The sequence below is a fragment of the Elephas maximus genome, chromosome 12 (genome assembly GCF_024166365.1).
Source record: "Elephas maximus indicus isolate mEleMax1 chromosome 12, mEleMax1 primary haplotype, whole genome shotgun sequence".
NCBI classification, from domain to species: domain Eukaryota; kingdom Metazoa; phylum Chordata; class Mammalia; order Proboscidea; family Elephantidae; genus Elephas; species Elephas maximus.
Genome location: NC_064830.1, coordinates 60686844 through 60758453, shown reverse-complemented (window position 1 = coordinate 60758453; position 71610 = coordinate 60686844). Strand labels below are relative to the sequence as shown.

The window sequence follows — 71610 nt, the reverse complement described above, 5'->3', positions numbered from 1 at the left end:
GTCCTTGTCCCTGGGCTGCTGTGTTCCTTTAGTTTCATTTGTTTTATGGGTCTAATCTTTGGCTGAAGGGTGAACCTCCAGAGTGACTTCACTATTGAGCTAATAGGGTGTCTGGGGGCCATACTCTCAGGATTTCTCCAGTCTCTCTCAGGCCAGTAAATTTGGTCTTTTTTTGTGTGTGTGAGCTAGAATTTTTCTCCAGCTCTGTCCGGGACCTTCTATTGTGATCCCTGTCAGAGCAGCCAATGGTGATAGCCGGGCACCATTTAGTTGTACTGGACTCAGTCTGGTGGAGGCTTTGGTAGATGTGGTCCATTAGTCCTTTGGACTAATCTTTTTCTTGTATCTTTAGTTTTCTTCATTCTGCCTTGCTCCAGAAGGGGTGAGACCAGTGGAATATCTTAGATGGACACTCACAGGCTTTTAAGACCCCAGGCACTACTCACCAAGATAGAATGTAGAACATTTTCTTTATATACTATGTTACGCCAATTGAGCTAGATGTTCCCCAAGACCATGGTCCCCACAGCTCTCAGCCCAGTAATTCATTCCCTCAGGGAGTTTGGATGTGTCTATGGACCTTCCTTGTACAGGTTCTGCTAACTTCCCAGTATTTTTGCACATATTGTTTTGTGACATTGGTTGCCATTCCCATGACGTCAACATTCTCCCCCTCTTGACCTTGAGTTGCCCGTTACCAGCTTTCCTGTCCCCTCCTGCCTTCTGGTCCCTGCCCCTGAGCTGCTGTGCCCATTTAGTTTCATTTCGTTGTATGGGCCTGCCTATTTAGCTGAAGGGTGAACATCCGGAGTGACTTCATTACTGAGTTAAAAGGGTGTCCAGGGGCCATATTCTTGGGATTTCTCCGGTATCCGTCAGACCAGTAAATCTAGTCTTTTTTTTGTGAGTTAGAATTTTGTTATAGATTTTTCTTCAGCTCTGTCCAGGACCCTCTATTGTGATCCCTGTCAGAGCAGTCAGTTGTAGTAGCCAGGTACCATCTAGCTGTGCTGGACTCAGTCTGATGAAGGCTGTGGTAGTTGTGGTCCATTAGTCCTTTGGACTAATCTTTCCCTTGTGTCTTCGGTTTTCTTCATCTTCCCTTGCTCCAGAAGGTGTGGAATCAGTGGAGTATCGTAGATGGATGCTCACAAGCTTTTAAGGCCCCAGACTTGAAATTACATTTTAAATAGTAAATTTCCATTATGTTTAAATGAGGAAACAAAATTACTAGTGAGTACATTTTGCTAAAGGAACCTGGTGGAAATAAGGGCAGTAAAATAAAAATTGTGGAGATTGCATAGCAATTTGGAAAATGTTATAAAATAAAAGCAAAAAGCTGGGATCTAAATTAGAATCTATGTACAAATACCTGAGCACATTGGCAGAAGACAAGAAAAAGCTGAAGTTGGCATGATTGGGCACTGGAATTGAGGAAGACAGTTCTTTCTTGTTTAATTACCTATATTCCTACTGTTATGTTGTATGATACATAAAGCTCAGGTTAAAAGGTAAGAATAATTAGCTAAAACGCTTAGCAGAATTAGGACTTCCCAGAGCCCTAAATGAACCCTTCCACTGTTGAGCACAGAGAAATTCACAGAACATCAGTGTCAGACAAGGTCACTCTGTGACTATGATGGATCAAGACAAAACAAGACCACTGTGCTCATTTCTGAGCCCAGACAAAACCATAAACATAGTCCAAACTCCAGAAATGACCAAACCCCCCCCCCCATCCTGGCTGATATGAGTGATGTTGATTCCTTACCAGTTACAGCTTCCGGCTCCCTCTAGTCTTTGTCCCTCTAGATAAGATATTGACATGCCCAATAAGAATTACCCCTGATTTCTGACAACATGGAATCCAGAACAGAGCACCAACTCCTTAAATCCTCACCTAAATCAGCTCACACTCAAATCCTACAAGACCTTTCTAACATCCTCCTACTGAGAAGTCCCATGGTTCCCCATTGAGTATGTCCTTTCTTGTTGTAATGTGTAATAGACACAATAAGCTAGAGGTGTGTTACTGGTGGTTATGGCTGGAGGGCATTGGCAGTTGGAATAGTTGTGTCATTTGGTAAAACAATTCTCTTTCCCTCTTTAACCTGAAGAGTCTGTATGAAGTGTTTCATTTTCCCAAGACAAATACATGGATGGAAAACTGCTGTTTCAGAGAAGAAAAAAAAATAGGAAGAAAAAAAAAAAAGATTTTATTACAAACTATCCTTTATGACTTTCAGAGTCCATGTGATTATTGAACAGAAAAAAATTTCATAGAAATCACTTTTCTTAGGGCCCCTTTCATGTCCTTGTTCCTGAGGCTATAGATGAAAGGGTTCAGCATGGGGGTCACCACTGTGTACATCACAGCAGCTGCGATGTCTTTCTCAGCTGAGTGGGAGGATGAAGGGTTGAAATACACAGCAATGATTGTGCCATAGAAGAGGTAAACCACAGCCAGGTGGGAACCACAGGTGGAGAAGGTTTTCCATCTTCCTTTTGTGGATGAGACTCTAAGGACAGCAGAGATGATGCAAATGTAGGAAACCAGGATGCAAACAAATGGGGTGATTATTATCAGGGACCCCTCGGTGAGAATCATCATCTCATTGAGGTGTGCGTCCGAGCAGGAGAGTCTCAGGAGAGGAGTCACATCACAGAAGAAGTGGGGGATCACATTGTCTGCACAGAACAAGAGTTGGGCCATCAGCAGGGTATGGAACAGAGCATTCAGATTGGCAGTGACCCACAACCCAGCGACCAGCAGGGCGCAGAGCTGATGGGACATCTTTGTTCTGTAGTATAAAGAGTGGCATACAGCAACAAAGTGATCAGAGGCCATCACAGCCAGTAGGAAATTGTCCATGTCTGCAAACATAATGAGAAAATACATCTTCATGAGACACCCAGGGAAGGAGATTGTCTGACTCTGGAGTATGTGATTTGCCAGCATTTTAAGAACAATGGCAGAGGAGAAGCAGATGTCCACAAAGGACAGGTTGCTGAGGAAGAAGTACGTTGGAGTGTGCAGGTGGGAGTTTGCACCAATAGCCAGGATGATGAAAAGGTTTCCCAGGACTGTGGCCAGGTACATGCTCAGAAAGAAGCTGCTACTGCTGGGGCTGCCTGGAGAACCCCAGGAGGAGGAACTCGGAGACACTCCACTGGTTTACCCCGCTCATGGGCATAAAAAAAAAAAAAACAGGTTAATGCTCAACAACAAATTCAGAAACCTAGGCATGGACGTTGAAAATGTGACAAATCAAGCTTCAAGTTGAACCACATTTGCAAATCAGATGATAGCGTTGCTAAGACAGAATCAGCACATCCCAACTGTACACCTGATTTCCAACACTTAATCTGGATGTGATTTCTACTGGAATCACTGGCACTTATTTTGTAATTTAACGTTGAAAAAACACAGCCCAACTCTTGCTATCTGTCTCTGCTTACATTTTCCTGTTTCCACCCCCAAGTGGGGCTATTCAAGTATTTTCTGAGGAATCCTTGCTTTCTCATGTGTGGTACTCATTAGAGATGGCTAACGATACCTGTATGCTCCATTTTGTGGATAGGAATGTTGGGAACACATTAAAAGCTGTACTTAGCCCATAAAACCATTTGGGCTAAAGGATAGTCTGAAGTGGGGGGGTGCCTTTAGGAGCAGCCAGAACACTGTTATTTATTAACTCTAGACCACTTTTGAGATCTCTTTCCCACCCACATGGTTTAGCCTTTTCTCAGAGTAGAACCTCCTAATCCAAATAGTCACAGGGTACTGGGGCCCCAGCTATCACGTTTATCCTACATTCCCTCTCCCTCACCATAGCTGGTTGGACCACGGTATTTGGAACTGGGATTGGGAGATGTTGTTGTTGTTAGGTGCTGTCGAATTGGTTCTGACTCATAGTGACCCCATGCACAACAGAACACTGGCCGGTCCTTCACCATCCTCACAATTGTTGCTGTGTTTGAGCCCATCGTTGTAGCCATTGTGTCAATCTATCTCATTGAGGGTCTTACTCTTTTTCACTGACCCTCTACTTTACCAAGCCTGATGTCCTTCTCCAGGGGCTGATCCCTTCTGACAACATGTCCAAAGTATGTGAGACACAGTCTCGCCATCCTTGTTTCTAAGGAGCATTCTGGTTGTACTTCTTCCAAGACAGATTTGTTCATTCTTCTGGAAGTCCATGGTATATCCAATATTCTTCACCAACGCCAGAATTCAAAGCTATCAATTCTTCTTCGGTCTTCCTTATTCATTGCCCAGATTTCCTATACATATAAGGCAATTGAAAACACCATGGCCTGGGTCAGGAGCACCTTAGTCCTCAAGGTGACATCTTTCCTTTTAAACACTTTAAAGAGATCTCTTGCAGCTGATTTCCCCAATGCAACGCGTCTTTTGATTCCTTGACTGCTGCCTCCATGGGTGTTGATTGTGAATCCAAGTAAAATGAAACCCTTGAAAATCTCTATCGTGTCTCCGTTTATCATGATGTTGCCTGTTGGTTCAGTTGTGAGAATTTTTGTTTTCTTTATATTGAGGTGTAATCCATACTGAAGGCCGTGGTCTTTGATCTTCATCATTAAGTGCTTCAAGTCTTCTTCACTTTCAGCAAGCAAGGTTGTGTCATCTGCATAATGCAGGTTGTTAATGACTCTTCCTCCAATCTTGATGTCCCATTCTTCTCTGTATAGTGCAGCTTTTGGGATTATTTTCTCAGCATACAGATTGAATAGGTATGGGGAAAGGGATACAACCCTGACCCTCACCTTTCCTGACTTTAAACCATGTAGCATCCCCTTGTTCTGTCCAAAGGGCTGCCTCTTAATCCACGTGCAGATTCCTCATGAGCACAATTAACTGTTGTGGAATTCCTATTCTCCGAAATGTTATCCATAATTTGTTATGATCCACACAGTCGAATGCCTTTGCATAGTCAATAAAACGCAGGTAAATATCTTTCTGGTATTCTCTGCTTTCGGCCAGAATCCATCTGACATTAGCAATGATATCCCTGGTTCCACATGCTCTTCTAAATCCAGCCTGAATTTCTGGCAGTTCCCTGTTGATGTATTGCTGCAACCACTTTTGAATGATCTTCAGCAAAATTTTACTTACATGTAATATTAATGATACTGTTTGATAATTTCTGCATTTGGTTTCATCATCTTTCTTGGGAATAGGTGTAAATATGTATCTCTTCCAGTCAGTTGCCAGGTAGCTGTCTTCCAAATTTCGTGGCGTAGACAAGTGAGCACTTTCAGTGCTGCATCCATTTGTTGAAACATTTCAGTTGGTATTCCTTCAATTCCCAGAGCCTTGTTTTTTGCCAATGCCTTCAGTGCAGCTTGGACTTCTTCCTTCAGTAACGTCGGTTCCTGATCATATGTTACCTTCTGAAATGGTTGAACGTAGACCAACTCTTTTTGGTATAGTGACTCTGTATTCCTTCCATCTTCTTTTGATGATTCCTGCATCGTTTAATATTTTCCCTATAGAATCCTTCAGTATTGCAACTCAAGGCTTGAATTTTTTCTTCAGTTCTTTCAACTTGAGAAATGCTGAGCGTGTTCTTCCCTTTTGGTTCTCTATATCCAGGTCTTTGCACATGTCATCATACTTTACTTTGTCTTCTCAAGCTCCCCTTTGAAATCTTCTGTTCAACTCTTTTTTTCATCATTTTTTCCTTTTGCTTTAGCTACTTGACATTCAAGAGCAAGTTTCAGAGTTTCTTCTGACATCCATTTTGGTCTTTTCTTCCTCTCCTATCTTTTTAATGGCCTCTTACTTTCTTCATGGATGATGTCCTTGATGTCATTCCACAACTCATCTGGTCTTCAGTCATTAGTGTTCAATGCATCAAGTCTATTCTTGAGATGGTCTCTAAATTCAGGTGGGATATACTCAAGGTTGTACTTTGGCTCTCGTCGACTTTTTCTAATTTTCTTCAGTTTCAGCTTGACCTTGCATATAAATAATTGATGGTCTAATCCACAGTTGGCCCCTTATTTTGACTGATGATATTGAGCTTTTCCATCATCTTTTTCCACAGATGTAGTCGATTTGGTTCCTGTGTATTCCATCTGGCAAGGTCCATGTTTATAGTCACCGTTTGTGTTGGTGAAAAAAGGTATTTGCAATGAAGAAGTCACTGGTCTTGCAAAATTCAATCATATGATCTCCGGCATCATTTCTATCACCAAGGCCATATTTTCTGACTACCAGTCCTTCTTTGTTTCCAACTTTTGCACTCCAATCACCAGCAATTATCAGTGCATCCTGATTGCATGTTTGATCAATTTCAGACTGCAAAAGTCAGTAAAAATCTTCAATTTCTTTATCTTTGGGAGATAGCCAGTCCATGTCACTCTGTGGGTTGGCTGGAATGTGTACACTCAACCCACTTCTGCCTACCCCACTGACTGCCCATGACTGAGGAGCAGAGGGGGGCTAAAGAAGCAAACACAAAGAAAGGAGAACATATTAGTCAGAAAAAATCTTCCCAGTTTTCTAGTTCTGGTTTTAGTCATTTTCTATGACTGGCTATATTTCAGCATATTTCAGTAAGGGTTCTTAGTTGCAAATAATGAACACCAACCCTGGACAATTTTAACAGAAGAGAATATCATAAAAAGAATATTGAGAAACATTAGATAAGAAACTTGAGGGACAGTGAGTTTATATTAATGGTGGGAAATAATTCGGAAAAGAAGGGTGAAAATGTCAGCACAACTTGAAGAACATAATTAATGTCACCAGAATTTTACATGTAGAAATTGCTGGATTGGTGTATGTTTTGCTGTGTATATTTTCAATAACAATTTTTTTTATTAAAAAAATATTGAGTTACAAAGGAACTAATAACTTATGATCTCACTTGTATGAAATAAGCAAATATATAGATACCAAAGATCATTGGTGGGGGGAGTAGGAAATGGGGACTTTTTGCTTAGGGGGTATTGAGTTTATGTTAATGGCGGTAGAATAACTTGGAAAAGGATAGTGAGAATGGTTACACGACTATAATCAACATCACTGAATTATATATATAGAAATTGTTGAAGTGGGGTATGTTTTGTTTTTATGTATCTCCACAACAGTAATAAAAAAGCATTATTGAGCACCTTTCAAAATCACCAGGAAGCTGGACAACCATGCTGAAAAGGCCATTCATCCTGTGTCAGTACCCACACCATGCCCCAGAACCAGCTGGTGAGGATACTGGTGCTGCTGCCACCAAGCACTAGATGTTGTAGCCTGAAGTTTGGATGCAGATCTCACTGAACATAGGTTGCTACCACTAGCAGTAAAAAAAACCCCGCTCTTTTCTCTGGAAAGAGACACCATTTCTATCTTCCAAGACTGTTTGTTATGCAAACACCCTCAAAGACGTAGTCTGTAACAAAATTATAGTTGTCTTTGCTCACAAAATATGCAGAGAAGCAAAGAACTGACTATATGGAATCAAATTGTTAAGAGCAACCCAAAAGGTTAGATAGGAAGCTTAGGGGAAAGTAAGTTTTTGCCAGTAGGAGAGGAACAAATTGGAAAAGGACGGTGAGAAAGGCTGCACAATTCGAAGAATGTTATCAACGTCACCGTATTGTACATATATTAATTGGTGTTTCTTTTGCTGTGCATATTTTCAACAACAAAAATACTAAAAAAGCAAGAGTCCATGGAAAAGAATCTCCCAACAAGCGTGTATGAATTTTACAGTCACAAAGTTTTGTTTGATTTTTAAACAGTGGACGGGAGATGGAGGTATCCATTGTAGAGTATTATTTCTAGGAATCAGATGTTTTCTCACCCACTACAAACTGTCCAGAAAGAAAATCCTGACAGTGGGGGGAAAAAACCCTTCATCCAAGCAAACTGTTTCAAAGGGTCTGAGAGGATGAGCAAACACAAGCCAAAGAAAGCAGAGCGAATGATATTAATATTAACCAAAGTAGACTTTAAGAGGCTAAAAGGAATAAAAAGGACAAAGATCGTTCTGTTACTAAAAGGTACAATCCATAATGAAAATAACATTCATTAACTTCTATGTCCTCCATAACCCAACATCAAATCAAAAAGTAAACACTGTTAACATATAGAAAGAAAACAACTGAAATGTTAAGTATAAGACTCTTTATACCTCACAACATGGTGAATGTAATTAATGTCACTGAATGGCATGGTTAAAAAGGCAAATGTTTTGTTATATAAAATTTACCACAATAAAAAACAAAACAGAAACAAAAAAAAAAAAGATGTTATAAACAAAGTAAATAAAATAAATAAAGGCATTAGGCATTTGACTGTTATAATTTCCATACACAATTATTTGAATTCTATTTTACAGATGTAGCTATTGTCTTAGTTTGCTAGTGCTGCTATAACAGAAATACCACAAGTGGGTGGCTTAAGGAACAGAAATTTATTTTCTCACAGTTCAGAAGGCTAAAAGTTCGAATTCAGGACACCGGCTCTCAGGGAAGGCTTTCTGTCATCTCTAGGGGAAGAGCCCTTTCAGTTTCTGTACACCTGGTGTTCCTTGATTCCAAGCAATCTACACATGGCATATATCTTCCCCTCTGTGCTTGCTTTTCTGTGCTTAATCTGCCCTTTATATGTATGTACATAAAAGTGTGTGTGTGTGTGTGCATGTATCTCAAAAGTGAGTAAGTTTAAAACACACCCTACACTGATATGGCTTCATTAACAAAGAAAACCCTACTTCCAAATAGGATTGAATCCACAGGTATAAGGTTAGGATTTATATCACATATTTTGTGGGGACACAATTTAATCCATAACAGCTGTGTGTTGGGGAGAGAAAAACCTGATTGACGTGAAATTCACCTACAAATATCCCAAGGAACTAGTGGGGATCTCAAGAGGAGAAGGGTGTTCTGATACCTCGATGTTCATACAGAGAGCTGGTTTGGCGCAGCGGGACTGGAAGCCTCCGTGGGCAGAGCCACCATGGCTCAGAGTCCAGCTTTAATTGAGGATAAACAATCTCATATTTATGTGCAAGCTGCAAAATGAATTGGGAAGACTGAAGAAGAATTGATATCTTTGAATTATGGTGCTGGTGAAGAATATTGAATATACCATGGACTGCCAGAATATTGAACAAATCTATCTTGGGATAAATACAGCCACAACGCTCCTTAGAAGTGAGGATGATGAGAATTCGTCTCATGTACTTTGGACATATTATCAAGAGGGACCAGTCCTTGGAGAAGGACATCATGCTTCTTAAAGTAGAAAGTCAGTGAAAAAGAGAAAGACCCTCAATGAGACGTATTCACACAGTGGCTACGACCATGGGCTCAAGCACAGCAAAGATTGTGCAGATGGCACAGGACTGGGCAGTGTTTTGTTCTGTTGTACATAGGGTCACTATGAGTCAGAACCAACTCAACAGCACCTAACAACAACAACAAAGTGAATTTGACTCAGACTGCTGTGGCCTGGGAGCCAAAAGTGGACCCCAAAGGGCAGCCGCCAAAGGGATGTGGGCTTTCAGCATCAATGTTGCAACAGACAGGTCTCCAGGATATCAAACAAGATGAAGGTGAACAGCCACACTGTGGGCCAAGAAGTCACGCGATCATGCCAGTGTACTCTCTCTGTACCTAATGGGGGAAAGCAGGACTGGCTGGCTCCTTTGGACTGAGTGAGCTTCCAGAGAGCTTGGACACCAAGAGGGAGGTACTAGACCCTTCCTAGAAACTGCAGATGGGATCAGGCGGGAATAATTGAAGAAACAAAGGAAAATTGACCTTAATTTTTAATCCAGTCTGGAGAAGTGGAATTCACAGATTACCTGTTGCAGTAATCAGGGATGCAGCCTGCTGGGGAAAACAGGCTTTGCAAGGCTGAACATGGCTGCCCTCATGCTTTCCGCTAGTTCACTATTCTTTCTGTTAATTCCCTGCTGTTTTCCAAGTCCCTGTTGTGTGAATTTGCTGAGGCAATCTTATGTAGCTCTCTAGCATGGACCCACCTTTGTTTTTGGCCACTATAAAACTTCCACCCATGCACACCCATGTTCATTGTAGCACTTTTTACAATAGCAAAAAGATGGAAGCAACCAAGGTGCCCATCAAAGGAGGAATGGATAAATAAATTGTGGTATATTCACACAGTGTAATACTACGCATTGGTAAAGAACAACGATGAATCTGTGAAATATTTCATAACATGGAAGAATCTGGAAGGCATTATGCTGAGTGAAATTAGTCAGTTGCAAAAGGACAAATATTGTATAAGACCACTATTATAAGAACTCGAAAAAGAGTTTAAACAGAGAAGAAAATATTCTTTGATGGTTACGAGAATGGGGAGGGAGGGAGGAAAAGGGGTTTTCACTAATTAGATTAAAAAAAAATTAGATTGCAGAGACCTATTTTAGGTGAAGGGAAAGACAACCCACAATACAGGTGAGGTCAGTACAACTGGACTAAACCAAAAGCGAAGAAATTTCCTGAATAAACTGAATGCTTCAAAGGCCAGTGTAGCAGGGGCAGGGGCTTGGGGACCATAGTTTCAGGGGACATCTAAGTCAATCTGCATAATAAATCTATTCAGAAAACATTCTGCATCCCACTTTGGAGAGTGGCTTCTGGGGTCTTAAATGCTAGCAAGCAGCCATTTAAGATGCATCAATTTATCTCAGCCCACCTGGAGCAAAGGAGAATGAAGAACACCAAAGATACAAGGTAATTATGAGCCCAAGAGACAGAAAGGGCCACATAAACTATATCAGCCTGAGACCAGAAGAACTAGATAGTGCCCGGCTACAACCAAGGACTGCCCTGACAGTGAACACAACAGAGAACCCCTGAGGGAGCAGGAGAGCAGTGGAATGCAGACCTCAAATTCTTGTAAAAAGACCAGACTTAATGGTCTGACTGAGACTAGAAGGACCCTGGAGGTCATGGTCCCTAGACCTTCTGTTAGCCCAAGACAGGAACCATTCCCAAAGCCAACTCTTCAGGCAGGGATTGGACTGGACTATGGGAAAGAAAATGATACTCTTGAAGAGTGAGCTTCTTGGATCAAGTAGACACATGAGATTATGTGGGCAGCTCCTGTCTGGAGGGGAGACGAGAGGGCAGAGGGGGTCAGAAGCTGGCGGAATGGCCACAAAAATAGAGAGTGGAAGTAGTGTGCTGTCTCATTAGCGGGGAGCAACTAGGAGTTTATAGCAAGGTGTATATAAATTTTTGTATGAGAGACTGACTTGATTTGTAAACTTTCACTTGAAGCAAAATAGAAAAAAAAAACAAGCTTCCACACATACACACACACCCCCCCATTGCTGGTGTGGAGATCTGCTTTGGTTCTGCAGCTGCCCAGAACTTGGACGACATCTGCCTCAGTGTGTAAATCTCCCTAATAGACTCCTTGGCTGCCCCACTGGAGTTACCTACCTGTTTCTTTGGTCTCTTGGCACCCTCCAATTTTGGTGGCAAATTTGAAATTACTGGTCCATGCCTTGACAATTGGTGAGCCAGCGAGAAAACTGAGAAAATGGCGAGTGGAAGTGAGGCATCCACAAGGGAAATCCCAGGTTGACCAGCGACCTCCATGTGGGGAGGTTTAGCCCATAGGCCTTTCTGAGGGGGAGGTCCTGGGCTGGCCCAGCTAGCTGCTGAAGTGTGCATAAGAGCTTTGCAGAAAGAGTTACAGTTGGAAAGGGTTGTGCAGCGTCATGTGAGGGCACAAATGGTGTACTGAGCAGTTGCATCCTCAAACAGGATAAGCAACTAGAAACACTCACCTGCAGGTTTGTAAAATAAGAGATTCAAGGGCTAGGGGCAAAATCCCCTAGTCATTGTTCAAAGCCCTCCAACAATAAGACCAGAGGTAGCTGGAGGGGCTAAGCAGTTCCCTGGCACTGAGAACACCCTATAACACCAGTGCAAAGCAAGAGTTAAAACAGCAGAGGGGAAAGAAAAAAAAAAAAAAAACATGTAAAAAGCCTTTCAGACAGCTTGTGTTCAGCAGCCTTGAAGAGACCTTAGAGGCTGTCTCTGGAATTCTCTGACAACCGCCTGGCCAAGATAACGGAGCAGCAACATAGTCATAGCTGGCAACAGTAAGGGAAAAACTAAAATAGGAAGGCCCTCCTTCAGGTTAACAGGCAACTGGGCTGAACTCATGCTTGTGCTTGGTATGGTGGAGGCATGACTCCACAAATTACTATGGGCTCTGCCAACTTCGCCCAGATCTTCTAACTTTTAGAAATAATTAAAACTGAGGATTAAGCCTCGGTGGGCCCTCCTGTCACCAGGAATGAAAGTGCCAAAGGCAAGGATTAGGGCCGTGTTGATGATAGGCAACTGGGATGAGAAAACACGGAATCCATGGTAGAGCGGATCCAGCAGTGAATCGGACGTAGTGGAGGAGGAGTCTGACAGTGCAGAATGCCACCCATACACACGGCAGCTCATTATTCATAAGATGAAAGCTACCTGGGAACCTGATAACCCCAGACACAAAATCCCACCAGTCAGTTCCATGACACACTTTACAGGACATGATGGTCACAAATGGGTGGCTGAGAGCAAAGCGCAATGGCATTACCACCTGCCCTACAACCCCCGGGCCATGGGCCTGGTGGAAAGGAAGAATGGTGCCCTAAAACAACAAATATGAACCCTTACAGGCAAGGCTTCCCTGGCAGCGTGGACCAAGGTGCTACCTGAGGCTTCGAGGTTGATAAATTCGGGTACCAATGGGGTTTTAGCCCCATATGCAGGAGGAGGAGACCTGAATGACCCTCCACCAACGATATGAGTGATGTTACAGGCTCTGGAAGCATATGCACCAAGGTTGTTGCCTAAACAAAACAACATGGTCCTCCAGACACCTCAGAACCTGGTGCCAGGAAGGGGAACCATCTATTGGCACCTGTCATGGGTCACCTCACTGGGATGGATTGTTTACTTCCTCCCTCTGGAGGCAGAGGAACAGATCAGCTTAATGTGGGAGCCCACCATTCTACCGTATGGAGGGTCTTGGCAGCCACAATTCACATGGAAAGGAAGGATGGCTATACCACGAGGGACAGAAGTGGGTCTCCTTTTCAGGCATACAGCAAAGCAGATGACTTTACTCATAACACCTCAAGTGACCTCCCCAGGATAGCACATATGGTACACTCAGCCAGGAAAAAAGCCTAAAGGAGCCAGTGTTCTCACTACCATAGGGGAAGTCACTAGTGTGATCCCAGTAGAAGGGGAAGATTTACTCCTCTTGGTATCTATTAAACACCTGTCTTTCCAACCACGGGTATGGCCTGCTCTGCATTTTTCCCTTCAGGGCTGCCAACCTCTTCCTAGAGTAGGCTCATGGCATCATTGTAGTCCACAACAAAAGCAGCCGCTGGGTCTGTGGACAACTCCTCTTCTTCCCAGCAAGGCCCAGTTGAGGTATCATAATGTCTCAGCTGAACAACAAAAGTGCAGTCTCTTCCCAAAACTTAACATAGTTTCTGTTCTGTCCTGATTAGAACCACAAAATAACACTCGGACCTTTCAGACTCTTTTTCAAAGCTAGGATAAGTTCCTGCTTCTAAACCAGCTTGAGCCTGCTAAAACTTAAAAGTTGCCCAAAGGTCTCATTAGCATAGTAAAGTTACCAGCCAAAGATGGAGTTAGACGCCATTTTCTCTATATGCTAAGAAAAGGTTGTATAAACAATTCTACTATGTCTGCATGCAATGACAGCCTATGTAACCCCTGATATTTGTATGAACTTCCTTGTTTGAAAACTAAGCTTCCAGCAGGTTGGGGAGTAGAATTTGAGAAATCATCTTTCTGCTCCTTGTTTGTACATTTGCAATAAAACACTCTTCCTCTCTCCTCTTCTTGATATGCTTTGATTGACTAAGAGCCAACTGGGTGGGACCTGCTTCAGATTACATTCTCTAGTGCTGAAGGCGTGCCTTGGAAGGTAGAGGCCCCGACCAGAACGAATTGGGCAGCTCTTTACAGCATTGGTTTTTTTTTTTTTTTTTTAGTTGATGTGGTGTTTTAATGGGTCTGGTGTTTTCCTGGGTGTAAGGATTGTCTGCTGTGTTTGTCTATACTGCTGGTGTGGTCTGTGCTTCCAACTACAGCAACACTGTCTGTCCCTACAGAGACACCACCTCTCGGGGTTCTCAGGGACTTTGCAGAAGACGGGGAATGCATCAGACTGTAAGAGCTGGCCTTGAAGCATGGACTGAAGGCAAAAACAGGCTTTGCAAGGCCAAACATGGCTGTCCTCATGCCTTCCATTAGTTCACTGCTGTTTCTGTTAATTCACTGCTGTTTTCCAAGCCCCTGTAATATGACGTTGCTGAGGCAGTCTTATATAACTCTCTACAGTGGAACCACCTTTGTCTTTGACCACTAAAAAACCTCTGCCTCCCTACTGATGGGTTTGGAGTTCTGCTTTGGTCCTGCAGTTGTCCAGGACTTGGACTGCCTTGGTGAGTAAATTCCCCTAATAAAGACTCCTTCACTGCCACACTGGAGTTGCCAGCTTCTTTTTTGGTCTCTCAATACCCTCTAATTTTGGAGGCAAATTTCAAGTTACTGGTCCATGCCTGGATACAGACAAAAAATTACACCTGAGGATGTAGGCAGCAGTGTTATTTACGGTTGAGACACTTGAAGTTGTTCAGGGTTGGAGAATGAATAAATTATACTTCATCCACGTGATGAAATAATATGCCGCCATTAAAATCACATTTCCAAAATATTTACTAATATGGGAAGAAGGAACTGGAAAAATCAGAATGCAAAATGGCATCAATAGATTACAGCCAACTTTTGTAAAACTGTTATTCATAAATATCTAACTATGCTTATCTTAAGTGGCAATGTTACAGGTTATTTTAATCTAATATTATGATTTTTCAGTCTTCCAAAGTGTGTAAGTATTACCTTTGGAATACCAAATGTTATATTTTTAAAATCCCTTCTCAAATAAAAGCTAAGCAATATTGCAGATATTCAGGTGGAGCCAACATGGCACTATAGAAAGAAGCATCATGCCACAGCAAAGACCAGAAAAACTAAGTAAAACAGAGACAAATGTCAATCTTGGAACCCTAAGCATCAAATGAAGAGATAAAGAACTCAACCAAGCACCGAATGGAATAAGAAACTGACAGAGAACAGAGAGCAAGGTGAGTTACCAGCGGAGGTCCCCTATCAGTTAACGCAGCACAGATCCACCATCGTGGACTCCTGTTGGAGATCGGTGGACAGGGAATACAAGAAAGCAGCTTCATGGAGCTCCCAGCAGGAGACAGAGCACCCAGTAATCAGTGAGACACACTACCCCACCCCCCCCCCGCCTACCCCTGCTCAACCTTCACTGCTTCCCAGCTGGCCCATCCTTGGCTTCCCAGCAGGTTGATACACAGCTCCCTGGAAGGCAAATTCACTGCTTTTCAGTGCGCTGATTCCCCCCTTCCCAGAGGGCCAATTTGCTGCTTCCCAGCAGGCTGATCTGTCGCTTACCAGTGGCTGCAACTGTGGCACGGGAGATGCCAGTTCCTTGCCATGTATTCACCACGCCCACACTGGCCAGCTTCTTCATTACCATTTCTTTGTTGCTGATGTTGCCTTCGACAGCTTCTTTTGGTTTCTTCCCTGCCTCTCACCTCCTCCCCCCTTTTCTTTCAAACACCTGACTCTGTGTGCCATCTCTGCTTTTTGACAGGTTGTGAAACACTACTCAGCTGGAGAACAGCTTCCATGGTTACAGCCATCATGCTGGTGGGATATCTGGGAACTTTTCTTTTTTCCTGGTTGTTTTCTCTTTCTTTTTTCCTTTCTATTTTTCTTCATTTTCGGTTTCCTGTCTCTTTCTACTTACCTTCTTTTCCTATCTCCTGAATACCTGGGGCTGTGTATCATCTTCACCCTGGCTTAAAAACCACTGGATAATAGAAGAAATCAAAGATGGAACAAAAAAATTCCTGGAAAAAGACAAGAATCACATGATTTTTATCAATTGATGCAGAAAAGGCATTTGAAAAAGTTCAACACCCATTCATGATAAAAACTCAACAACATAGGAAGAAGGAAAATTCCCCAACATAATAAAGGGCATTTATACGAAGCCAACAGCCAACATCATCCTAAATGACAGAGTCTGAAAGCATTCCCCTTGAGAACGGGAGCCAGACAAGGATGCCCTTTATCACCACTCTTATTCAACATTGTGCTAGAAGTCCTAGCCGGAGCAATTAGGCTAGATAAAGAACTAAAGGGCATCCAGGTTGGTAAGGAAGAAGTAGAAGTACTTCTATTTGCAGATGACATGATCATATACACAGGAAACCCTAAAGAATCCTCAAGAAAACTACTGAAATTAATAGAAGAATTCAGCGGAGTAGAGGGATACGAGATAAACACAAAAATCAGTTGTAATCCTCTACACCAACAAAAAGACATTGAAGAGGAAATCACCAAATCAATACCATTTACAGTAGCCCCAAGAAGATAAAATACTTAGGAATAAATCTTAGCGGAGATATAAAAGAACTATACAAAGAAAACTACAAAACACTACTGCAAAAAAACAAAAGAGACCTACGTAAGTGGAAAAAATACCTTGCTCATGGATAGGAAGACTTAACAGTGTAAAATGTCTATTCTACAATCCACAGATATGATGCAATACCGATCTAAATTCCAATGACATTTTTTAATGAGCTGGAGAAACAAATCACCAACTTCATATGAAAGAGAAAGAAGCCCTGGATAAGTAAAGCATTACTGAAAAAGAAGAACAAAGTGGAAGGCCTCACTCTACCTGATTTTAGAACCTATTATACCACCATAGTAGTCAAAACAGCTTGGTACTGGTACAACAACAGATACATAGACCAATGGAACAGAATTGAGAATCCAGACATAAATTCACCCACTATGAGCAGTTGATATTTGACCAAGGCCCAAAGTCAGTTAAATGGGGAAAAGACAGTCCCTTTAACAAATGGTGCTGGCATAACTGGATCTCCATCTGCAAAAAAATGAAACAAGACCCATACCTCACACCATGCACAAAAATGAACTCAAAATGGCTCAAACCCTAAATATAAAATCTAAAATGATAAAGGTCATGGAAGAAAAGATAGGGACAACATTAGGAGCCTTAATATACGGCATAAACAGAATACAAAACATTGCTAACAATGCAGAAGGGAAACTAGATAACCGGGAGCTCCTAAAAATCAAACACTTATGCTCATCCAAAGACTTCACCAAAAGACTAAAAAGATCACCTACAGACTGGGAAAAAGTTTTTAGCTATGACGTTTATGATCAGTGCCTTATCTCTAAAATCTACTTGATACTCCAAAAACTCAACTACAAAAAGACAAATAACCCAATTAAAAAATGGGCAAAAGATATGAACAGGCACTTCACTAAAGAAAACATTCAGGAAGCTAACAGATACATGAGGACACGATCATTAGCCATTAGAGAAATGCAAATCAAAACTACAATGAGATTCCATCGCACTCCAACAAGGCTGTCATTAAACCAAAAAACACAAAATAATAAATGTTGGAGGGGTTGTGGAGACCCAAGAACACTTATACACTGTGGGTGGGAATGTAAAATGGTACAACCACCGTGGAAATTGATTTGGCAATTCCTTGAGAAGCTAGAAATAGAACTGCCATTCGATCCAGCAATCTCACTCCTTGGAATACATCCTAGAGTAATAAGAGCCTTTACACAAACAGATATATGCACAACCATGTTCATTGCAGCACTGTTTACAATAGCAAAAAGATGGAAGCAGCCAAGGTGCACAGAAACAGATAAATGGATAAATAAATTATGGTATATTCACACAATGGAATACTATACATCGATAAAGAACAGTGATGAATCTGTGAAATATTTCATAACATGGAGGAATCTGGAAGATATTATGCTGAGTGAAATTAGTCAGTTGCAAAAGGAAACATATTGTATGAGACCACTATTATAAGAACTGGAGAAATAGTTTAAACAGAGAAGAAAATATTCTTTGATGGGTATGGGGGGGTGGAGAGGGGTATTTACTAATTAGATAGTAGATAAGAACTAGTTTAGGTGAAGGGAAAGACAACCCACAATACAGGTGAGGTCAGTACAACTGGACAAAACCAAAAGCAAAGAAGTTTCCTGAATAAACTGAATGCTTCCAAGACCAGCATAGCAGGGGCAGGGGTTTGGGGACCTTGGTTTCAGGGGACACCTAAGTCAACTGGCATAATAAAATCTATTCAGAAAACATTCTGCATCCCACTTTGGAGAGTGGTGTCTGGGGTCTTAAATGCTAGCAAGCAGCTATTTAAGATGCTCCAGTTGGCCTCAATCCACCTGGAGCAAAGGAGAATGAAAAACACCAAAGACACAAGGTAATTATGAGCCAAAGAGACAGAAAGGACCACATAAACCAGAGACTACATCAGCCTGAAACCAGAAGAACTAGATGGTGCCAGGCTATAACCAAGGACTGCCCTGGCAGGTAACACAACAGAGAACCCCTGAAGGAGCAGGAGAGCAGTGGGATGCAGACCTCAGATTCTTGTAAAAAGACCAGACTTAATGGTCTGACTGAGACTAGAAGGACCCCAGATGTCATGGTCCCTAGACCTTCTGTTAGCCCATGATAGGAATCATTCCCAAAGCCAACTCTTCAGGCAGGGATTGGACTGGACTATGGGAAAGAAAATGATACTGGTGAAGAGTGAGCCTCTTGGATCAAGTAGACACATGAGACTATGTAGGCATCTCCTGTCTGGAGGGGAGATGAGAGGGCAGAGGTGGTCAGAAGCTGGCTGAATGGATACGAAAATAGAGAGTGGAGGGAAGGAGTGTACTGTCTCATTAGGTGGAGAGCAGTTAGGAGTATATAGCAAGATGTATATAAATTTTTGTATGAGAGACTGACTTGTAAACTTTCACTTAAAGCACAATAAAAAAATTTTTTTTTTAATTCCTAGAATCAAAAGAGAATGAAGACACAGGATACCATAATCTTTGGGACATACCAAAGGCAGTCCACAGAGGTCAATCTATAGCAATAGACACACACATCAAAATAGAAAAAAGGGCCAGATGCACTGCCTACTTACACCTCTGGAACCAGAGAAGAACGGCGCTCTCAGCAAAAGCTAATTACTTGCATATATTTTACTGTGCCCCCAGCTTCCAAGCCAGCTTCAGTGGCTGTTGATTTCTCTTGGCCTGAGATAGGCCCTGCTGAGCACGCTGAGCCATTCTGCTGGCCTTGGAATAAGGCATAAATTCACAATTGGGGGAAAAGATAATCTGCCTAAGGAGCTCAGGATAGAAACGGATCCTGTCCAGGCATAAATGGCCTGTGGACTTTGAATATCTTTCCCCCCTCCATGGACCTGTGTGGGCCTATTTCAAGAGAATAGGCCCTTGTTGACAGATTGCAACTCTTTCAGCTGTGCGGTGGAGAGGTGGATGTTTGATGTTTGACAGCACGTTGCCTAGTAAACAGGGTCCTCAATCACCTACATTAGGGGCCTAAGGACTGGTAGCTCACTCACATGACCCAGCCACCCATGACAGAGGTCCGAAGATAACTGGTACCTCCCAGTCCTTACAACCAAAAGCAGTGGGTGCCCATGGTCCATCTACACAACCCACCCACTTGTGAGGTCTAGGGGACAGGAAAGTGCTTTCCTCACAAACACTCAGGGGACAGTTGCCAGCCTCCTGCCTTGTTCAGCGCATAACCCCCTGCTGCAAACAGATACCGGTACCTACACCAATCATCCCTGCCCCTCTAAGACTGTAGGACAGAGCCGGTACCACATACTTGATGACCAAGTACCTGGACACCTGAGCTGAATCTATACGAGAAAAGTAAAAGGACTCTTAAGCTCATATACCTGATAACAGCACTAGCCATCTGGTGACAAGATGATAGAGCTTCAAAGGTGAAAATAATCAAACGAGCTCACTCAAGCAGCCTATTCAGGAGTATCAAAAAAAAAAAAAAAAAAAACCAAAGCAAGAAGCTATGATATATTAAGCAAACATAAAATTAATTAATGCAATAACTTATACATGTCACAGAGAAAATGGTCAATATCAAATCACATAAAGAAGCAGACCATGATCACTTCAACAAGCTCCCAAAACAAAGAATCAAGGGATCTTCTGAATAAAGGTGCCTTCCTGGAATTACAAGATGCAGAATACAAAAGATTAATATACAGAACGAGATAAGGAAGGAGATCAGGCAAAACACAGAACAAGCCAAGGAACACACAGATAAAGCAGTTGAAGAAATTAAGAAGTTATTTGGAGAACATAATGAAAAATTAAATGAGTGGCGAGAATCCACAGAGAGACAGCAATCAGAAATTCAGAAGATTGACAATAAAATTACAGAATTATACAACTCAATAGAAAGCCAGAGGAACAGAATTGAACAAGTAGAAGGAAGAATTAGTGAGTTTGAAGATAAAACACCTGGCACCAACATATTCGAAGATAAATCAAATAAAAGAATTTTTTTTAAAATGAAGAAATCCTGAGAATCATGTGGCACTCTATCAAGAGAAATAACCTACAAGTGATTGGAGTACTAGAACAGGGAGGGATAACAAAAGATTTATTGGCAGAAAACTTCCCTGATATCATGAAAGATGAGATGATACCTATCCAAGACGTTCATCAAATGTCACATAAGGTAGATCTTAAAGGAAAGCCACAAAGACATATTATAATCGAACTTGCCAAAACCAAAGATAAAGAGAATTTTAAGAGCAGCAAGGGATAAACGAAATGTCATCTACAAAGAAGAGTCAATAAGAATAAGCTCGGATGACTTGGCAGAAACCATGCAGGCAAGAAGGCAGTGGGACGACTTATACAATGAATTGAAGGTAAATAATTGCCAACCAAGAATCATATGTCCAGCAAAGCTGTCTCTCAAATATGAAGGCAAAAGTAGGACATTTCCAGATGAACAGAAGTTTAGGGAATTGATAAAAACCAAACCAAAACTACAAGAAATGCAAAAGGGAGTTCTCTGGTTAGAAAATCAATAATATCAAACATCAATCCAAGACTAGAACACTGGACAGAGCAATCAGATGTCAACCCAGATATTGAAATCACAAAGATAAATCAAGATTAAAAAAAAAAAAAAACACTCAAAACAGGGAAACAAAGATGTCATTATGTAAAAGAAGATAATATTAAAACAATAAAGAGGGACTAAGAAATGTAGTCATAGATCTTTCATATGGAGAGGAAGACAAGGCTATATAAAGAAATAAAAGTTAGGTTTAAAGTTAGAAAAATAGTGGTAAATATTAAGGTCTCCATCCTGCTCATCAAAATAAAATACAGGGAACAAATAAAGGCTCAGCAAAATCAACAACAACGAATATGAGGAAAACACAATATATAAAGATAAACTACTCAGCATAAAAAAATTAAGTGGGAAAAAGAAACTGTCAACAACACTCGAAAGAAGACATAAAAATGACAGCACTAAACTCATACCTATTTATAATTAAGCTGAATATAAATGGACTAAATGCAGCAATAAAGAGACAGAGAGTGGCAGAATGGATTAAAAAACACAGTCCGTCTATATGCTGCCTAAAAGAGACACACCTTAGAATTAGAGACACAAACAAACTAAAACTCAAAGGATGGAAAAAAATATATCAAGCAAACGACAATCAAAAAAGAGGAGGAGTGGCAATATTAATTTCTGACAAATAGACTTTTAAGTTAAATCCACCACAAAGGATAAGGAAGGACACTATATAATGATTAAACGGACAATACACCAGGAGGATATAACCATATTAATTATTTATGCACCCAACGACAGGGTTGCAAGATACATAAAACAAACTCTAACAGCATAGAAAAGTGAGATAGACAGCTCCACAATTATACAAGGAGACTTCAACACACCACTTTCGGAGAAGGACAGGACATCCAGAAAGAAGCCCAATAAAGACACAGAAGATCTAAATGCCACAATCAACCAACTTGACCTCATACACATATACAGAACACTCCACCCAAGAGCAGCCAAGTATACTTTCTTTTCCAATGCACATGGAGCATTCTCTAGAACAGACCACATATTAGGTCATAAAGCAAGCCTTAGCAGAATCCAACAGATCAAAACATTAAAAAGCATCTTCTCTGACCAAAATCAATAACAGAAAAAGCAGGGAAAAGAAATCAAACACTTGGAAACTAACAATACCCTGCCCAAAATAACTGGCTTATAGAAGACATTAAGGATGGAATAAAGAAATTCATACAATCCAATGAGAATGAAAACACTTCCTATCAGAGCCTTTGGGACGCAGCGAAACCAGTGCTCAGAGGTCAATTTATACTAATAAATGCACACATCCAAAAAAAAAGAAAGGGCCAAAATCAAAGAATTATCCCTACAACTTGAACAAACAGAAAGAGAGCAACAAAAGAAACCCTTAGGCACCAGAAAAAAACAAATAATAAAAATCAGAGGAGAATTAAATGAAATAGAGAACAGAAAAACAATTGGAAGAGTTAACAAGACCAAGAGCTGGTTCTTTGAAAAAATTAACAAAGTTGATAAACCATTGGCCAAAATGACAAAAGAAAAACAAGAGAGGAAGCAAATAACCCGAATAAGAAATGAGATGGGCCATATCACAACAGACCCAACTGAAATTAAAAGAATCATGTCAGATTACTATGAAAAATTGTACTCAAACAAATTTGAAAACCTAAAAGAAATGGATGAATTCCTAGAAACACGCTACCTGCCTAAACTAACACAAACAGAGGTAGAACAACTAAATAAACTCATAACAAAAAAAGAGATTGAAAAGGTCATTTTAAAACCCAACAAAAAAAAAGCCCTGGCCCGGACAGCTTCACTGCAGAGTTCTACCAAACTTTCAGAAAAGAGTTAACACCACTACTTCTAACGGTATTTCAGAGCATAGAAACGGACAGAATACTCCAAAATGCATTCTATGAAGCCAGCATATCCCTGATAACAACACCAGGTAAAGACATCACAAAAAAAGAAAATTACAGACCTATATCCCTCATGAGCTTAGATGCAAAAATCCTCAACAAAATTCTAGCCAGTAGAATTCAACAACATATCAAAAAAAAAAAATTCACCATGACCAAGTGGGATTCATACCAGATATGCAGGGATGGTTCAACATTAGAAAAACATTACATTAATGTAATCCATCATATAAATAAAACAAAAAACTAGAACCACATGATCTTATCAATTGATGCAGAAAAGGCATTTGACAAAGTCCAACACCCATTCATGATAAAAAACGCTCAGCAAAATAGGAATAGAAGGAAAATTCCTGAGGGCACTTATACAAAGCCAATGGCCAAAATCATCCTAAATGGAGAGAGTCTGAAAGCATTCCCCCTGAGATCAGGAACCAGACAAGGATGCCCTTTATCACCATTCTTATTCAACATTGTGCTGGAGGTCCTAGCCAGAGCAATTAGGCTAGATAAAGAAATAAAGGGCATGCAGATTGGTGGAAGAAATCAAATTATCCTATTTGCAGATGACATGATCTCATACACAGAAAACCCTAAAGAAAACTACTGAAACTAATAGAAGAGCTCAGCAGAGTATCAGGATACAAGATAAACATACAAAAATTAGTTGGATTCCTCTACACCAACAAAAAGAACATTGAAGAAGAAATCATCAAATCAATACCATTTACAGTAACCCCCAAGAAGATAAAATACTTAGGAATAAGTCTTACCAGAGATGTAAAAGACCTATACAAAGAAAACTATGTAAGTGGAAAAACATACCTTGCTCATGGTTAGGAAGACTTAACATTACAAAAATGTCTATCCTATCAAAAGCCATCTATAGATGCAATGCAATTCTGATCCAAATTCCAACGACATCTTTTGATGAGATGGAGAAACAAATCACCAACTTCATATGGAAGTGAAAGAGGCCCCAGATAAGTAAACCATTACTGAAAAGAAGAACAAAGTAGGAGGCCTCACTCTACCTGATTTTAGAACCATTATATTGCCACAGTAGTCAAAATAGCCTGGTATTGGTACAATAACAGATACATAGACCAGTGGAACAGAATCCAGACATAAATCCATCCATGTATGAGCAGCTGATATTTGACAAAGGCCCAAAGGCAGTTAAATGGGGAAAAGACAGTCTCTTTAACAAATGGTGCTGGCATAACTAGATATCCATCTGCAAAAAAATGAAACAAGACCCATACCTCACACCATGCACAAAAACTAACTCAAAATGGATCAAAGACCTAAATATAAAATCTAAAACAATAAAGATCATGGAAGAAAAAATAGGCACAATGCTAGATGCCCTAATACATGGCATAAACCATATACAAACTACTACTTAGAATACACAAACACCAGAAGAGAAACTAGATAACTGGGAGCTCCTAAAAATCAAACACCTATGCTCATCCAAAGACTTCACCAAAAGAGTAAAAAGACTACCTACAGACTGGGAAAAAGTATTTAGGTATGACATTTCCAATCAGTGTCTGATCTCTAAAATCTACATGATACTCCAAAACCTCAACAACAAAAAGTCAAATAAGCCAATTAAAAAATGGGCAAAGGATATGAACAGACACTTCACTAAAGAAGACGTTCAGGTAACAGATACATGAGGAAATGCTCACAATCACCAGCCATTAGAGAAATACAAATCAAAACTACAATGAACAACAGAGAAATCCCTGAAGGAGCACGAGAGCAGTGGGATGCGGACCTCAAATTCTTGTAAAAAGACCAGACTTGATGGTCTGGCAGAGACTAGAAGGACTCCAGAGACCATGGTCCCCAGACCTTCTGTTAGCTCAAGGCAGGAACCATTCCCAAAGCCAACTCTTCAGATAGGGATTGGACTGAGTATAAGACAGAAAATGATACTGGTGAGGAGTGAGCTTCTTGGATCAAGTAGACACATGAGACTATGCGTGCAGCTCCTGTCTGGAGGGGAGATATGAAGGCCAAAGGGGACAGAAGCTGGCTGAATGGACACGGAAATACAGGGTGGAGAGAACAAGCGTGTTGTCTCATTAGGGGGAGAGCAAGTAAGAGTATAGCAAGGTGTATATAAGTTTTTGTATGAGAGACTGACTTGATTTGTAAACTTTCACTTCAAGCACAATAAAAATTTAAAAAAGAAGAAGATGAAAGAATGGACAGAGTGACTTTACCAAAAAGACTTGGTCGATATTAAACCATTTCAGGAGGTTAATACATGATCAAGAATCAATGGTAATGAAGGAAGAAACCCAAGCTGCACCGAAGGCATCGATGAAGAGCAAGCCTCCAGGAATCGATGGAGTACTAACTGAGATGTTTCAACTAATGGATGCAGCACTGGAAGTGCTCACTCATCTATGCCAAGAAACAGTAAAATGAGGTAGGATTCCTTAGGGAAATGGCTGATTCCAGGTCTGGGGCAGAAAAAAGATTGAATGAATCACCACCTCTGTATGGTATTCAATGTAGTAATCTTCCAACTTCTCTTAGGTTTGGACATTTTGGACATAAAGAGTTGGTAATAAACAGAGTTGTTTTTTGTTTGTTTTTAAGGAACACAGGAGCCAGCTTCAAAAGGCTGTCCCACTGGACAAATTTTGAACAATCTGAGCCTGAAAAAGAATAACAACTATAAATGACTATAATCTATTAAGTAAATTAAAATCTGTGAATCAATAGTAATACTGTAAGTAGAGAGAGAAATTTAAAGCAAATTTGACTTAATTGAAGGTGAAAATCAATAATTTAAAGGAAAGAATTAAGCATTTATCTTCTCTCTTAAAATGAATCTGAATTTCATCACCAGTTTATTGAGGAAAGCTATTCTTCACAGAATAATGCCAATTAAGAAATGTAGAAAATGACAGAATGTGGAAATTATCATTTTGCAGCTTCCAGTGAAATAATTGACAGAAGCAAAGATCATAAAGAGATGTCAAAAGCAAGAGATAAAATGTTGTTGGAAACAAAATATTCATATAGTATCAAATTATATCACTCTACAGGTTTTTTGCTAATTGCAAAGACAAAAATATACAGTTATGATAATGTGGGTGATTTCTGGAGGCAGTATTTTGTACTGTTGTTGTTAGTTGGGGTCAGGTTGATTTCAATTCATGGCTATCCGATGTGTCACAGAGTTGAGTAAATTCCAACTCATGGTGACACCATGTGGACACAGTAGAACCGCTCCATAGGATTTTGTTGGCTATAATCTTAACAGAAACAGATCTCCAGGTCTTTTGTTCTGCAGTACTGCTGTATGGGTGTGAAATCCCATCTTTAGGAATATTCAGCATAAATTTATGCTATTCTCTATGACTGTTTTTCCTACCTTGTCATTCAGGGTAGATGAAAACTGATACTAACACTTCGAAAGATCTTTACCCAGACTTTGAGTAGTATATTGATGATGCATTGACTTTAATGGGTTCTTGATACACAATGAAATTTAATGTTCTAGGTAAATAGAATTATTAAAATTTGTAGTTTCCAAATTTAAACAAGTTTCCACACAATCTTTTGGTGATTATTTCTGCCTACATATCCACCATAAACATTAAACAAATGAGTTGCTGTCCAGTGGACTCCAACTCGTGGCAACCTCATGTGTGTCAGAGTTGAACTGCGCTTTTTATCTAGTGTCCATCTAAGATACATCTATTGATCCCATCCCACTTGGAGCAAAGGAGAATGAAGAAAATCAAAGACACAAGGCAAATACTATCCCAAAGGACTAAAGGAACAAATGAACCAGAGACTCCACCAGAAGAACTAGATGGTGCCCAGCTACCGCAAATTACTGCCCTGACAGGAAACACAACAGAAAGTCCCAGACAGAGCAGAAGAAAAATGTAGAACAGAATTCAAATTCATGTAAAAAGCCCAGACTTAATGGTCTGACAGAAACTGGAGGCACCCCAGAAACAATGTCCTCCAGACACCAGAACTGAAACCATTCCCAAAGCCCACTCTACAAAGACTAGACAGGACTATAAAACAAAAAATAATATACATGAGGAACGTACTTCTTAGCTGAATCAGATATATGAGACCAAATGGGCAGCCTCTGCCCAAAATCAAGATGAGAAGGCAAGAAGGAACAGGAACTGCTCAAATGGACACAGGGAACCAGGCATGGAAAGAGGGAGTGTGCTGTCATTTTGTGGGGATAGCAACTAATGACACACAACAATATGTGTATAAATTTTTGGATGAGAAATTAACTTGAGCTGTAAACTTTCATCTAAAGCACAATAAAAAAAGAAAGAAAGAAAGAAAAAAGAACTGTGCTCTGGAGGGTGATCTGTTCCCCTGTTGGTGGCCATTCTTATTTTCTTACCACATCAAACTCTGCTGCAATAAAATATCCTGTATATACATTGGGACTTTTATTCTATAAGATGGATTGAATTCACAATAGTGGAATTGGTGGGAAAGGAGGTTTTTGTTTTTACTATCTCTTAATAGAATGTATTCCCAAAAATCAATGACATTTCACTTTTTCCCAATGAGTTATGAGAGTGCACTGCTCTTCCTTGTTTCCTTTCTTTCTTTTGTCAATGTATTGGATGAGAAGTAAAGGTTTCACCTTACTTTAATTTGCATTTCCCTCACACTGAGTGAGATAAAGCATCTTTGTTCTATGTAATTACTGAAATACAAAACTACTCTTCCAACTATGCCAAGGTTCTATTCCCATTGTTCTATGAAGTTGTGGTTTTGTTGTTTTATCAAGGCATAGGAGTTAGCCTTATGGATTATTTTAACTCCTTATTTATTCTTGATATTGCAAATATTTCCCCATCTATCACATTTCTGTTTCCATTTGACGGTGATATTTTTTTTTTCCTCATGCTAGAGGTATTTTTTTTAGAAGTATTTTAAATGTCTATGTAATCCAAAACTTTGTTGTACATCTAAAGATAATCACAGGTGTATTACTCCAGGAAGGACTCAAACCCGTCATTGCTGGCTTAGGGGGCCAGTGCCTTATTCACTAGGCCGCGGGGGCAGACAGTACGTGCTTCCATGAGAACATTGAAAGAAGGAATCATCCATTACTAGTGGCCAGAAAGTGATCCAAGAAGGAGTTTGAGTATTTACTGGAGAAAAAACTTCGCTGAGTTCCTGCAACGTACCAGCCTCTCTTCCACTTGCTGAGGACGGGTAGTCAACAAAGCAGAAGACCCCTTGCCCTCGCCGGGAGCTACTAGCTGCAGGCTGCGCCTTCTCCACCTGCCACGCTCTACTCTGCGGGGTTCCCGCACGCGCGGGCTCGGCGGATTCGGAAGCGTCTGGTTCCTCCAGCAGGGATTTCAGGTTCCCCAAGGCGCCGGATTCACCTTCCGATGAACGGATCCAGAAAGCTATAGAGCAGCCTCCAGCTGCATCAGGCGGTGGCATAATGGGCCTTGATACAAAGTGCTTTTGCTGTCTTCTGTAAAGGTGACCTCTTTGATTCCACAGTTTGAGCGTTTTGGGGTGGGGCGGAGGCTGACGTGGGAGATACGATTTTTCTTCTGCATAAGCCCTGGAGGGAGGCACGCACTAAGGTCCCAATGTCTTAGGAACCAGCCCGAGGCTGCGGCACTTTCCTGAAGCAACAGGGGGCCCCACTTGGGGTGGGCCAGGTGTATTTCTGTGCATATTCCTCCTAGGATTTAGTTTTTTGGGGTCACACATTCAATAGGGATTCCGCCACCTGGAGCGGGCCCTGGGCTCTGCCTTTATCTCCCAGATTCCGCAGGCGGTCAAAACTGCGGGCTTGGCGAGTGACCTCCGAGTGATAGCGACTTTGGGCCTCCACGCACCCCACTGGGTTCACGCCCAGCGGTTATTGGGTTCACACGTCCGTTTAAATCTGGCTTGGAATTTCTTTACTCTCCTGAAAGCTCTTCAAAGCTTTTAAGTTTGTTCCTTTGTTTTTAATATCAGTATTTTCAGTTGTTTTCAGCGAGAGGCTTGCTCTCAACTACTCACTCCCCCTCTCGTGTTATTAGACAGCTGTTTCCTGGAGCGTTTTTCTTTGTGATTTCCTGCTGGGACAGTGGTGTTTCTTCAACCAACACCTAAGATTTTTTAAAATACCCTTTAGGGCGGAGGTGGTTCCCAAAGAAATCAATCTCTACCATCAGTCCCAAGGCCTGCGGGATGCCTGGAAAGTAGGTGATCGGACCTGAGCCCCGGCTCCGGGCCCATGGTGGTCCTGAAAGAGGAAATCTTCGCCCTTTACGGAAAGCAGCTCCCGGGATTGGAACTCAGAACGTTTGGCCTCACTTAAGGGTCAAAGTCATGCCTGGACCCCCAGCCGCCCAACGTGGTCTTCTGCGCGCTGGGGAGACCCACCTCGCTCCACAGTCACCCACGATCCTAAGGCTAGTCCTCCGACCTTGAACCTGGGATTGTTACGGTTCGCAGATGCTTGTCTATCCCTTTGGGCACTGGGATGGGAAGTGACTGGAGCCCCCGCGGAGGTCCTGTCCGCTCCTTTCCACAAGCTCTGTGGAGTCCGGAATCTCTGGCATCGCAGGACTCCAATTAAAAACTTAGGAGCCTCAGGAGCTAGCCTGAGGCCTTTAAAGATTTCTTTTATTCGCTCTTGCAGGACCAGGTTTTTAGGCCCAGCGCTGGGGTCTCGGGGCCTGATCCAGATCTCTTGTCTGGGACAAGAAAAGGTTTTACTTCTGCAACAGACGAGGGCTTGTCCCGGATTGAATCCCGGACCTCTGGCACCCTAAGCAAGAATCATACCCCTGGACCAATGAGCCACGCAGGCTGCTTTTCCGGCTCCTCTGAATGTGATGTGGAGTCCAAGGACTGGAGAGGCAGAGCCAGCCGGTGGTGCCGGGAAAACACCAGAATCCAGACCCTCAAATAATGGGGGCGTAAACGCCGAGAGTGCCCAGCCCCCACCCCTGCCTGCGCTGCACAAAGTGGAGAGCAATCCCTGCGTCCTGGAAGGAATGATGCACTGCAGGCAACCCTTAAGGGGAGGCCCCGATCCAGCTGGGCAGACAGACCTCCGGAGACTGAGCCAGTGGCTGCGTCTGGATCTTGGAGCCAGGTCACCAGAACAAGCCCTTCTTGGATAGGTCACACCCACAGAGTGATTGCACTGGGCTGAACGGTAGAAACATCAAAGACCCTGAGCCACGTTTGTTTGGTTTACCCCTTGTCGGAGGGAGGTTCTCCGCAAGGCGTTGCAATTCTGGACAGTCAGTTGAGGTGAGGCTACAGGAAAGATCAGGAAACCATGACTGCAGAGTTTAAACACAAGCCCAATGTGGGGCTCGAACCCACAGCCCTGAGGTCAAGAGCCCCATGCTCTACCGACTGAGCTAGCCAGACACCTGCGTGCCACAGGGTTTGTAATTCCCAGCTGGTGGGGTTGACTGCGGGTGGCAGGAAATTAATCAGAAGGCGAATCAGACCTGGGCTCCAGGGACCGCACAGCTATAATCCTCCTCAACACCCATAAACCAAGGCGCTCGGCTCTCCACTGGCATCCCGGTTTCAGGGTGCTTGTCGTCGGGGACTTCCCTCACCATCCCGGGGCTCCAGCCCCTAAGCCACGTCGGAACCGGAGCCAGTCCCTCTCCCAGGAACAGGAGAGCTGGCCGTTCTCAGTGACCGCCATGCGCCCCCAAAGAGTGGGGCAGACTCGCGGGAGGAGAAAGGGGACCGAAGGAAGCGGCGTGGAGATGACAACCAGAGGAGTGGACGATTACCCCTCTCTTGTTTGCTCCATGGGCGGAAACAGTGGAGCCTCCAGGCCTGAGCCGGGCCCTCCCTGGGTGCACTGAGTGAGGAGACAGAGCGACTGGCTCGAATGAACCTCCTCTCCCTTCCGCCGGCCTCCCTCTTCTTCTGCTAGACCCAGCCGGGATTCCGGCCTCTTGCCCTCCACTCCCGGCCTTCTGCCCACGCAAAACAAGCCTCCCAGAGCTGGGTGCCGAATCGGGTTCTGCTGACACCCTCCTGGAGAGCCGCCCCCTCTCCACAATCAACAATCACAGAGCCACATATATGGGACAAACCCCCGTCGGGCCGGTGCCCTGGTGGAGTGCACAGCCTAACTGAACCCACACTGCAGGCACACGGCAGAGTCTCACTAACAGGCTGTCTTGCTCCCCACGCCCCGCCCCGCCCATGTTCCCAGCCCAGTTTCCCCAAGGCTAAATCAGAAACAGCGACACCACACGTGGGGCTGGAACCCACCGCCCTGAGCTCTACTGACTGAACTGCCCTGAATGTTAAAGGCGTCAGAAACTGGCCGGTACCAGGCGGCCGGGGCGGGTGGCGGGGGGAGGACACTGAACCTGAACTGGGGCTCCCGGGTGGGTCAACAGTACTCACCCCGGCCCCAGTGTCCGATCTCAAGGCTAGAACTAGCTGGAGCATCGATTCGAGCCAGCCAAGGTCGGGACTCCAGCACTTCGCGGGTGCCTGAACGAGACCCTAGGGTCTTCCGGCCAGGTTCCCGCCCATGCCAGTGCTCTGGCCTTTTCTCCCTGGTCCTTTTCCCGGCTGGAGGATGGACACAAGCCGGACGGAGGCCGAGGAGGCATGGCCCGATCCAGGTCTGAGTTTCCGACGACGGCCACAAGAACCAGGCCCACTGGGTAGCAGCGGCGGCACCAAGGGGTAGATCAGAGAGGCCATGGCACAGCCTCCTGGGTATGCGGGAGCTGATGTCTGTCTGTCCGTGGGTCCGAGGGTGTTTCGACCCCTGAGTGGCCTTAGAGGTAGGCTGAGCTGGTCCTGCCCCTCTGATGCTCCACCCAGCAACCGGGAGCTTGTCACCCGCTTCTTCCGAGGGAGGGCAGCGCCTGGCAACCCACCAGAGCCCCCTCGCCCCTTCTCTTTGCCAGCATTTCTAAGAGTGCTGTTTGATTCTGTCTTAATCTTCTAGAGCATTTTACACGTTCTTGTTCTTGAAAATACTTTCATCTTTGTCATCCATTTATTTAGGCATAATAAGGGTTAAATAATATTGCCATGCCTTAGATTTCCACTAATGGCGACTCCATGTGTTACAGAGTAGGACTGCTCCATAAGGTTTTCTTGGCTGTAATCTTTAAGGAAGCAGGTCATTAGACCTTTCTTCTACAGCACCGCTGGGTGGGTTCAAATCACCAACCTTTAGGTTAGTAGTTTAGCGAAACAATTTGTGTCACTCAGGGACTCCATAATAAGGATTTAAAAAAAAAAAAAAAAAAAAACTGTTGCTGTTGAGTCTATTCTGACTTATAGTAACCCTACAGGACAGAGTAGAGAACTGGCCCAGTAGGGTTTCCAAGGAGTGCCTGGTGGATTTGAACTGCCAACCTTTTAGTTAGCAGCTGAACTCTTGACCGTTACACCAACAGGATTTCCAATAATAGTAGTAATAATAGTGATAGCCATATTACAATCTATGTCTGATAATCTTAGCATCTGAAGTCTTTGCAGTTATATTCATGCTGCCTATTGTTTATTGGTTCTTGCTCATGGTACTTTATGTCCTGGTTATTTCTTACGGTGAGCTGCTCATTTGTGAAATCTAGAATCAAAGTGTGTTTCTCCACCACAGAAAGCTTCTGTTTGCCTATGCCAGGGTCCCAAGGGCATTTCAGTCATAGGTCACTTTAAACTAATTTCTGCTTAAGGTGGTGGTTTGTTTCCTTGTTCCCCTGCCCCCTGCCAAAATTGGTCCTTAAATACATGAAACTGGATTATTCATGACAAGGAGCACTGGTGGTGCAGTTGGTTATGTGTGCTCATCTGCTAACTGTAATGTCAGTGGTTCAAACCCACCAGCTGCTCCATCGGAGGATGAGGCAGTCAGCTTCTGTAAAGATTACAGCCTTAAAAATGCTGTGGAGGTGTTCTACTCTGTTCTACTCTGTCCTACTCTGTCCTATAAGGTCACAATGAGTCTGAATCCATTCAAAAGTCTCAAACCCACCATCCACCCCAAAAAACGAAGACTCTACCAATAACATCTGTCTAGCCATGTGGTCTCCCACCATTCCATTCCCCTGCTTCCACCTCTCCAGTGTGACGGTCCACCAGATCTTGTTTGAGGCAGATTCTGTTGGGCCCTCAGCACTCCTCTTTCCAGAACATGCTGAAGGCACTGGACAGCAAGCACTTGTGACTGCCCACCAGAGGGCTCTCTCCAGTCCCATGGTGGCTGGCAGAGCTGATCACCCTCATGTGAGTACTGACTAGGTGTAAACCCACTGAGCCTCGCTCTCACGCCTAAATACTTGGGGAACAAGATGCCTTCCAGCTGAGGGGTTCTGAAGAACCAATTTTCACCCCTTGTAGAACTTTTCAACAGTACAGTAAAATCAGAAAGCCAGAGCCTGGGTAAGGCAAAGAAGGAAAACTCAAATATTTTCCACTAAAGCAAGCAATAGAAAAGTGGTAAGACTGTAATCTATCAAAGGCAGAAAACTTGCAAAACCTGAAAAACAGGGCAGTCTTGTGGCGTTCCAGCTCTCACAGGTTTCGCTGTGTATTGTAGGTTTATTAATAAAAACCAAAATCAAACCTGTTGCAGTTGAGTCGATTTTGACTCATAGTGACCCTATAAAACTGCCCCCATAGTGTTCCCAATGAGTGCCTGGTGGGTTCGAACTGCCGACCTTCATTAGTTAGCAGCCGTAGCACTTTAACCACTACACCACCAGGGTTTCCAAGGTTTATTAATAGACACTTGATATTCTGTACCACAGCTTTAAGGCATGCTCTCTCCCGAATCCAATGCTTGACATTTTTTTAGCTGGTAGGGCTTTGGGGGTGGGGGTGGGGGTGGGGGAGCAGAGAGTAGCCATGTGTAATCACAGCCTCAAACCAACAACCCATCCAATATTGTTCTTCAGACGTTTGGACTTTATAACTTTCCCAAGTTAGTGGAACCCAGTGTTGCACGTCTGGGGTCCCTGTGTCTGTTTACTGATCTGTGAGGTGACCCCGGTGTCCCACGCAGAGCTGATGGGCAGACTAGAGCAAAGAGGTGTCCCTCCGGGTAGGTGCTGGAATTCAGCCTGCAGCTCCGGGCCCTGGGACTCCTTCTGGATCTTGGGCAGGGGCAGAGAGGAGCCCCAGGAGATGAAGCCCATTTGAAAAAGGACCCAGAGGCAGAGGGGAGGGGAGGGGAGGGGAGGGGAGGGGAGGGGAGGGGAGGGGAGGGGAGGGGAGGGGAGGGGAGGGGAGGGGAGGGGAGGGGAGGGGAGGGGAGGGGAGGGGAGGGGAGGGGAGGGGAGGGGAGGGGAGGGGAGGGGAGGGGAGGGGAGGGGAGGGGAGGGGAGGGGAGGGGAGGGGAGGGGAGGGGAGGGGAGGGGAAGAAGAACAAATCCAATATCCCTTCAACTTCCCCAAGGTGCCAGTACCTTAATCAATAAATTCTGGCCTCCTGGGCCAGGGACTGTGGTGGGAGCCCAGGCTCAGGCTGTGATGGAGTCTGACTGTGGGGAAGATGGGTCCTACTGAAATAGAAAGGACTCCTCTCTTCTTCTGTGCTGAAGTTTGTACAGACAAAAGTAACATATCAAGGCGGGGACAGGGTTGTGGCTACAGGGCCCCAATTAAATTTAAAAAGAGTCAGTGGCAGATTTTTTAAAAAGCTCAAGGCCTTTTTATTTTAGTTATATTAAATATTTATTACTGTGTTTATTTCCTCTTTTTTAAAAAAAAAAAATACTTCATTGTGGTTTTGGTGGGGGTTTATCCAACAGTTTAGCTTCCCAATCAACAATTTCTACACAAGTTGTTCAGTGACGTTGGTTACATTCTTCACAATAGGAACATGCTCATTATTTCTGTTCTGGTTGTTCCATTTCCATCAGTCTAGTTTCCCTGCCCCCCTTACCTTCTCATCTTAGTTTTAAAGTAATTGTTGATGGTTTGGTCTCATACAGGTGATTTCTCAAAGGAGCACAGTAGTTATGGTGTTACTCTTTTTTTTTTTTTTTTTTGAGTCTATTTGTTATTATTTAGCTACAAGGTGACCTCAGGGGTAAGTTTCAGTTCATGGTTTGAAGAGTATCACAAATTGACAGTTTGAGAGAATCCTCAGCCTCTACCGGTCTAGCAGGTTTGGTGTTCTGAGGCCTTTTTTTAAAGACCACCTTCCACAAGGTCGGATTCAATGTCCAGCTCTCAGGTCTCCTTGGAACTTAGATCTCTGAATAGCACCCATAGGGAAAAAAAGTTGGGCTCTTTCGGGTTTGAACCTGGGACCCCTGGCAACTTAAGCAAGAATCGTACCCCTAGACCAAACAGCCACAAACCACAGATTTAGGGCATGGCTCTGTGGCAACTGTGTCCTGCAGCAGATGGGAAAGCCAACCAGTGCAGGGTGAAGACTAGGGATCTCGGACTCCTGGGAAAGAGCTCAGACACCACAGGGAGCCCAGCGGGCCCACGCCCTTCGAGCATGATATTTCTGAGCCCGCCCTCCTCTGCTGCAGCCTCCACTGCGTGCTGGGACAAGCACCAGCCTGCCTAGGAAGGCAGACTACCAGGCGGCATCTGTGCGTCTTGGTGCCGCAAAGGCCCGCGTTAGGTCAGTTCACAGACATTGGTCTCAGCCGCGAGCCCGCTGGGGACAAAACCTACGGGGACCTCCTGACCCAACAGGACAGACAGACAGTCCTCGAAAGGGCAGCAGCTGCATCGAGGGCCTTGGAGCCGAAATCACGAAATCCTTGGAAAGGCCCCACCCACAGTGGGTGCTGAAAATACACCTGTCGCTCTGCCTCCCCACACCCGCAGGCTTCTCTGGGCTCCGCTCCCCTCACTCCCAGCAAGAGCAAAACCAAGGAAACGAGCTCCCGACATGGGGGCTCGAACCCACTTGGCTAAAGTTAGGAGTCACCTGCCCCAGTAGTGAACCAGGCAGGCAGCGCCAGCTGTGCCCTCAGGTGCGGAGAAGGCCAGCGGCCTGAGCTGCAGCCCCTGGAGGAAGTGAGTCAGGCCACGAACAGCCCTGGTACGGGGGCGAGTCAGTAATGCCCTACCCCTATGGGGGTGTCGAGCCGGGTCCTGGGGGAGGGTGGAGGACACAGCCCGCCGAAGAGCAGTGGCCTTGTCCAGGATCCAGGAGTCCAGGAGTCCGGGTCAGATTCAGGGCACACTTGGCTGTTGGTCTGTCCTTCTAAGTGTCCAAGCGTGATCCGATCCCCAAGAATCCGGCAGGTGTGGATGAACCTGTCCCCAGCCCTGCAGGGCCCGACCTTTCCCCTCCCAGCAGCACCCCCCCCGCCCCCAACTCATGCGAATTTCCTCGGACCCAGACCAGCCAGGAGCGCCCATTGAAGTTTTGCCCGGGGAAGCCCGGGCCGCCCCTCCCTCTGCTTTCCTCTAAAATGCGATCTGAAGTACTAGTAGGGCTCATCTCGACCTGACAGGTGAACCTCTGGAGCCCACGCAAGAATTACAGCACTTGCGCAACAACCAACCAACCAGGGTGACTTGTGTTTATTTCCTTATTCTAAATAACCTTCCCCGGCCCAGGATCCCAGCTCCGGGTTGTGAATATGGGTTCAAGCCCCACTCTCAGCACCTGATCTTTTGGGACCCTGACTCTATTGTCAGGGCAGACAAGGTAGTCCCAAATGGCCGAGTTTCCCGACCCTGGGGATCCCCCAACGGCAGTGTCAGCTGGAACCTTCCACCTCCTGGGTCTCCCTTCTACCTCCTGGGTCCTCCATCTCCCTCTGAAAAGGTGAAAATGTCACCCTAAAGAAGGGAGGAAAACCAGAGCTCATCTGGGATTTGAACCAGGGACCTCTGGCACCTAAAGTGAGAACCACACCCCTAGAGCAAGGAGCCACCACATCACTGTCAGTTTAATTAACCTTCATCTGATTGACAGATTACTCCAATCACCCCATGCCATGGTTGCTAGCACTGGCACGTCTGAATCCCAGGATGTGGTTTGCAGGTTCACATCCTTAGTCAGATTTTCAGGCGAAGGGTTAGTTCTGCTGGATAACTGGGTAAACCAGCAATACTACCCACACTCTTAAGCCTCCACACAGTCCCAGCCGGGCTCAGCATTTGATTCTCCTCAGTCCACATGATTTTATTCCCCTTAGTCCACATGACAGACAAGCTCAGCATTTGATTCCCCTCAGTCCACATGACAGATTAGTGAGTAAAGGGGCCTTCAGAGGCATTTGGCCACCAGTCCTCTAGCTGCCCCCAGCCTTCAGCTTTTCCCAGTCAAGCCCCAGACTTGACAAATACAGGTTAAACCTGCTGTTCCCCGTTGGATTCCTGACCCACAGAATCTACCAGCATAAAATAGTTGTGTTATGATACTAAATTTGGGGATGTTTGTTACACAAGAAATATATTTAGTGGTAGAATTTTGAAAGTTTCTTCCCCTGAATTCTAGAACTAAAAGAGAGTATCCTCTAGTACACTCCTATTTATTGTTTTATTGGGAGTCCTAGATAGAGAAATAGGGCAAGAAAAGTAATTAAAAGGTATAAATAAGAATCAAAAAATCATTAAATACTCAATTAAATGATTAAATACTTCCATTATTCACAGATGACATGCCCGAATACATAGAAAAATCTAGATTAGAAATAATAAATAAATTTCCAAGGTCACTGAATCCAAGATCAATATGCAAAAATCAATAGCATTTTTAAAGATCAGCAAAAAATAGAAAATTACGTTCAAACATAATTTACCCTACTGTCCAAAACATCAAATACCTGGGAAAATTCTAATGAAAGGTGTAAAGCCTATCTGAGAAAACTATAGAACACTAATGTGATAAGTTAAAAAAAAAATGTTAATAAATGGAGGCATACAGCATGTTCATGAATTGAAAGATTAAATATTGTAATGATAGCAAATCTCTCCAAACTGATCTATAGAAAAATCTCTAACAAATCCAGTTGCTATTTTTCTGAAAATTGACAAGTTGAATCTAATACGGAAATAAACAAATGAACATGTCATGGATTGAATTATGTCTCCCCAAAAATATGTGTCAGCTTGGTTAGGCCATGATTCCCAGTATTGTGTGGTTGTCCTCCATTTTGTGATTGTAATTTTATATTGAGAGGATTAGGGTGGGATTGTAACACCACCCTTACTAAGGTCACTTCCCCGATCCTGTGTAAAGGGAATTTCCCTGGGGTGTGGCCTGCACCACCTTTTATCTCTCGAGAGATAAAAGGAAAGGGAAGCAAGCAGAGAGTTGGAGACCTCATAACACCAAGAAAGCAGCACGAGGAGCAGAATGCATCCTTTGGACATGGGGTCCCTGCACCTGAGAAGCTCCTCAACCAGCGGAAGCCTTCCTCCAGAGCTGACAGAGAGAGAAAGCCTTCCCTGGAGCCAACGCCCTGAATTTGGGCTTGTAACCTACTCAAAAGCTACTAGACTGTGAGAAGATAAATTTCTCTTTGTTAAAGCCATCCACTTATGATATTTCTGTTATGGCAGCACTAGATAACTAAGATAGAACCATAACTAAAACAAGTCTAAAAAAAAAAAGTCTAGAGGGTTTATAAATTCATGAATGTCAAAACTTATCATAAAGCTAAATTGGTTTTCAAGCAAGGGTAGACAAAGAGACTATGGAAAAAGCTTTCCAGAAATAGAACCATATGTATTCAGATTCTTGACCTGTGAACATGTTTTCACAGCAGAGCAGTGGCAGAAAGGGTGGTCTTTTAAATAAATAGTTCTGGATCAGAAATAATAAATATTGAACCCTCCCTCACACCATACAAAGAAACCAATTCATGGTAGGTTGTAGTCCTAAATATGGAAGGGAAGGGAAGATACTAGAGAACAAGAAACTAGAGGTTTTGTTCACTTCTGTGCATTGACTTGATCAAAACGAGTGCTGGGCAATGAATAAGGAAGACCAAAGAAGAATTGATGCCTTTGAATTACGGTGTTAGTGAAAAATATTGAATACTCGATGGACTGCCAGAACAAACAAATCTCCCTTTGAATGTCACCAATTGCCAACCTGACACAAAGGGTACTTGTCTTTTCCCCGAGTAAGAATACATATGAAAGACAAACTTTATATTCAGCATTCAGCACGCTTTATTTTGCTTGAATCAAGCAAAAGGAGTCAGCGGAGATCTAAGCCTCTCCAAAAGACTGACTGGAAAAGGGAAGCAAGGCTAGGGCTTATATGGGTTTGGTGGAGACAATAGAGTAATGAATATTTAGTGGGCTTCTTTCAAGGGGCGGGTACTTCTCAGAATGGCGGTGTATGTTAATTAGGTTGCTGCACATCTGGAATCTAAGAGGGGACCCACTGATATTCAAGATGGAGTCCTCTCAGCAGCCCTTGACATCACTTATTATGAGATACAGCAAAAGCGCACTTGATCTTCGGCACTACATCCCCGTCTTCAGAGGGCTAAAGAAGGTCAAACAGCAGTCACACTCTGCTCCTCTGCACATATGGAGCCTGCAAAGGAGGAGGGGACTAGAAAGACATTAAGAAGGAGATAGTGATTCACAGGCTGCCCCAATCCTATCTCATGTTGGCAGGGTGGGTTCCTGTTTACCCAACTTCTAGATGGTAATCTTTTTAAAAGCTCTTTTGTTCAACCACCGGCACAGTTAACCCTATCTGTCTCAGGAAGAAGTAAAGACAGAACACTCCTTAGAAGTGAGGATAGTAAGACTTTGTCTCATGTTTTTCAAGAGGGACCAGTCCCTAGAGAAGGACATTATGCTTGGTAAAATAGAGGGTCAGCAAAAAACAGGAAGACCCTCAACAAGATGGATTGACACAGCGGCTGCAACAATGGGCTCAAACATAGGAATGATTATAAGGATGGCACAGGACTGGGCAGTGTTACAGTCAGGTATACATAAGGTGGCTATGAGTTGCAACCAACTTGACAGCGCCTAACTACATAACAACAACATAGTCCTACCTGAGAGAAATGGGTGCTGTCACTATGGAGTGGCCAATGCTCCACCGTATTCTAAAGATGTGAAAGTTTTGGAAATAAAGGCAAGTCCTGAGTGAGTGAAGATAAGAGGTTCATGGGCTTGGCCCTGTGTGCAGGAAGGATGTTTGGGGCAATCACAGAACAGCCATTTACAAGAGCCTCCCTGGCCACTGGGGCAAGATTCCCTGAGAGCCTCATTATAGATAAGCAGAAAGTATTTGCGTTTATCTGAAGAGGAAGACTCTCAACAAGATGTATTGACACAGTGGCTGCAACAATGAGCCCAAACATAGCAATGATTGTGAAGATGAAGCTGGACCTGGCAGTGTTTCGTTCTGTTGTACTTAGGGTTGCTATGAGTCGGGACCGACTTGATGGTACCTAACGATGACAATTTTGCTTTCTACTTCCTAGTCCTTTTGGATCCAATAATGATGACAAAGAATATTAGTTAACTCCAAGGTCAGAATTTGGAGATGAAGTGATCTGGGTGGAGACAATTCCCAGAAAAAATTCCTGGGGCCCTCAAATTTCATCACAAAGCTCGCTGATCTCCACTTACGGAAATGTCATTATTAAGACATTTTTCTTCTTGCTTTTTTAGCTCAGAAACTGTGTGGATTACACTGTTATCTCTGTAAACCTGTTTTTTTCTCTTCTCTGATCGTCTACTGCATGGACTTAGTGATTCTTTAGTCAATGGGAATGCTGAGGTACTTTATAAAGTTGTCCTTAATCCTTAAAGCATTTGGTGTGAAGGACAATCTTTGTGTAATGGGGTAGGGGAAAGAAGGGGAAATACCAGGAAGTGCATAGCATGTCATGACTGAGGAACTCCAGGCTCCTGGAGTAGATTTCTCTTGGGATGTCTTTCCGACTCACAAGGCATCACTCTGTTCAGAGAGTGTCCCCCTAATCCATAGATCCGCAAGTGTGTTTCTCCTTCCAAGGGGCTCATATTCTCATTCTGGAAGACCCCCAAAAATGCAAACAACTGCTGGAGAAGGTTGTACAGGACACATTGAGAGCATAAATCAAGCAATTCCATTGGATTTGGTGGAGAAGAATAAAGAAAGACTTGAGTTTTAAACACAAATAAGTGCTTTTCAGGAAAGGGAGGTCAGTTTGGGGAAGGAGGCTTGTGAAGATATTGTTACTATGTTTCAAAGACTAGCTTATACAGTTATATTAAAACATTAGAAAATATATTCTCTCTACTTCAATACTAAAACACTAAAGAAAATATGTTTTCTCTACTTCAATCCCCCCCCTTTTCTTTTTTTGCAAGTTTCTCATTCTTGGGAAACGGGGGGGTCATATCTCTCTAGCTGGATGGGGGTGTAGAGGCCTAAAGGTTAGAGAAGTGGAACTCTTGTGTTGTCTGAGTTAAACTATTATGTTTCTCTTCTTGATGGGGGATGGGTTGAAATCTCTGAGCAGCCACCATTTGGAGTTGGAATTTTTGAATCGCTTGAAATGACTCTATGTTTCGGAGGAGAAGGCACCAACTCATTAAGGCATACACTACGACACATAAGCTTGTCTAGTGAGAGGAACAATGCATGCAAATGTTAAAATAGCGATTAGTAAAAGGGCTAGAGTAAAAACAATTCTTAATATTTTTATGGCACTTATGATGCTTATTTACCGGTCTTTGTTTTGTCTCTTGAATAGTCACATAAGTCTTTTAACTGGTTCATATATTAAAAAGGCAAAAATGGAAAGCAGATAAGCATGTTCCTAGAGTCATGTCTTCTTTAAGTCTTAAGAATATTATAAGGTATAAAATGGGCAAAACCATTGAAAGTTTCTCCTTTTTACAAATTGGCTAGAAACTGTAATTTTATATTTTGAATTGTCCTTTTTAACAATTATTGGTACAGGTTTCAGTAACCGACAGGAGGGTCTTTACTGGTCCAACAAATTTCCTATTCACTAAACGTTAGTGGAAAAAAAGGGAGTCTTTTGTGTTCTGGCTTATGTGAAAGGTTTCCTAAAGATATTTTTCTTTCTTAGTTTTTAAGATTGTCCCATCTATTGTCTTTATCTCAGGGCTCAGTTAATGTGTCCTAGTGAGTCCTTGTGAGCCCAGCTTCAGCTGGGTCACTTTCTCAGTGTTCAAGGACAGGGAATAATGACTCTAATATTATTTCTTAAATCATTCTCTCTTTTTGACTGGAGATTGGAGATAACACATCGATGATCAATACCTGGACTTAATGGAGTTCTTAGATGGCGGCCATTGCAGGCTCTTTAAACCCAGGGTGCTGGTTTTCTATCAGATACCATCTGGTTCTTCACCAGGATCTTAAGTAAAGTTTTTATCAATTGCAGACTCAATGTATATCAACATTTTAGCCCGAGGCTTATTCTTTTGCCTTTTAAGTGTGCAGGACAATAGAGGATAAATTTTATTATGCCTAATTTTTTTTTTTAATATGTAGACTAAGACTATTACTACCCCTTGCAGTAGTGATCTAGCCCATGTACTTATTCTTGATGGTAACCAACCAAATAAATCTGGTGTTTGTAAGGGTGTTACAGTGTGTAATCAAGTAGCTTGTTATCCAATTCTATGTGTTCCTGTGTTATTTATCTAAATGCAACAAAAGGTATTTGTTATAGTGTAGATTACACCTTTTTTCTGCGGAGGGTAAAAAAATATTAAGTCTATTTCATTATCTTATGTCACCTCAGCTTAATGAGGTCAGAGATCGTTGTTGTGTTTTTATCCCAATAGCAACCTTTTTGTTATTTGTCCTGTAATGATTGATACATTTTTTTGAATATTTTTCTAATTTTACTGTAAGTAAGAATTAAATTGACCAACCACACCCTGACTGTTGGACCAATGGGTTTTCTTCTGACTCTCGTTTTTCAATGGGTAACAATTTAATATTCCCTTTCTAACATTTGTTAAATCATTACTATGAGTATTTAAACGTAGTCTTAAGGTTTTTAAAGTGTATTGTCCCATGCATCCTTCAGGACTCTAAACAAAAGATTACTCACGTAAATTCTGTCAGTTAGAAAAGGATTATCTAAATTAGTTTAGTTGAATTTACCACACACACACATAAAAAATATCTACAAAGCACACACAGTTTGTCTAGAGAAAACAGAAGGTATAGAAAAATTACATGTGACAAACAAGTTTCTATCAAAGAATATATGATTAGCAAGATAATACAGGATGGACTTCTCCTGCTGGAGGTTTCTAGTTAATTTGTTTAAAACATACTAAGTATTTTTCTCAAAGGCAGGCTGCCTCTCCTTGGTTTACCTATTAACAGTCAAGGGTCACTTTTTTAGAAGCAGAAGTGAAACTTAAGGCAGAATGGAGTCTGAGTCATAGAGTGATCTCTTCTGAGAGCCTGATTTCTTTAAGATATACAATTTTCGTTTTGCTCTTTCTGGCTTGGAGTACATTTCATTGGCTCAACTGTTCCAGGGCATGGACCTTAATCTGGTAGCAGGAGGAAAATGGTTTCTTTTATCTAGAAAGTAGGACTTTAAAGTATTTCTTATTTTTAGAAATGAAGGCTTTATAACATCAGCAATATTTTTACATAAAACCGATAGTATCTTTTCATTTCCTCAGTCTTACGTAGTTAACTTCTGTTTCAAGTGACTCTGGATCGACTGCAGTCTGTGAACTCATTGGTTTTGCACAGGTGTTCTGGAAATCTTGATTAATTCTAGTCACAGTTTTTTCATAAGTCTAATACAGTCCTATTTTGTTTGATATATTCTGGACAAATGTTTTCAGAAAATCAGCAAAATAAAAATTTATCTGCAGATGGCAAAACTTAATATGGTTATGATTAATTTATAAGCATAACTCTTCTTAGTGAAAGACCTGATAGAAAGAAATTACAAGCAAAACATAAAGGCCAAATAAAATCAGTTTAAAAAAAAAAACTTTAGATAACAGTATTTCTAAATATAATCATTAACCATATTTTTTAAAAAGCTTTAGATATAATACATAATAACTTTTAGACTTAATACCATATAGTCAGAATATATTAAGAATATCTGGGTATATCAAGATTATCAAGTCTCTAAATACCTGGATAGTAATAAAAATTACTTTATAGATAAATGATGTGAATTCTCCAATCAAACCATTAGATTTAATGATGCTATGTTAAAATAAATAAATAAATTCATAACCAAGTTAGCAATAAAGAAATAATAATAAGATTGTAGCATAATATTATGTGTTTGTTGTCTAATATTAAGCAAAAACACAAGAGGAAATACTAACATATAAATTTTAGCCCAAAGAGAAAGAATTGGGCACTTCTCATGATTTTTAATAACACATTTTATGTAATTTATAACACGTTAAATAAACCTTTTTAGCACTTTTTCTCTATAAAAAGTTTGTGACTTCCCAACTTGCAAGGAGTTTATCTTAAGTTACCAAGAAACAAAACTTTATTTAACCAAAAATCTTAGCGAAAAAACCTTAGGTTTTTTTTTTTTTTTGGTCCCCGGCCTCTTTTCCAGGCCTGAAGGGATTAAGGCGGCTGCCAGCAAGGCCGCCTTTTCTTTCATTTTGTTTTTGCTGCTTGGTCTCTATTATTGAAGACCTTAAAGACGACTAGCATTTGTGTTCCTTCAGCGTTTACTCTGGCTGAACTTCTCTCAAGTGATATTGCCCTGCCTGGACTCCTGGGGCACCCTCACCAAACAGTATCCTGATGGGTATGAGAGGGGGAGACCTCACCTGATGGAGTTGGACCCACACTGTCTGTTCTTTCTGAACTGTCAGCCTCCGGTAGACTGGCCAGGCTAGAATCCACCTCAGCCATCCTAGTAGGAGATCTTGTTGTCTTTCTACAGCCCGACCCCTCGCCTTCTACTGCACCTCCCCTGTTTTGGGGGAGGGGGAGCTGAAGTGGTGGCAGGAGACCATCTTTCTAACAGGGGGTCCTCAGTTGAGGAATCGGGAAGCTCCTTTGGTTTCGGCTTCGCCTGGAAAAGAACCTGGTTAGAGGGGTTTAAAGTTTTGGTAAAGAGACATAAAAGCTTGGGTATAAAAAAAAAAATTTTTTTTTTTTTGGATATAGGGGACTTCATTTTTTGTCTTTTACAAAAAAAATCAAGCTGAAAAATCATACTAAAAATCAAGGAACCATACCTTGGCCGATGTTCCTGATTTTTTAGCTGACATTGATGCCAAACATTATTATATAAAAACACTATTATTATTATTATTTTAATCATGGATTCATAGCTCTACCTTTTCCAGTTTGCTAGAAGGCAACCTAGGGGGGGTTTAGCAGGGATTGATGAGTCTCCCCCGATACTGGGTGCCCTTTTTAAATGTTTAGTAGTTATTAATGGGCTGATTCTTTCCTTTTGAACCTGATGATGGTGAATTGCACAGCCTACCTGGAAGTCTTCTTTTTTAATTAATATTAATTCAGCCAGAACACCCCCCGCCCCCATCTCTTAGATGCTGGTCTAAGACACCTTGGGCATGGTAGACTTCCGATGACCTTTAGGACCAACTGTCACATTAAAGGACTGGGACCAAAAATATTCACAAATCTGACAACAGGTTTTGTACAAATTCGGGTTAGCGCAAAGACAAAGAGGACGCGAGATCGCTTCAGTTTCACACAGACAATTCTGCTATGCACAAGATCACACATATACACACAGCTACTTGGCTCGCCTCACTCTCACTCTTGGCAATCTCAACCTCCCAGACAATCCCTTGAATGACAGAGGTGATCTTGACAGCCTTAAAAGCCTCAATTTACCAGACAATCCCTAGGATGACAGAGGTGATCTTGACAGCTTTAAGCTCATTCACACACCTGAAAACCAAAACCAAGGCTCTAGAGCCACCGAGAGTCCCTTATGCAAACCTATTCACAGGGTCAGTCATCCGAAGCAGCACACGCTTCGGAAACCAAGAGTCTAAGCTCCTCCCCCCCACCCCCCCCGCCACCCCGCCCCTGGGTTTATTCTATCTACCCTGGCCCTGACCGCCACAGGGAGAGGAATCGCGGACTCGCCCCAGGGTTTGTTTGTTTTTTTTTTCCTTAGCCTGTCTGTTCCCTGCTTGCCTTGTTTCTGCACCGTTAGGGACCAGAGGTGCCATGGCCAGAATAAGGACCGGACAATGTTCCCTTTTGAGGTGAAAAAAACCTCTAGTGGCTGCTTAAGGGTTAATTGGCTGGTCGAGTCCCGCCCAGGGGCCTCCGAGTCTCAAGCGGTAAAGAGCCCCACGTTGGGGTTCAGAATTTGTTGCCACAAACTGGGGATTCCTGCCACCTGCCGCAAAGCCAATATTGAGACAGAAGAAGGTAAGCAGTAAGAGGGCTTTATTGAATACTGGTATTCAAGAGACAGAGAGGGTTAAATTGCTCTCAAATTCTGTCTAAACCTAGAGGACTAATTGGAGAGTTTTTATAGGGGGAAGGTCAGGGTTTAGAGGGGTTTTCAGGAATGTTAGTTTTTCTTTGAGGTAGACACTATGATAAAGTGATCTATTATTGAAGTCCTGCAAGTCTCTTCATGCCATCCCGGAGTCCTGCAAATCTCTTCATGCCATCCTGGTTTCTGTCACAAGATGGATCTAAGCTTTGTTCAGCTGTCTTGGTTTTGTGTATCTTTTCCTTGGGAGAGGAACATAGTTTAATCGGCAACTAAAAATTGATTACCTTATTTTTCTTTAAAGGAACAATTGTGGGACAGAATCCAGAGCAAGTAACTACGTTTCAAAGACTAGCTTATATAGTTATTTAAAACATTAGAAAACATATTCTCTTACTTTAATACTAAAACACTAAAGAAAACATGTTTTCTCTACTTCAATATTACAGTTAAAAGGAAGTAAGTGTGGTCATCAGAGAACCTAGTCTATTGGAGAAAAAGTAATCAGGTTTGACTGGAGTTAGAATGTGTGGATTAGAGCAGGGAAAGAAAGATATGAAGCAGACAGCAATCAAAGAACCCTCGAAAGGAGGGTGATCATGCAGTTTGGTTTGCATGACAAGTCTGATTTTACCTCTAATTATCAATAAGCCTCCTTTTACCCAATCATTGTTTGGAGGATAAATTAAATAGCTGTCTGGGTGATAGGTGACAATGGCTTGGAGAACAGGCCTTTGACCCATCCATTTATGGGCAAAGCTCTGCAAAGTGTGACAGTTTCTGCCCCTGTTAATGGCTGTATCTAGCGGAGAGTGTCGTGGGATGCTAACCAATTTTTTCTCCATGGGGCTCTTTCAGTTTTCTGTACCCCTCCATAATTGGGACCAAAAACCTAGGGAGACTTTAGTTCCATCCTGGTCTTTCCACAAGGCCCAGCCAATGCCATCTTTGGTACTAGTCAGGATGAACCAGAAGGGCAACCCTTTCCGTTTTGTTCCCAGTGCTCTCGCTTGTGTAACTGACACCTTTGCTTTCTCAAAATCTTCCTGCTGTTCATTACTCCAATCTCAGGAGGCACCCTTTTTTAACAGTCAATAAAGCGCTCTCACACACTGGGCCAAGTTAGTAATAAAAACTCTCCAGTACCCCCAAAAGACCCATGAAGACCTGCACCTCTTTTGGCATTCTAAGGTGGGGTAAGCTTGTATCTTATCAATTATGGCCTCAGGCAACACACGAGTCTTACCCAACCTGACAACATTTTCCGGATGTTCCTGGCCTCTGCACCTTGTGGGGATTCACGGCCCATTCTCTCTCTTGTAGGTGGATGATTAGGTGCATCTAGGCATTTCTGTAACAGGGAAACATCTTCAGCAGTTAACTTGATGTCATCAATGTAATGAAGCCAATAGCACTGGGGAAGGGGAAAAGAATCAGACCTCTAGCCACCATACCATGGTAAACAGTGGGACTATGCAGATATCCTTGAGGAAGCACTTGAAATGTTCATTGCCATCCCTCTAAGGTGAAGGCAAACTGGTCCTAGGCTGGTGGGGCTAGAAGGATGCTAAAGAATCCATTGGCCAGATCTAACAACATGATATGTGTGCAGGTCTCTACTAAGGGTTTCTAGCAAAGAAGTGCTCACAACTGCAGCATGTATAGAAGGGATCACTTTCTTAAGTTCACTATAGTCCACAGTCATAGCCAGGACCTGTCTGGTTTCTTCACAGGCCATGCAGGGCTATAAAAAGCACTGTGGGCTTCCCGGAGGATTCCTACTGTTTTTCATTCCAAAACAGTTCCACTAATTTACTTATGTCCTCTGGGCAACTTATATTGCTTGATATTTACCACTCTTTGTGGTGGGGGCAGGGTAGCTGTTTCCCATGTGATGTTCCCCCTCAGGACTGCCTTTACCATCCTACTTGCAGTCAGAGTTCTTCCACAGACTTGGTCAAAGTCAGTCCCATGTGGCCATCCACCCCTAGAATGTATTCTGGTATTGAGGAAATATAAACTTGAAAAGGTTATGGGGGAGTGTGCCTACTTGCAGGGTCAGAAGTACTTGGCATATGCTGATAGACTTTCCACTATACCCATCAGTTGCCAAGTGGGATCCTTGAAGCTGCTCAGGGTTTCCAAGGATAAGTGTGCACTCTGCCCTGGTATCAACCAGAGCTAACACTCACTGCATGTTTGTTCTTGACCAATGTATCATGACATCTACACGGGGACCTCTGGTGCCTTTGCAGTACGCTGACCTGCAGATGACCTCGGCCTCCCATAGTCCCTAGGATGGACGGGTCCACTCAGCAGCAACAGGCACTTCCTCAAAAGGAGCTGTAGGGCTCAGAGGACAATACTTTTGCTCTACCTTCAGATCCTTCCAAAGGTTAACCAAAACCACATTTGATTGCTTATCTATCTTGTGCGCTGCTATTCTGACAGCCACTAAGTCCTCCCACATCTGCCTTTGGGTCACTTTCAAGGGGCTCTTGGACTGTCATCTCACGGGTTTCTCAGCCTTTCTTTTCTATTTTCCTAGGGCTTACACACCCTTCTCTCTAGCCTTCTAGGTTTCACTCAAATCAACTAAGGCTTGGCCCACCTGATACACTGTCTGGCCCACTAAGGAACTAACAATAGCCACCAGCTATTGCCATACCAGGAGAAAGAAGCTGCCTGCAAGATTCTTGCTTTCATTCCTGTGGTAAAAAAGTTTATTGTTTGGTCCAAACCCTGCCAGGATGATCTCCCTCATTTGGCCATGCTCTTCTGTAACACAAGATGATCCAATCTGTGAGAACATGTAAGCCCTCTGTGTTCCAAGCTGCCTGCCTCCTCAGAAGCCCTGTGGGACAGTTCTAATCTGTCTGATAGACTTGTTATAATCAGAATAGACTTTCCAGGAATGAGTATTCAAGTATATATTTCTAAGAATATATTTCTAAGAGCATTCCAGAATTTTAGGTTTCATGAATTAATAGTAAAACAGGATACAAAACTTAGATGTTCATGGGAAATAAGATTAAGAATGCTGAGATAAAAAAGATTTTTTAACTAGAAAATTATTAGACTTGATTATGAATCCAAGAACTGGTTCAGAAGAAATAAATAGTACAACTGTCTACCAAAAGCAATCAAGAAAAATATGAATAAATTTAGAAACAAAAAGAATACTTATAAACATAAAAAGATTTTTAAACATATATAGGAATACTAGACACAATTACAAGTTAATATATTTGAAAATCTAGTGAAGTAGATGATTTTCTATAAAAATGTAAAGGTAGCAAAAACTAACATACATGAAATAAAAAGTAATGTAGTTATTAAGTGAGGGAGACATTTTAAAACATCACCTTTTCTCTCACTCCTACTGTTTCTACATGCCCACTTACAAACCAGAGGCTCATAATTTCCTTCAGACTTTCAAGGAAGAGACACTTTCTATCACATTATGAAGAATTTGTGGATATATAGACTAAATATTGAAAACATTCCCACATGTATTCTTCAAAGCAAACATCTTAATACCCAGACCTGACAAGTATAAAAAAGAAAAGCATATGTTAAACTCAAAAACAGCCTCGGGTCCTGAATTCTGCCAGCTTTCACACAAGATGTCATCTTACCCATCTCTGAAATTAGAAGTTAAGGAAAACTGCCCTATTTTCCTCTTTCCTCCTCAAAATCCAGAACATCTTGTTCAGTCGTGTTTTATCCAGTTTCAAATATTTCTCAATTTTATATTTCCAACAGTTGTTTTCAAATTAAATTTCAAATCACGTTTTATATACTAAGGTCCCATTATATTTAAATGCAAAAAAAAAATTACTAGTGATTAAGTTGTGCTACAGTAACCTGATGGAAATATAAAAGGGCAGTAAAACAAAAATTATAGAAATTGTATAGCAACCTGAGAGGCTGTACTATATGAACAACAGGGCATCAGGATTAGAGGAAGACTCATTAACAATCTGCATTATGCAGATGACACAACCTTACTTGCTGAAAGTAAAGAGGACTTGGAGCACTTACTGTTGAAGATCAAAGACTACAGCCTTCACTATGGATTATACCTCAACTGGAGAAAACAAAAATCCTGGAAAGTGGACCAATAAGCAACACCATGATAAACAGTAAAAAGATTGAAGTTGTCAAGGATTTCATTTTACTTGGGTCCACAATCAACACTCATGGAAGCAGCATTCAAGAAATCAAAAGATGCATTGAATTGGGTAAATCTACTGTAAAAGACCTCTTTAAAGTGTAAAAAAGCAAAGATGTCACCTTAAAGACTAAGGTGAGCCTGGCCCAGGCCACGGTGTTTTCAATAGCCTCACATGCATGTGAAAGTCAGACAATGAATAATGAAGACCAAAGAAGAATTGACGCCTTTGATTATGGTGTTGGTGAAGAATACTGAACATACTATGGACTGCCAAAAGAAAGAACAAATCTTTCTTGGAATAAGTACAGCCATGACTCTCCTTAGAACTAAGGATGGTGAGACTTTGTCTCACATATTTTGGACATGTTATCATGAGGGATCAGTCCCTGGAGAGGGACTCAGATCTTGGTAAAGCAGAAGGTCAACGAAAAAGAGGAAGACCCTCAATGAGATGGATTGACATAGTGGCTGCAAGAATACGCTCAAGCATAGCAATGATTGTGAGGAGGGCGCAGAACAGAGCAGTGTTTCATCCTGCTATGAGTCAGAGCTGACTTGAGGGAACCTAACAACAACAGCAATAGCAATTTGGAAAAGATTTGCTATAAAATGAAAGTGGAAAGCAGGGATATACATCAGGGTCTATGTACAAATACCTGAGCACGTTGACCAAAAAACCAAACTAAACCCATTGCCGTTGAGTCGGTTCTGACCCATAGTGACCCTATAGGACAGAATAGAACTGCCCTATATGATTTCCAAGAAGAGCCTGGTGGATTTGAACTGCTGACCTTTTGGTTAACAGCCATAGCTCTTAACCACTATGCAACCAGGGTTTCCAAGCACATTAACAGAAGACAAGAAAAAGCTGAAGTTGGTATGGTTGGGCATTGGAATTGAAGAAGTTAATTCTTTCTTATTTAACTTATCCATATTCCTGTTGTTATGTTGTATTATTGTTATGTTGTATTATACACAAAGCTCAGATTAAAAGGTAAGAATAATTAGCTCAAATGCCTGGCAGAATTAGGACTTACTGGAGGCCTAAATGAACTCTTCCCCTGTTGAACCTAGAGAAATTCACAGAACATCAGTATCAGACAAGGTCACTCTGTGACTCTGATGGTTGAAGACAAAACAAGACCACTGTGTTCATCTCTGAACATAGACAAAACCAAGAACATTGTCTAAGCCCCAGAAATGACCAAATATCCTCTTTCCTGAATGCTCACAATCATTAGCCATTAGAGGAATGCAAATCAAAACTACAATGAGATTCCATCTCACTCCAAAAAGGCTGGGATTAATCCAAAAAACACAGAATAATAAATGTTGCAGAGGTTATGGAGAGACTGGAACACTTACACGCTGCTCATGGGAGTATAAAATGGTACAACCACTTTGGAAATCAATTTGGCGCTTCCTTAAAAAGCTAGAAATAGAACTACCATATGATTCGGTAATCCCACTCCTTGGAATATATCCTAGAGAAATAAGAGCCTTTACACGAACAGATACATGCACACCCATGTTCATTGCGGCACTGTTTACAACAGCAAAAAGATGGAAGCGACCAAGGTGCCCATCAATGGATGAATGGATAAATAAATTATGGTATATTCACACAATGGAATACTACGCATCGATAAAGAAAAGTGATGAATCTGTGAAACATTTCATAACCTGGAGAAATCTGGAAGGCATTATGCTGAGTGAAATTAGTCAGATGCAAAAGGAAAAATATTGTATGAGACCACTATTATAAGAACTCAAGAAATAGTTTAAACAGAGAAGAACATATTCTTTAATGGTTATGAGACGGGGGAGGGAGGGAGGGAGGGAGAGGGTTACTCACTAATTAGATAGATAAGAGCTACTTTAAGTGAAGGGAAGGACAACACACAATACAGGAGAGGTCAGCACAAATGGACTAAACCAAAAGCAAAGAAGTTTCCTGAATAAACTGAATGCTTCGAAGGCCAGCGTAGCAGGGGCAGGGGTTTGGGAATCATGGTTTTAGGGAACATCTAAGTCAATTGACATAATAAAATCTATTAAGAAAACTTTCTGCATCCCACTTTGGAGAGTGGCATCTGGGGTCTTAAACCCTAGCAAGCGACCACCTAAGATACATCAATTGGTCTCAACCTACATGGAGCAAAGGAGAATGAAGGATACCAAAGACACAAGGTAATTATGAGCCCAAGAGACAGAAAGGGCCACATAAACCAGAGACTACATCAGCCTGAGAGCAGAAGAACTAGATGGTGCCCGGCTACAACCGATGACCGCCCTGACAGGGAACACCACAGAGAACCCCTGAGGGAGCAGGAGAGCAGTGGGATGCCGACCTCAAATTCTTGTAAAAAGAACAGACTTAATGGTCTGACTGAGACTAGAAGAACCCCGGTGGTCATGGTCCCCAGACTTTCTGTTAGCCCAAGACAGGAACCATTCCCAAAGCCAACTCTTCAGACAGGGATTGGACTGGACTATGTGATAGAAAATGATGCTGGTGAAGAATGAGCTTCTTGGATCAAGTAGACACACGAGCCTATGTTGCCATCTCCTATCTGGAGGGGAGATGAGAGGGATGAGGGGTTCAGAACCTGGCATAATGGACATGAAAATAGAGAGTGGAGGGAAGGAGTGTGCTGTCTCATTAGGGGGAGAGCAATTAGGAGTATGTAGCAAGGTGTATATAAATTTTTCTATGAGAGACTGACTTGATTTGTAAACTTTCACTTAAAGCACACAAAAAAATTATTTTTTAATCCCCCTTCCTGGCTGATATGAGTGATGGCTGATTCCTTGCCAATTACAGCTTTTGCTTCCCTCTAGTCTTCATACTTGTAGATAAGATACTGACATGTCCAATAAGAATTAACCCTGGTTTCTGACAACATCTAGTCCAAATCAAAGCCTTGATTTCTTAAATCCTCACCAAAATCAGCTCACACTCAAATCCTATAAGACCTTTCTAACCTCCTCCTACTGAGAAGTCCCACAGATCTTCATTGGGTATGTTCTTTCTTGTCATAATGATTAATAAACACAATAAACTAGAGGTGTGTTGCTGGTGGTTTTGGCTGGAGGGCATTCGCAGTTGAAATAGTCTGGTCATTTGGTAAAAGAATAACCCTTTCCCACCGTAACTTGAAGAGTCTGTACCAAGAGTTTCATTACCCAAGACAAATACATAAATGGACAACTGCTAGGTTTCAGGGATTAGGAAAAAAAAAAACGTTTTATTACAAAGTAGCATCCTTTATGACTTTTGGAGTCCAAGTCATTATTTAACAGAAAATATTTTCATAGAAGTCACTTTTCTTAGAGCCCATTTCACACCCTTGTTCCTGAGGCTGTAGATGAAAGTGTTCACCATGGAGGTCACCACTGCACACACTACAGCAGCTGCAATTTCTTTCTCTGCTGAGTGGGAGGATGAAGGTTTGAAATACACAGCAATGATGGTACCATAGAAGAGGGAAACCACAGCCAGGTGGGAGCTACAGGTGGAAACGGCTTTCCATCTTCCCTTTGTGAATGGAACTCTCAGGACAGCAGAGGTGATGCAAATATAGGAAGCCAGGTTGCAAACAAATGGGGTAATCATTATCGGGGCTCCCTCTGTGAGAATCATCATCTCATTGAGGTATGTGCCAGACTAGGAGAGTCTCAAGAGAGGAGTCACATCACAGAAGAAGTGGAGGATCGTGTTGTCTGCACAGATTGAAAGCTGAGCCATCAGCAGCGTATGCAACAGGGCATTCAGATTGGCAATGACGCAAAACACGGCAGCCAGCAGGGCACAGAGCTGATGGGTAACCTTTGTTGTGTAGTGTAAGGGGCAGCACAGAGCAACAAAGCAGTCATAGGCCATCACAGCCAAGAAGAAATTGTCCACATCACAAAACACAATGAAAAAAATACAGCTGTGTTAGACACACAGAGAAGAATATGGTCTGATTCCCGAGTATGTGGTTGGCCAGCATCTTGAGGACAGTGGTGGAGGAGAAGCAGACGTCCACAAAGGACAAGTTGTTGAGGAAGAAATAAATGGGGGTGTGCAGGTGGGAGTCTGTGGTGGTGGCCAGGATGGCGAGCAGGTTTCCCAGGACTGTGACCAGGTACACGCTCAGGAAGAGCACAAAGAGGAGCTGCTGCTGCTGGGGTTGCCTGGAGAGCCCCAGGAGGAGGAACTCAGAGACACTCGACTGGTTTCCCCTGTTCATGGTCACAAATCCAAGTCAATACACAACATCAAATTCAGAAACCTAGACACTGGTGGTTAAGATATGACATATCAACCTCCAGGGTGACCTACATTTGCAAATGAGTTAGAGGTTTTGCAAAGATAGAATCAACCCATTCCAACTATACACCTAATTTCCAACCCTCAATCCTGCTGTGATTCCTGTTGGAATCACTGGCACTTCTTCTGTATATCTGATCTTGAAAAATACAAAGGCTTATACGAAGCCCTGGTGGTGAAGTGGTTAAGAGCTCATCTGCTAACCAAAATGTCAGCAGTTCTAATCCACCAGCTGCTCCTTGGAAATCCTATGGGGCAGTTCTACTCTGTCCTATAGGGCCATTCATTATGAGTCGGCATCAACTCAATGCCAACAGGTTACACACAGCCCAACTCTGACTATCTGTCTCTGCTTACATTTCCCAGTTTCCACCCCCAAGTCTTCAGTCATGCTTACAGAGACAAGGGAGAAAGCTGATTGATACTGGTTTTACCACAAGGTCTAGCTGTTGTGTGCAAGGCTCCTTCTATTGCTGCCTGAATCTGGAAGAACTCGTGTCTCAGTAAACAAAAAGTGATGTCTCTTCTACTGTAATCTTACCAAGGGAGTTTTGTTCTGTAGCTATCCTGTGTTCTTCACCTCTGCATAACTGGCCAGTGCTTCTCTTTATTGTGTGGATTGGAAAGCCTGGGAAATATAGGCAGGTCCTGAGCAAGTAAGGAGCAGGCGTTCATGGTCTTAGTTGTCTCCACAGGAAGGATGTTTGGGAGAATCACAGAGCAGGCATTTACAGGTGTCTCCATGGCCCCTGGGACCACATTCCATGAGAGCCTTATTAGAGACAAGAAGAGAGTAATTGTCCCACCTACTTTTTGGCTCTTTTGGAACAAAGATTACCTAAGGTTTAGATGTAATTTTTGGGTCAAAACTTCAAGATATTAAATGTGGAGCTAACTTGATGGAGAAAAATCCCAGACAAAATTCCTGGGACCTCAGGCCTTATCACCTTACTCTTTGGTTCTGTGTCCATAGATGTGAAAATTCAATTATTAAATAATCTTTCTTCTCACTTTCTATATTCAGAACCTGGGCTATTCTTGTGTATTCTGTACAACCCTTGCTTTCTCATGTGTGGGCTCCTTTAAAGGTAACTACTGATACCTATAATCAAATCGACTACATCTGTGGAAAGAAACAATGGAAAAGCTCAATATCATCAGTCAGAACAAGGCCAGAGACTGACTGTGGGACAGACCATCAATTGCTCACATGCAAGTTCAAGTCGAAACTGAAGAAAATTAGAACAAGTCCATGAGAGCCAAAATATGACCTTGAGTGTATCCCACCTGAATTTAGAGATCATCTCGAGAATAGATTTGACGCTTTGAACAGTAATGACTGAAGACCAGATGAGATGTGAAATAATATCAAGGACTCCATACATGCAGAAAGCAAGAGGTCATTAAAAAGACAGGAAAGAAAGAAAAAACCAAAATGGATGTCAAAAGAGACCCTGAAGCTTGCTCTTGACCATCGAGTAACTAAAGCAAAAGGAAGAAATGATGAAGTAAAAGAACTTAAGAGAAGATTTCAAAGGGTGGCGAGAAGACAAAGTATTATAATGACACGTGCAAAGAGCTGGAGATAGAAAACCAAAAGGGAAGGACATGCTCAGCATTTCTCAAGCTGAAAGACCTGAAGAAAAAATTCAAGCCTCGAGTTACAGTAGTGAAGGATTCTATGGGGAAAATATTAAACAACACAGGAAGCATCAGAAGAAGATGGAAGAAATACACAGAGTCACTACACCAAAAAGGATTGGTTGATGTTCAACCACTTCAGGACTTAGCCTATGATCAGGAACTGATGGTACTGAAGGAAGAAGCCCAAGATACACTGAAGGAATCGGTGAAAAACAAGGCTCCAGGAATTGATGGAATACCAATTGAGATGTTTCAACAAACAGTTTCAGCCCTGGAAGTGCTCACTCATCTATGCCAAGAAATTTGGAAGAGACCTACCTGGCCAACTGACTGGAAGAGATTCATATTTATGCCTATTCCCAAGAAAGGCGACCCAACAGATTGCAGAAATTATCGAACAATATCATTAATATCATATTCAAGTAAAATTTTGCTGAAGATCATTCAAAACTGTTGCAGCAGTACATCAGGAAAGAATTGCCTGAAATTCAAGCTGGATTCAGAAGAGGACATGGAACCAGGGATATCATTGCTGATATCAGATGGATCCTCGCTGAAAGCAGAGAATACCAGAAAGATGTTTACCTGTGTTTTATTGACTATGCAAAGGCATTCAACTCTGTGGATCATAACGAATTATGGATAACATTGCAAAGAATGGGAATTCCAGAACACTCAATTGTGCTTATGAGGAACATGTACGTAGATCAAGAAGCAGTAGTTCGAAAAGAACCAAGGGATACTACGTGATTTAAAGTCAGGAAAGATGTGCATGAGGGTTGTATCCTTTCACCATACCTATTCAATCTGTATACTGAGCAAATAATCCAAGAAACTGGACTATATAAAGAAGAACAGAGCATCAGGATTGGAGGAAGACACATTAACAACCTTCCATATGCAGATAACACAACCTTACTTGATGAAAGTGAAGAGGACTTGAAGCACTTACTGATGAAGATCAAAGACCACAGCCTTCAGTATGGATTACCGCTCAACATAAAGAAAACAAAAATCCTCACAACTGGACCAATAAGCAACATTATGATAAATGGAGAAAAGATTGAAGTTGTCAAGGATTTAATTTTATTTCAAACACAATCAACACCCATGGAAGCAGCAGTCAAGGAATCAAAAGATGTATTGGATTGGGCAAATCTGCTGCAAAAGATCTCTTTAAAGTGTTGAAGAGCAAAGATGTCACCTTGAAGACTAAGGTGCCCTGACCCAAGCCATGGTGTTTTCAATGGCCTCATATGCATGTGAAAGCTGTACAATGAATAAGAAAGGCTGAAGAAGGGTTGACGCCTTTGAATTGTGGTGTTGTCAAAGAAAACTGAATATACCATGGACTGCCAAAAGAACAAACAAATCTGTCTTGGAAGAGGTACAACCAGAATGCTCCTTGGAAGCTAAGATGGTGAGACTAAACCTCACATATTTTGGACATGTTGTCAGCAGGCATCAGTCCCTGGAGAAGGACATCAAGCTTGGTAAAGTAGATGGTCAGCAAAAAAGCGGAAGATCGTCATCAAAATGGATTGACACAGTGGCCGCAGCAATGGGCTCAAGCATGACAACGATTGTGGGGATGGCACAGGACCAGGCAGTGTTTCCTTCTGTTATGCATATGGTCTCCGACTCAGCAACACCTAACAACAACAGTGATACCTGTATTCTCCATTTTGCAGATGAGAATGTTGACAGCACATTACAAAGCTGGACTTAGATCTGTCGCGGGGGAAAAAATCACGAAGTTTAGTAAAGCAAAAAGAAAGTTTTATTCAGCATATATTCAAAAAGGCAAAAGCGGAAAGCAGACAAGCATGCTGCTAGAGGCTTGTCTGCCTGAGTCCAAGGATTACAGAATAAGCAAGAGTGGGAAAACGGACAAGCATGCTGCCACAGCCATGTCTGCCTGAGTCCCAGGAAATATTACAGAACAGACAAAAGTGGGAAAACAGACAAGCACACTGACAGAGCCATGTCTACCCAAGTCAAAGGAAAATTACAGACTAAACAAAAGTGGGAAAATGGAGAAACATACTGCCACAGCCATGTCTGCCTGAGTCCAAGGAACGTTACAGTATCATCAGTATATATTAACATTACAAATGGGCAAAAAAAATGAAAGCTTCACCTTTTCACAGATTGGCTAGAAACTGTGATCCTACATTTTGAATTGTCTTTCTTAACAAGCATTGGTACAGGTTTAAGTAGACAATCAGGAGGGTCCTTATTTGTCCAACAGATTTTCTATTCACTAAATGCTAATAGTAAAAGATAAGAGCGGAAACTCTTGTGTTCTGTTCGAATGGTTTATGTGAAAGTTTCCCTAAAAGATATCTTCCAAGATTATCTTAGCTATTGTCTTTATACCTCAGGGCCCCGTCGATGTGTTCTTGTGAGTTCTTGTGAGTCCAGCTGGAGTTAGGTCACATTCTCTACGCTCAAAGATAGGGAATAAAGATTCCGATATTATTTCATAAATCAGCCCATAAAACCATTTTGAATAAAGGATGGTCTGAAGGGGGTTTGTCTCAAGGAGAAGCCAGCATAGTGTGATTTATGAACTCTAGACCCCTTTTGGGATATCTGTCCAACCCACGTGGTTTAGCCTTTTCTCAGAGTGGAAGCCCCCAATCCACATAGTCACAGGGTGGTGGGGACCCAGCAATCATGTTTATCCTACGTCCACTCCTCCTTGGACCTTGGTTGGCCCAGGGTATTTGGAATTGGGATTGGGAGACAGCCAGTCCATATCGCTCTGAGGCTTGGCTAGAATGTGTACACTCAACTCTCTTCTGCCTGCCCCATTGACTGCCTGTGGACTGAGAAGCAGAGAGGGGCTAAAGAAGTAAATACATAGAGAGGATAAGATACGAGTGGAGGAAAATCCTCCTGGTTTTCTAGTTCTAGGTTTTAGTCTTTTTCTGATGATTGACTACATTTCAGCATGTTTCAGTGAGGATTCTTAGTTGCAAATAATGAACGCAAACACATGACAACTTTAGCCTAAGAGGATTTCATGAAAAGAGTATTGAGAAAGATTAGATAAGAATCTTGACAGGCAGTGAGTTTATATTAATGGTGGGAGATAATTCGGAATAGAACCATGAAAATGGCTACACAACCTGAAGAATGTAATCAATGTCACTGAATTTTATGTGTAGAAATTGCACAGCTGGTGTATGTTTTGCTGTGTGTATTTTCAACAATTCTTTTTCATTAAAAAAAAAAAAATGTAGTCACAAAAGGGATATGGGATTTCGGCATCAACGCTACAGCCGACAGGCCTGCAAGTAATCAAACAAGACCAAGGTTCAGCAGCCACACTGTGTGCCAGCAACTCATGAAATCCTGCCAGCGAGACTCAGTACTCTCTCTCCACTTAGTAAGGGAAAGCAGGACTGGCCTGCTGCTTTGGACTGAGTGAACTCCTGAAGAGCTTGGACACCAAGAGGGAGGTCCTGGACTCCTAGAAATGGCACATGGGACCCAATTGGAATAACTGAAGAAATAAAGAAAAGATTACCTTAATTTTTAATCCTGGCTGGAGATGTAGAATTCACAAATTACCAGTTGTAATAATTAGGGATGCAGACAAAGAATTATCCCTGAGGACATGGGCGGCAGTGTTATTTACAGTAGAGACACTTGAAGTTGTTCATAGTTGGAGAATGAATAAATTATATTATATCCATATGATGAAATATTATACAGCCATTAAAATTGCATTTCTGAGACCTTTGTCGACATGGGAAGAAGGAATTGGAAAAATTAGAATACAGAATGATATGAATAGATTGCAGCCAACTTTTGTAAACCATTATTCATAAATGTCTAACTATGGTTATCTTAACTGGCAAAGTTATAGGTTATTTTAATTTTATTCTTACAAAGTGTGTAGGTATTACCTCTGGAAGAGCAAAATGTTATATTTTAAAAACTCATTCTCTAATAAAAGTTAAGGCACTATTCATTCATCCATTCTTTTTTTTTTTTTCTTTTTTTAATTTATTTTGTTGTTGTTGAGACTATACACAGCAGAACATACACCAATTGAACAATTTCTACATGTACAGCTCAGTGACATATGATTACATTCTTTGAATTGTGAAACCATTCTCACCCTCCTTTCCCAGTTGTCCCTCCCCAATTAACATTAACTCACTGCCCACTTAGGTTCCTATCTAATCTTTTGACTTTCCCTTGTCAGTTTGATCTGATATAGAGAGTTCTTTAAAACAGCACAATGCTCAAGACAGGCATTCTTTACTAGTTAAGCTAAACTATTGTTTGGTTTTAAGAAGTCTTCAGGGGATACGTTTGCTTTAAGGTTTGAAGATTCTCTCAGGGTAAGTGTTTCCGGGGTTCATCCAGGGTCAATGGCTCCTGAAAGTCTGAATTCCGTGAGAATCAAACATCTGATTCTTTACCTCCACGTTGTGAGTCTTCCAGAATATTCTCTCTTCTTTTCCTTCATCCAAAGTTGATTATTGCCTTTAGTCCAGGAATAATGCCTGACACTAGAGATACAAGGTGAATAGTATGTGTGTTTGGATCTGGAGAGTCTCATAATCTGTGGAAAGCCTCGTGCAGGGGGAAAAGGTGAAAGGCAAACAATTATAGTACAATGTGCAATCAAACCAAAGAAAAACAGAACCATGAGTCCCAGAAAAGCGAGTCAAGAAGGCTTCATGGAGGAAGAGGTGATCCTTGGCAGTTTTTCAAGATGTGGAGTGGGGTAGGGGTTGTTAGCCTGAGCGGAAAGCAAGAGGAGTTGGTTTGGGCAGAGGGAATATGAAATATTGATTTATTTCCCTGATATCAAAGACACAACCATAGCTAGACTCACACCCCAAAGTCTAGCATCCAAGTCAGATGGACATGAAAGGTTTCCATTATTCTGTGCTTCTTCACCTCTTGGTGCTCTGAGCCACAATCCCCACCAGGGCCTCTGCTTCTCATCTGAAATGTCATTACCCTCTTGAGCCCTCAGATTTCACTGTGCTGTTCTTTTGTTTGAGTTTCTAACCAATTTGTGAGGATGATTGACCCTCACGGAGGACATATAAAGGAGTATGAGATTGACAAGTGATTCTCGACACTGACTGCACATTACAACCACCTGAGAATTTCCTGAAACTATCAGTGTCAGGCCAACCCCAGAGATTCTTATTCAATCAGTGCTGAGACTGAACAACGGGGTGTTTAAAAAACTTCCCAGGTGATCCTAATACTCAAAAATTCTTATACTATGTGTCTTTCCAACTAGACCACCTAAAAAGGACAACTTTGGGTGTAAAATAATTTGAAAGTTAGTAATCAAAAAGAAGTCTCATTACTTGGCATATATAGCAGGGTTACAGGTGAATCCCAGTCTACTAATCAATAAGTAATGACAGCCCTCTATATGCTCCTTGCAATAGGTTTGTTTCCAGACTGGCTTTGACAAAACGACTGCTGCCTTATACTCAACCGGTGAAAAAGAACTTTGTTTGAGTATGAGAGTCAGCACTGATGCTCTCATCAAGTAGAAAACCTCTTCCTGCCAATTACTTTTCTTAGGGCCCCTTTCAAGTCCTTTTCCTGAGGCTATAGATAAAAGGGCTCGCCATGGGGGTCATCACTGTGTACATCACAGAGGGTGAGGTGTCTTTCTCAGCTGAGTGGGAAAATGAAGGGTTGAAATACACAGCAATTATGATGCCATAGAGGTAAACTACAGCTAGGTGGGAGCAACAGGTGGAAAAGGCTTTCCAACTTCCCTTCGTGGATGGGACTCTCAGGACAGCACAGGTGATGCAAATGTAGGAAATCAGCATGCAAACAAACGGGGTGATCATTATCAGGGCCCCCGCAGTAAGAATCATCATCTCACTGAGGTAAGTGTCAGAGCAGGAGTCTCAGGAGAGAAGTCACATCACAGAAGTGGGGGATCATGTAGTCTGCACAGAACGAGAGTAGAGCCATCAGCAGGGTATGCAACAGAGCATTCACAATGGCAATGACCCACAGCCCAATGACCAGCAGGGCACAGAGCCAACGGGTCATCTTTATTGTGTAGTGTAAGGGGTGGCACACAGCAACAAAGTGGCCATAGGCCACCACAGCCAGGAGGAAATCGTCCATGATGCCAAACATAATGAGAAAATGCAGCTACTTGAGACACTCAGAGAAGAAGATGGTCTAACCCCCAAGTATGTGGTTGGCAAGCATCTTGGTGCCGATGGTAGAGGAGAAATAGATGTCCACGAGGGACAGATTACTGAGGAAGAAGTACATGTGGGTGTGCAGGCAGGAGTCTGTGCTGATGGCCAGAATGATGAGCAGGTTTCCCAGAACTGTGGCCAGATACATGCTCAGGAAGAACACGAAAAGGAACTGCTGTTGCTGGGGCTGCCTGGAGAGCCCCCGGAGGAGCAACTCGGAGATACTTGACTGGTTTGCCCCACTCTTGGGCATGGAGACCTGAGTCTAGATGCAAATAAGTCAGGATAAATTTTAAAACCTGGAAAATGATGTTGAGGTGGGGCAATTAAGATGATCACAATGAGAAATCCATGACATAAGTGAGTCATTAGAATGTTGCTCTCTGGGGGATTTAAGGCAGCCTCTGGACTCCTCTGAGGCTCCATTTCTTGATTAGCAGGATCAATACAAATACTTATGCATGCATAGTACCTCTGGAAGGATGTTCAAAAGATTGTGACAGTGATTTTGCCTGTAGAACTTTTGTACTGTTTGAACTTTCTACCATTACCATGAATTTTTTAAGTAAATGTTTTAAAACTGTATAAATATAAAATATTTATAGAAACTTCAAGACTTTTATTGAGTAGTGGACAACACATATGTACAATGGTTATGACAGAGACGGACATATAGCAAGTATCTAATATAGGTGACTAATGTCATCAATACTATCAGCATTGTTCCTTAGAGGAAATGGTTAAATTCTCTGAGTTTCAGTTTCCTCATCTTTAATCTGGACATGGTACACATTCCTAACACATGTGCTCAGAGACTTATGTCAGCCGTCCATCAATCTCTGCTTACCAAGTGGTATTGATAATATTGCTGTTGCTGTTGCTCCTTTCTGGGCTTACGCTTACAGAGATTTTACAGAACTTTCAGTCAGGACTTCTTGGCTGTGTCCACTGAGCTCCTTAAGTCCAACTGGTAAGATTAAAATGGAACTGGCCCAAAGGTATAGCAGAAATTCAGCCAACTAGTGATGCCCACAGTCCAGGGACTCAAAAACAGGCAGGACACGCACTGATCTAAAGGAAGAGCTGATGAGTTTAGAGCTGTGGCTTCACTTAAAAGACTTAGTGAGGAGCCCTTCTACAAGGTTTTCCACCCCAACAAGCAATTACTGGTGAAGTCTCCACTGGTGTGACTCTTAAGACTCTTACCTGGGAAGAATTGCAGTCCTCACTGTCACCAGGAATCCCAGGCTCACTTCACTTTTTCAGACCTGGTCAGAGGTCAGAAGGGCAGCACCTTGTCGCTGGGGTTTGCAGGCCAAGTATGCATGAATGAGGAGCTGGAGTGCATGGCCTCAGTCCTCTGTGCAGGAAGGCTGTTTGGGGGGACCACAAGGTAAAACCTTTACAGGAAACTCCGTGGCCATATTCCCAGAGAGCCTCATTAGAGACAAGCAGAAAGTAATTGTCCCTTCTCCTCCTTAGGATCTTTGGACCCAGCACTGATAATAAAGACCTGTCACTCAAGTTATATAATTCCTGCCACAGGACTTGGCAACATTGGAAATGATGCAATCCCGGGGGTAATCACTGGTAACAACCCTTCTGCTAAAGGGAACTCACAATCCTATACTTTACAGCTCCCCCAACCTTGGGTGGTGTCACTGTTGGGAAATATACATGAAGCTGTATAGGGATTAAGAGCATCTGTGGATTCACATAGACCTGTACTCAATTCCCAGGTTCACCTTTACCAGTTGTGTGACCTTCGATGCTGTTGTTAGGTGCCATCAATCAGCTCTGACTCATTGCCACCTATGTATAACAGAACGAAACATTTCCTGGTCCTGGACCATCCTCAAAATAACAGGTATTTTTGAGCCCACTGTTGCAGCCGCTGCGTCAGTCCATCTTGTTGAGGGTCTTTCTCTTTTCACTGACCCTCTACTTTGCCAAGCATAATGTCTTTCTCTAGGGATCGTCCTTCCTGATAACATGTCCACGGTAAGCGACCTAACCTCATTGAATCACAGATTTTCACCATCTGTAGAGTGGAAAAATAATATTCAGCTCGTAGAGTTGTGAAGACTAAATGAGGTAATTTACGTTAAGCACCCCATAAGCCCTAACCTCATCAAAGGACTGGACTAGGGCCACGTCCACCAGGTGAAGGTTAAATATGTTAAATGGTATTTATATCCTTCACTGTCTGCTCAATCACCTGGGTTCTGGATAAATATCATTTGAAAATTGTCTCACATGCTTATCTTTGTTTGTAAATAGTCGTTTTTTTAAGGAGCCAGATGACAAGTCTTTCCTTCAATATCTTAATGTTTGGGTAAATGAGGTAGAAATAGGAACCCTTGATGAGTCCAATTATAAATCGGTAGAATAAGGACTCCAATGAGGGACAGAGAATTTCCGAGTCCAATAGATATCACACTTCAAGAATTTTCCTCTACAGTTGTCTGAAGACACGATTTGGCTTTAATGCATCCATAAAGTGTTTAACCTAATACACTGTAAAGTTTTACCTTTCTGGGTTGATAATATTAAAGAATTACTCGTAAATACCATGAACCCTAAGTCAGGCAAGATGTGCATCAGGGTTGTATCTTTTCACCATACCAATTCAATCTGTATTCTGAGCGAATAACCTGAGAAGGTGAACTATATGAAGAAGATCGGGGCATCAGGATTGGACGAAGACTCATTAACAACTTCCGATATGCAGATAATACAACCTTACTTGCTGAAACTGAAGAGGACTTGAAGCACTTACCAATGAAGGTCAAAGACCTTGACATAAGGAAAACAAAAATCCTCACAACTGGACTAATAAGCAACATCATGATAAAAGGAGAAAAGATTGAAATTGTCAAAGATTTCATTTTATTTGGATCCACAATCAACACCAATGGAAGCAGCAGTCAAGAAAGCAAACGAAGCATTGCACTGGGCAAATCTGCAAAAGATCTCTTTAAAGTGTTAAAAAGCAAAGACATCACCTTAAAGACTAAGATGTGCCTGACCCAGGCCATGGTGTTTCCAATGGCCTCATATGCATGTCAAAGCTGGAAGATAATAAGAAAGAACAAAGAACTGATGCCTTTGAATTGTGGTGTTGGCAAAGAATATTGAATATACCATGGACTGCCAAAAAAATGAACAGATCTGTCTTGGAAGAAGTACAACCAGAATGCTCCTTAGACACAAGGATGGCGAGATTATGTATTTTGGACATGTTATTATGAGGGATCAGTCCCTGGAGAAGGACATCGTGCTTGGTAAAGTAGAGGGTCAATAAAGAAGAGGAAGACCCTCAATGAGATGAATTGACACAGTGGCTGCAACAATGGGCTCAAGCGTAACAACAATTGAGGATGGCACAGGACTGGGCAGTGTTTCTGTTGTACATAGGGTGGCTATGAGTCGGAACTAACTTGACGGCACCTGAAAACAACAACAACCATGGACCCTGAGCCAGAGGTGGCAGTTGCACCCCTGAAAAATTGTCATCTGGACACCAGAGTGTTCCTCTAATCTTCCACTTGGAGTTATTTCTAAACAATGTGTTCCTCATTCTGAATGTGGCTTCTTAATAAATAACATTCACATATTCCCAGTAACTCAAGATAAGAACCTCAGGGTTAATAATGAACCCTCATGTATCCACCAGACACATGCTATCAGACATCAAGTTCTATGCATTCTTCCTCAAAATGGGAAAAAAAAAAAAACCGCAAAGTAATTATAAAAGATCAGGGGGAATACTTACTGAATTAGTAACGACATCTGTTAGCAAGCGATAGAAAACGAATTCAGATTAGCTTAAGTAGAAATATAAACTATTAGTTGATTTAATTGCAATGTCCTTTGTTATCTGCTTGCAAAACCTGTGTATTTCATGTAGGGCTAGATTCAAGGACCCAGATAATGGCCTCAGAACTTTGTGTTTCTCTACTCTGTGTCTGTTCAATTTCGTCCTGCATACTCTGTCTCCAAGTGACAGGCAAAGTGGCCATGAGTAGCTCCAAAATCACATTTTTCTCTAGTAGCAATCCCAGGGTGCACAGAACCCAGGTCTCCTGCATGGAGGGCAAGAATTCTACCACTGAACCACCCCTGCCCCCATAAACCAGTTGCCTTCAAGTGGATTCTGTTTCACAGTGACCCTATGTGTGTCAGAGTGCAACTGTGGTCCATAGGGTTTTCCAAGGCCTGACAATCTACTTTCTGTCAGGAGTAGACTGTCAGGACTTTCTTCTGAGGCACCTCTGGGTGGAGTCAAACCAGCAAACTTTCTATTAGTAGCTGAGTGTGTTAACTGTTTGTACCATCCAGAGACTCAGAACTTCTTTCTCTACCAGTGCTTATTTATTAACCCCAGGAAAATTATCAGTCCTACCTACTTGGGTCATGGAAACCCTGGTGGTGTAGTGGTTAAGTGCTACAGCTGCTAACCTAAGGGTTGGCAGTTTGAATCCGCCAGGTGCTCCTTGGAAACTCTGTGGAGCAGTTCTACTCTGTCCTATAGGGTCACTATGAGTCGGAATCAACTCGACAGCACTGGGTTTGGTTTTTGATTTTTACTTGGGTCATGTTACTAAGCCTGAATCATCTATTCTGGATAATAGAGGGAAGTATTCTGGTTAACCTGGTTCAAAAACCTGTGCCATGGCAGGTGGGGCTCCAGTGATGGACGTTGTCACCGGGACTAAATGAAGCAGGAAAGGAGTTTCCCAAACAGATGTGAAGAATGGAAATGGGAAGGGAAGAACAAAGAGTCTGGTTAATATAATCCACTAGAATCACTCCATCAGCAAGGTGAAGGAATGAATTGAACAGGGGACACTTAAGGTGGAGAGAGAAATTAGTAAGCTGTTTTAAAAATTAAGGTGTGGAGCAAAGAAGAATGAAGAACACCAAAGATATAAGGTAACTATGAGCACAAGAGACAAAAGAAAAAAAAAAAAGGGGCCCCATAAACCAGAGACTACATCAGCCTGAGAGCAGAAGAACTAGATGGTGCCCGGCTACAACTGATGACTGCCTGACAGGAAACACAAGAGAGAACCCTTGAGGGAGCAGGAGAGCAGTGGGATGCAGACTTCAAACTCTCATAAAAAGACCAGACTTTATGTTCTGACTGAGACTAGAAGAACCCCGGAGGTCATGGTCCCCAGATCTTCTGTTAGCCCAAGACAGGAACCTTTCCCAAAGCCAACTCTTCAGACGGGGATTGGACTGGACTATGGGATAGAAAATTATACTGGGGAAGAATGAGCTTCTTGGATCAAGTAGACACATGAGACTATGTAGGCTGCTCCTGTCTGGAGGGGAGATAAGAGGGCAGCGGGGTCAGAAGCTGGCCAAATGGACCTGAAAATAGAGAGTGGAGAGAAGGAGTGTGCTGTCTCATTAGGGGGAGAGCAACTAGGAGTATATAGCAAGATGTATATAAATTTTTGTATGAGAGACTGACTTGATTTGTAAACTTTCACTTAAAGCACAATAAAAATTAAAAAAAGTTAAGGTGAACTGAAAAAACCTGTAAGCAAATGACAACCCAGTATCAATGAGCTCCCTTATCACCCAGATCTTGGTTTCTAAAAACCAACACCTGATAAAATGAAATAGGGTTCCTTAGAGAAATGGCTGATTCCAGATCTGGGACAGGAAAAAGATTGAATGAATCATCATCTCTGTGTGGTGTTTAATGTGCTATTCTTTCAATTTCTCCTTAGGTTTGAACATTTTGAAAATAAAGAGTTGTAAATAAACAGAAAACATTAAAGTTGTCAAGGATTTCATTTTACTTGCATCCACAATCAATGCCCACGGAAGCTGTATTCAAGAAATCAAACAATGTATTGCATTAGGCAAATCTGCAGCAAAAGACCTCTTTAAAGTGTTAAAATGCAAAAATGTCACTTTGAGGACTAAGGTGGGCCTGACCCAAGCCATGATATTTTCAATCGCCTCATATGCATGCTAAAGCTGGACAATGAATAAGGAAGACTGAAGAAGAACTGATGCCTTTGAATTATGGTGTTGCCAAAGAATATTGAAAATACCATGGACTTCCAGACGAAGGAACAAATTTGTCTTGGCAGTACAGCCAGAATGCTCCTTAGAAGTGAGGATGGCAAGGCTTTGTCTCACGTACTTTGGACATGTTATCAGCAGGGACAAGTGCCTGGAGAAAGACCTCATGATTGGTAGGGGGTCGGCTAAAAATAGGAAGCCCATCAAAGAAATAGATTGACACAGTGGCTGTGTCTTAGGCTGGATTCTCCAGAGAAGCAAAACCAGTAAAGTGTATAAATATGTAAAGAGAGGGAGAGATTTATATCAAGGAAACGGCCCACACAATTGTAGAGGCTGGAACGTCCCAAGTCCATGGATCAGGATAGAAGCTTCTCCTGATTCACATAGTCGCAGGGGCTAGCGAACCCAAGATTGGCAGGCCAGAGAGCAGGAATCTTGCTCACGGGCTATGAAGATTGACAAATCCCAAGATCAGCAGGTAAGCTGCTAGCTCAAGTCCCAAGAACCAGGGGTCAGATGAACAGGAGGCAGCTGCAGGATCCAGAGAGGGCAAAAGCCAGAATGTCCACTTATATCCGGATGCAGGCCACATATCCGAGGAAACTCCCTTCCAACTGACTGGCTACTCACAGCAGATCCCATCATAAGGATGATCACATATAAACACTGAGAATCACCTCCCAGCCAAGTTGGCACACAATCTTAACCATCAGAGGCTGCAACAATGGGCTCAAACACAGCAACAATTGTGAGGACTGGGCAGTGTTTTGTTCGGTTGTACATAGGGTCACTATAAGTCAGAACTGACTCGACGGCGCCTAACAACAGCAAATAGACACTGTTGTTTTTCGTTTTTGCTTTTGTGTGTGTGTGTGTGATTTAGGTGAAAGTTTACAGAGCAAATTAGTTTCTCGTTAAACAGTTAATTCGCGAAGTGTTTCCTAACACTGGTTGCCAATACTGTGATGTGTCAACACTCTCCCCTTCTCTACCACAGGTTCCCTGTTTCTGTTTGGTTTTCCCATCCCTTCCTGCCTTCTCATCTTTGCTTTTGAGCTGATGTGCCCATTAGTCTCGTATACATGATGGAACTATGAAGCAAGTCCCTCACGTGTGTTGCTGTTGCCCTATGTGCCTGTCTAATCTTTGGCTGAAGGGTGAACCTCAGGAGTGACTTCAGTACTGAGTTTAAAGCGTGTCTGAGGGCCCTACTCTTGGGGTTTCTCTAATCATTGTCAGGCCAGCAAGCCTGTCTTGCTTTTTTGTTGTTGTTGTTGTTTTGTGAATTCAAATTTTGTTCTACATTTTTCTGCCACTTGTCCGGGACACTCTATTGTGATCCCCGCCAGAGTAGTCAGTGGTGGTAACAGGGCACCATCTAGTTGTTCTGATCTCAGTCTGGTGGAGGTTGTGGTAGTTAGTTCTTTGGACTGTTCTTTCCCATGTGTCTTTGGTCTTTTTCATCCTCCTTTGCTTCAGCCAGGATGGGACTAGTAGATGTAAATCCTAGATGCCGGCTCGAAGGCTTTTAAGACCCCTGTCACTACTCATTTGGAAACCCTAGTGGCATAGTGGTTAAGATCTACGGCTGCTAACCAAAAGGTCTGCAGTTTGAATCTACCAGGCACCCTTTGTAAACCCTATGAGGCAGTTCTACTCTGTCCTATGGGGCCACTATGAGTTGGAATCAACTCGACAGCAACAGGTACAGGTGGCTACTCACCACAGTCAGATGTAGCACATCTTCTTTATAGGCTATGTTATGCCAATTGAGCTAGATGTCCCCTCAGACCATTATCCCCAGCCCTCAGCCCAGTAGCTCAGCCTCTCAGGGTTTTGTTTGTTTTTAAGGAACACAGGTGATTTCTAGAGGCAGTATTTTGGACTGTTGCTGTTAGTTGCCATCAGGTTGATTCCAATTCACGGTGACTCTGTGTGTTACAGAGTTGAGTGAATTCCAGCTCATGGAGACATCATGTGGGCAGAGTGGGGCTGCTCTTTGGGGTTTCTTGGCTGTAACCTTAACAGAAGCAGATCACCAGGTCTTTTCGTCCGTGGTATCGCAGAGTGGGTTTGAATTGCCAACCTGTAGGATTACTCAGTGTAAATTTATGCCGTTCTCTATGACTGTTTTTCCTACCTTGTCATTCAGGCTAGATGAACACTGATTCTAACACTTTGAAAGATCTCTACCCAGACTTTAATTAGTATATTGCTGATGCATTGACTTTAATGGGTTCTTGGTACACAATGGAATTTAATGCTGTAGGTAAAGAAATAGAATTACTAAAATTTCCAGTTTTTTAATTTAAACAAGATTCCATATAATCTTTTGGCGAATACCTCTGTCTACATATCCACCATAAACATTTAAAAAATGAGTTGCTGTCCAGTGGACTCTGACTCATGACGACCTCATGTGTGTCAGAGTAGAATTGTGCTCTGTTATTGTTGTTGTTGTTAGGTGCCGTCGAGTTGGTTCCGACTCATAGTGACCCTATGCACAACAGAACGAAACACTGCCCGGTCCTGCACCATCCTTACAATCATTATTATACTTGAGCACATTGTTGCAGCCATGGTGTCCATCCACCCTGTTGAGGGTCTTTCTCTTTTCCGCTGATCCTGTACTCTGCCAAGCATGATGTCCTTCTCCAGGGACTGATCCCTCCTGACAACAAGTCCAAAGTATGTAAGATGCAGTCTCGCCATCCTTGCTTCTAAGGAGCATTCTGATTGTACTTCTTC

General features: G+C 42.4%; 1 protein-coding gene, 1 non-coding gene and 2 pseudogenes across 2 annotated transcripts; all 4 read right to left on the bottom strand.

Moving 5' to 3' along the window:
* Positions 1-2257: 2257 nt before the first annotated feature.
* LOC126087471 (olfactory receptor 1F1-like) lies at positions 2258-3188 on the bottom strand. Its single transcript, XM_049905014.1, is given in 2 exon segments — positions 2258-3119; positions 3121-3188. Coding segments are annotated over 2 exon segments (930 nt in total).
* Positions 3189-30404: 27216 nt separating this feature from the next.
* On the bottom strand, positions 30405-30477 carry TRNAK-CUU (transfer RNA lysine (anticodon CUU)). The gene has a single exon. It is a non-coding gene; the product is annotated as a tRNA-Lys (tRNA).
* A 23455-nt stretch (positions 30478-53932) lies between these two features.
* Positions 53933-54951, bottom strand: LOC126086819 (olfactory receptor 1F1-like; annotated as a pseudogene).
* Positions 54952-62131: 7180 nt separating this feature from the next.
* Positions 62132-63252, bottom strand: LOC126087470 (olfactory receptor 1F1-like; annotated as a pseudogene).
* Between the last annotated feature and the right edge of the window lie 8358 nt (positions 63253-71610).